General features: G+C 49.3%; 1 protein-coding gene and 1 non-coding gene across 2 annotated transcripts; one reads left to right on the forward strand and one right to left on the reverse strand.

Moving 5' to 3' along the window:
* Window positions 1-8448: 8448 nt before the first annotated feature.
* GFPT2 (glutamine--fructose-6-phosphate transaminase 2) lies at window positions 8449-56578 on the reverse strand. The gene is made up of 19 exons (XM_077746264.1): window positions 56475-56578; window positions 41742-41849; window positions 40316-40414; window positions 39706-39831; window positions 35825-35883; window positions 35047-35181; window positions 32460-32521; window positions 29656-29735; window positions 29128-29245; window positions 23995-24158; window positions 21640-21735; window positions 21466-21563; window positions 21068-21188; window positions 18492-18649; window positions 18228-18342; window positions 14515-14642; window positions 12605-12772; window positions 11370-11531; window positions 8449-9195 (listed from the first exon to the last, which is right to left on the reverse strand). The coding sequence occupies exons 1-19, from the start codon at window positions 56479-56481 to the stop codon at window positions 9151-9153; spliced, it is 2049 nt and encodes a 682-aa protein (XP_077602390.1). The 5' UTR covers window positions 56482-56578; the 3' UTR covers window positions 8449-9150.
* On the forward strand, window positions 15516-15622 carry LOC144216914 (U6 spliceosomal RNA). The gene has a single exon (XR_013330793.1). It is a non-coding gene; the product is annotated as a U6 spliceosomal RNA (small nuclear RNA).
* Window positions 56579-70935: the final 14357 nt, after the last annotated feature.

The following is a 70935-nucleotide window of genomic DNA, read 5'->3' on the forward strand; positions in this document are numbered from 1 at the left end:
CAAAGCCTGGCTGTTAGAGCTGTGGTTTCACTAAGGAGCACTTGTGGGTGCCTCCCCTTAGAATTGGAAGGGGTGCCCATTCCTACACACTCCCACCAAGTTTACAACACTCACTCCGTGAGAGGTGAGTACCAAAAGTCACTGAGCACACGCATACAGACCTATACATATTTCATGCTGAGTTTTCTAAAAGTATTCTGCCTTTTCTGGTTTATGAAATACAGTGAACACTTAGGGACACAGAGCCGAGGTGATGCGGTGGGGAAGGGCCTAGTCCATGCTTGGAGGAGTGCACAGAATTTTGGTGGAGACCAAGTGAGATGAGAAGCAGGAGCCTGGGGCTGTGTGGGTATACACATGGGCATGACTGACAGCTCACCTACCCTGCTAGCTGGGGAGAAATACTTGAGGAGGACCTCCTGGGTAAGAGGAAGCCCTAGCCGAGGCTGGAAGGCCAGCAGGAATGTGTTAGGCCAGTGATTTAGGCAGAAAGGGCCCTGGGACCGAAAGATTCAGATGTAAGGACCTGTATGCTGTGGTCAGGAAACCAAGAGTCCCCCGGTCTTGCTAGCTATGGGGAAAGGTGGACTGGAGGGTGATTAGGGCCTTGAAGTGGACGGGTACACAGGCCCATAGGCTCGCTTCAGTTCACTGATATGCTTGTTTAGCCCAGTGTGATTTTTTTATTGACTCAGTTACCAACATTTGTAAATTGGGAGCTTTCACTTGAAAGATCTCAATTGGCAGTTCCTCTTGAACAGTTAGAATCTCTGGCGACATGGGGCCTGCGTTCCCAGAAGGCAGTGGTCAGCTGGAGCTGAGTGGCAGCTACCCCTTTAGGGGAGCCCCTTACATCATCACATCCCCTACCACTCCCTATCACCCCACTCTGGCCATGACATCACGATTCCTTACCTGCTGGCCCTTGGGACATTGCAGGGTAGGGGCTCCATCTCTGGAGGTCAAGGGCAGCTGTTGAGGGGTGTTAAGAAAGGAAGTGGAAGATGTGATTATTTTTATTTATTTATTTTTTTTTTTGAGAGAAAGAGAGAGACAGTGCAAGCAGGAGAGGGACAGAAAGAGAGGGAGATACAGAATCTGAAGCAGGCTCCAGGCTCTGAGCTGTTAGCACAGAGCCCAATGCGGGGCTTGAACACACAAACCACAGGATCATGACCTGAGCCAAAGTCGGACACTTAACCGACTGAGCCATCCAGGTGCCCCAGATGTGATTAGGTATTTATTTTGGGAAGATCACTAGAGCACATGAAGTTTCGGGGATGAGGGGCTTATGTTCACAAGACCAGTTAGGGGGCTATTGCAAAGGCGCATGTAGGGGAAGGTAAGGCCTGGCCTGGGGCCAGGTATCAAAAAGGAACTGATTTTAAAATTGTTTCAAGACTTGAGGGAAATGAAAATTAAAGTCACAGCAAGCTACCACTACACACCCACTAGGCTGACTATGATAAAAAAAGATGGACAATATCAAGTGGTGATGAATGTGGGGCAATCAGAACCCTCATGCACTGCTTGTGAGAAAGCAAAATGGCATGTGTGCTATGGAAGACAGTTTGGCAATTTCTGGTAACATTAAATATACACCTGTCCTATCACCCAGTAACCCTACTCCTGGATATGAAACCGAGAAAAATAAAGACATGTCCACACAAAGAGCTGTAGATAAATGTTTATAGCAGCTTTATTCAAAACTGTCAAAAGCTACAAACAGCCCATGTCCGTATGTAATCCAGCGGATGGGTAAATAAACTGAGGTACATCCATACAGTGGGGTATTACCTGGCACCAAAAAGGACTGACCTGACAAATGCACAACATGGATAAATACAAAAACATCATGCTCGGCACTTGGGTGTCTCAGTCAGTTTAAGTGTCCAACTTGCGTTCAGGTTATGACCTCACGGTTCGAGCCCTGCGTCAGGCTCTCTGCTGTCACTGCAGAGCCCGCTTTGGATACTCTGTCCCCCTCTTTCTCTGTTCCTCCCCTGCTTTTGCTCTCTCTCAAACCTAAATAAACATTTAAAAAATCATGCTAAGTGAAAGAACCCAAACAAGGCTACATCCTCTATGATTCTGTTTACAGGACATTCTGGAAAAAACAAAATCAGATCAGTGGTTGCTAAAGGCAAGTGGAGAAAGTGGGGGGATGACAACCAGGGGCCAGGAGGGAATGTTTTAGGATGATGGGTATACTCTATACTTCAATTATGGCATTAAGCCAGATCATTATATGTTTATCAAATTTTGGAACGGGGCACCTAAAAGAGGATGACTTTTCATATATGAAAAATTAATTAAATGTAAGTTATACTAAAAAACTTGATGTAAAAAAAAGAAGTCCATTTAAGAGACAGAATTATCCTGGGGCACCTGAGTGGCTCAGTTGGTTAAGTGTTGACTTTGGCTCAGGTCATGATCTCACAGTTGATGATTTTGAGCCCCACATATGCCTTTGTGCCGACAGCTCAGAGCCTGGAGTCTGCTTTGGATTCTGTGTTTCCCTCTCTTTCTGCCCCTCCTCTACTCTCTCTCTCTCTCTCAAAAATAAATAAACATTAAAAGAAGGAGGCAGGATTGCCCCTCTTAGAGGTAGGATATAGGGGTGAGGCAGGAGGAGGGGTCAGGGAGGATGCCATGATTCCTGGCCTGATTTTTGGAGCGGGGACCTCCAGCCTTGGCCTACTCACCCACCTGCAGAGAAGAAGGACTTACTGAACATGCATCCCAGCTGCCCACCTGCTTTCTGTTGCCTCCCCCTTTCCTGTCACCTTCAGCCTTGAAGCCCTGGCTATGTGCCCTCTGAGATGAAGGCCACTGGCTGTTCCTTCTTCCTGAGTCCTCACCGCTCACTGCTCCTCCATTCCCTGCCTTTCACTTGGCTCCTTGATGGCACAGTTGACAGATAGCACCCACATGGCAGATATTGCCCACTTCCCTCCCCCACAAAGGAGAAGAGAGCACAGGAGGGAAGGAAGAAGAGTTCAAGCTCCACTCCCTGGCCTGGGTGTACCAGGGGGCATTAGAGGCTGGTCGAGGGGTCACAGTGCTGACAGGTTTCCATGGCTCCAATATCATCATCCACTTTTGCCTTGACTGGGTTCCCATTGGGGTTTCTGCTTTGTTGTGCTCTTGTGTGTGGGAGGTTGCTTCCTCGAGCCTCAGTTCTATGAGGAGTGGGCATGGGTGGTGACCCCTGCCTGATGAGGCTACTGTGGGTCTCAGGAAGAGAAGTACCAAGCTCGGGCACAGAATGTGCACACAGGGACAGTGAGTGTCCTCGTGCTGGCCTCCTCTGCTCCCCCCACACCTTGCCTACTCTCCCTCCACTCCCCCATTCCCTCCCCACCTCCTCCCCAACCCTGACCAGGACCCAATGTGCCAGGGGATGCAAGCCAAGACTGTTCCAGTTGTGTGCTGGAGAAAGCCAGGCCACACTGAACCTAATGGGGACAACTATTGGGAGGTTCTTGCATTGTCACACCTGGGAGAGTATGGGTGGAGCTGGCCCTGCGACCACAGCCTAGGAACCCAGCCAGCGCCTTGGAAGCTATGGGCAAACGCTTCATCACGTTCCATTCTCCTCTGGGTCAGCTTCCTCCTTCCCATGTCAGCTTCTACTACTCTTCCACCATCCAAGGAGGGGCAGGCCCTCTGTGTCACATCAAGTTTGAAAATCCCTGGAGGAGGACTCTGATGGGCTCCTCGGGTAGGGCCTGCACCCCTAGGCTGGGCAGTCAGACTCCTGTGAAGAATGGCAGGAGAAAGGGCAGAAACAGCTGGGTAAGGCAGAAGCCAGGGGGCTTCTTCTCTGAGGGTAGAAGGAGGGCATGGGTGCTGCATAACTGAACGCTAAGTAGACCTCCACCCCCCTTTTCCAGGCATCTCTCAGAGCACCAGCAAGTGGACACTTGCCATCAAGTGAGGGACTGGAAAACTCTTCTCAGATGTCTGACTAGCCCTAAAACCTAAAACGAAAGCCTGACCCTACACCTCCCCCACCCTCTACCACCACAAACCCCCAGATTACCCAGCAGTCAATCTCGGCTTCAACAAGCCCCACCGTGTGCTCAGAACTTTCCCACCACCTTGAATCTGCCCGAGGTCATGTGGCAAAATCAAAACAGAAACCAACGAAGACAACAAAAGTATCTTGAAAGAAACAGAGACTATGTGACAAAGGAAATTCTAAAAGAATAATATATTCTTGACTTCAGAGAGAATGAAAAAATATTGCATCCTTGAAACCATCAAAAACATATTTAGCACACCTATATGTCCGTGCTCTCTCAGCTGAGATGGCCTAGAAGTAATGACACACCAGCAGCCAAAGCACACCCAGAGCCCAGGGACTGTTTTATAATGCCATTCTCCAACAGAAGAAATCAGGGTCCTAAATCAGCAATAGCTGATTCTCTGGCTGGGGCAGGGGATGCACAAGATGAGGCTGGAGCATCTTGTGGTACCAGAAAGTAGGGAAGTACTTACAAAGTACAAACACACACACACACACACACACACACGGAGGGGATATGTCGAGAGCCAAATGAAAGAACTCCCAATGGCCACAGCTGGGACAATCTGAGCAATAAAAGAAATAACAGTATTGGATTATAATTCAGTACAAAATACATATCCATGAGCCTATACTCATGGAAATAAATGATTTAATAAATGAAAGAATAAATGGGGGAAGACAGACAAATCTGTACTGAATCCCAAATAATTTATGTAAATAACCCTGTCTCAAGGAAGTGAAGCATAACTCCCCACTATCTTTTATCTATCTCTCTCTCTCTCTCTCTCTCTCTCTCTCTCTCTCTCTCTCTCTCTCTATCTATCGAGACAGCATGAGTGAGGAAGGGGCAGAAGGAGAGAGAGAATCCCAAGCAGGCTCTGCACTGTCAGCGCCAACTCATGGACTATGAGATCACGACCCGAGCTGAAATCAAGAGTCAGATGCTTAACTGACTGTACCACCCACCTGGGTGCCCCATCTCCTGAATCCTTAAGTGTGGGGTGGGAATAATGACCTCCATCCAAAGAGCTCAGCATGGAAAGGGAGAAAAATTAGAGTACCTGACAAGCACTACCTGAGGTGAGTGACCAAGATGACATAACAGTGACAAGACATGTTGATAGCAAGTGCCCCCTCTGTCGTGAAGTAATGAGAACGGCACTTTACTTCCGGGGGCTTCCTTCCCGAAACACATTACCCTAGTCTAACCATGCAAAAAGCATCAGACGAACCCAATTGGGGAACATTCTAGAAAATACCCAGCAGTGGTCCTCAAAAATGTCAAGATTATACAAAACAAGGAAAATCTGAGAAACAGTCACAGCCAAGAGGAGCTTAAGGAGATGTGTCATGTGGTGTTAGGAAAAGGGCAGCCAAAAAAGAATATTAGATAAAAAAGAAATATGAATAAAGTATGCCCTGTGGTTAATTTTAAAAATATGTATTAAAATATATTTTTATGTTCAGAGCAAAAAAAAATGCTTTTGGAAATTAAATTGTATTGGCAGAAAGGAAAACTCTTAATAGTAAACAGGTTGGGAGAATAAATTAAATCTCCTATTTAGTAAGAGCAAAAAGATAAGATGCCCAATAAAAAAGAAAAGAAAGGAGAGGTCAGTCTAGTAGCTCCAGCCTCTGAAATAAGAGAGGCCAGACAAACAGAAAGAAATCCACCAAAAAGTAATTCAAGAAAATTTTCCAGAATGCGAGTGTGTGTGTGTGTGTGTGTGTGTGTGTGTGTGTGAGCAGCAGGCAGGAGGTACCAGCCTGAAGCCAACACTAAGTGAGAAGACACCCCAAGACACCTTGCTGTGATATTTCAGATCACAGGGGAGACGAAGAAGGAAATGAAAAGGTCATCTGTATCAGAGTGACTTTGAAGTTCTTAAACTGTGAACAAGATAACGGAACATCACGTTTACAATTCTGAGGAAAAGTTTTTTTTTCCTGTGACCTAGAATTCTGTATGTAGCTAACCCCCAGTCACGTGTGAGGAATAACGTCATTTATTTCTCAAGGTCCCAAAAGTTTACCTCCCAGGCTCCTTTATTCAAGAAGTATGTGCTCCACTAAAATGAAAAGAGGAAACTCAGAAGAAGGAAGACATAAGATACGGGAAGCAGGAGGACTAGGGAATCCCTCGGAGGATGCTGGGGCGATCCCAGGACAGCAGCTCTGCTCTGGATGTGGAGGGGCTGAGCCGTCCTGCCTCTGTGTGACCCGAGACAGACAGACAGACAGTCATCACTAAGACCCTCCCCGCCTCCATCAGGCCATCCTCTTAACCCAAGGACAGAATGCCCAGGAGAGCTTGGCCCAGATTCTTGTCAGGACTTGGCTGGTCCTGACCATGTGCTGCTGAGGGTCTCTCCCCTCGTGCTCTGCTGAGGACACAAGTATCACCCCCGGAAGTTCTCAGCTTTTCCCCAACAGCCGGAGGCAGGCCATGGCGGCTCAGAAGTGGATGCCTCTGACGGTCCGGTGCCCAGTGCACACCTCAGCCTTGCCAGGCGCCCGACTGTGGAGAGCCCTGTGTTTCCCCAGACTCATGTGTGACCTTGCTCAGCACTTCCCCAGAAGGGGCCTCATCAGCTCCCAGCGAAGGGGAAGTCGGACCACGACCCCGGAGGCTGTTCTCCTCACCCCCTCCTGGAGCCCATGTCCAGCGGGGACAGTGCTGCCCCCTCCTTGCACAGCTGGTGTGTGCTTGCCCTCCAGTTTTGAGACTAGGTCGTATATGACTTGGGGAGAGATACACAGGTAGAATGATAATGAAAAGCAAGAGACCGATTCTCACAGAAGTCAGGATGGTCATTGCCTCTTGGGTGTAAAAATGAAGTGTTTCTCTAGGTCTTGTCCAAATAAAAATGTTCTGGCTGGTTCGTAAAGTCTCCTAATCTCAGAAGTTGTAATGACCACGGTCTGGGTAAAAAGGCAGAAATTAACACCAGTGTTTCCAGCAGGATTTATGCCCTGGTTAATCTGTGGGAAGGGCTGGCGGATGTCAGTTGGACAAAGCCGCTGTGGCTCCTGGGCTCCTGCCAGAAGCAGGATTCAGAAGCGGGATTCCAGTGACGCCTGGGTGGCTCAGTTAGTTAAGCATCCAGCTTTGGATCAGTTCATGATCTCATGATTCTCGGGTCCAAGCCCCACATCAGTCTCCGTGCCGACAGCTCAGAGCCTGGATCCTGCTTCAGATTCTGTTCTTCAGATTCTCCCTCTCTCTCTGCCCCTCCCCTGCTCTCAAAAATAAATAAACATTGAAAAAAATTTTTTCAAGCAGGATTCTGTCGGAGCTGCAGGAAGCCTCTGCTGGAGGCCCAGTGCCTGGAGCACTGTGGGGTGGTGAGTTTCAGGCAGCACTGCCATGGCGAGTGCTTTGGAGCTAAGGGCCATGGCGGGACCTCCTGTGTGCTTCTGCCAGGGGAGAAATAAACAACGTGATTGCTCAAAAAACAATATGACTTCTAAATTATCTTCCAAATCTTCTGCAATGCCTCTCGCTGGTGGAATTTAACCTGGAAATGTAATTCCCAGGTTGCCACGCCCTGCGCTATAGGGGACAGCATAGAAAAGGATGGAAAACTTACAAAGTCGCCCACAGATAATCCTGAACAAAGGACTGATGGTTTACTAGAGTTACTCACACCAACTAGTGGTCATGAGGACGTGGTTCAAGCTGCCCGGGAGAGCCACTTTCATCGGGAGCCTGAAGTCTGACCCCGCAAGCCTTCAGAACTCTGTCTCTGGCTTCTCATCTTCCTGCCTGATCAATAAAATCAATAATATCGGTGACTAGGATAGTCTCATGGAAATAAAAAAGTGTTGCCCATGCCTGCATGCTGCCTTCAGACTCTGGGCAGCCATCTGAAACAGCATCATGGGGCCCGGCCCCCTGCAACAGCTCTTCAGTCAACTCAACCAAGAGTCCCAAATATCCCACATTTTTTTCCATTGTGTAAGATAGTCTTCATTTTCATGCTAGAAGCATGCAGGTCTCAGGTGTAAGCATAATGGCACTGGCTACCGAGAAATGGGGCTTTGGGGCGCCTGAGTGTCTCAGTCGTTTAAGCATCTGACTTCGGCTCAGGCTGTGGTCTCTGGTTCGTGGGTTCTAGTTCCCAATTGGGTGGAGCCTGCTTGAGATTCTCTCTCTCTGCTCTTCCCCCACTCATGTCTTCTCTTTCTCTCAAAATAAATAAACTTCAAAAGAAAAAGAAAAGGAAGGAAGGAAGGAAGGAAGGAAGGAAGGAAGGAAGGAAGGAGGGAGGGAAGGAAGGAAGGGAAGAAGGAAGGAAGGAAGGAAGGGGGCTCACTCCCACCAGACAATGCTGAGTTCCTATTTTCCAGAGCCCTCACACAATCCAAGTAAACGAAAAGAATGAGAGTAACAAAACTCCAAATGCACAAGCCAGAAAAGAATTGTACTGTCTTTATTGTCTTAAAATTGCATAGTATTTTGATTGTGCACGCTTTTAAACGGAGGGCAAGAAAGCCCACTTGAAAACTAGTCTCTTGCACGGGATATCTCAAGCTGTTTTACTATAGGTAGGAGCAGGGACCAAAAATGCTGCCTGGGCTTAAAAAGAACCATAAGCAGATTTAACAGAAGTTGGAGAGTCAGAGGGATTTATAGGAGAAGAATCTGTCGAAGGACATTGAGATTTTGGGGGAGGGGGCAATGCCTTGTGCTCAAATCTGAGATGACTGCCCTCTGCCAGGAGGCTGGGGTGCATGGTCTGGGCATTACGTCGGCTACAGAAAGCCACATACTAGAAAAATAACTTAAAAGCTATACAATCATCATTATAAATATTTTGTCTCTCAAAACTAACTAGTGTTGGTTAAAAAAGGTTCACAGTTACTCTGAAGAGAGCTGTGTCTCTATTGCACAGTAGTGGAAAAGTCCGCTCTGATCCCCGTGTGTAAACAATGATTCCCTTCTCCTCTGGCGACTTCAGGACACAGAGAAACAGTATCTGCTGTGAGCAAAGCACTTGGGTACAAGGCACGTGAAAGCTTGTCAAGTTCTACTGGGATCTACTCGGAACACACAGAACGCCTGCTGTTCTCCCCACTTGGCAGCAGTGGGACAGGCCTCCTCGGGCTCTTGTTCTCTATTCCACCGTTACAGACTTGGCCAGGTTTCTGGGGAAGTCGACCTGCAACGATAGAAAGGGGCTTCTCAGGACTCCACAGATGCCAGCAACCTGCTGTATCATCAAGCCGATTATCTTGGGGTGCTTGGGGACGAAAGGAGGAGTGTTCCCGGTCGCCTTTGACCATGAGTCCCTGGAGACCTACATCTTGGAAGTGGTTCCTTGCTCCAGGAACTTCACTCAACTATAGAATGTTTAGTTCATTCAATATACATTTATTGTGCACCTGACAGGCGTCATGCTGTGTTAACCCTAGTAAGAGGATGTGATGCGTGCTACTAAAACCCAGCTTGTCCGATTCACGTTTCTTGGAAGGAGACGCACTATCCACGAGGCTTGTTAGTTCAGGGTGACGGTTGGGAGGAAGATGTGATGGGGATGGTCGATATGGTAGGCTTCAACTTTATCTGCAGTGTCTCATGTTGCTTATGTTATTTTAATTTTATTTTTATTTTTACTTTTTTTTTAAGGTCTATTTTGTTTTGAGAGACAAACAGAGACAGAACACAAGTGAGGGAAGGGCAGAGAGAAAGGAAGACATAGAATATGAAGCAGGCTCCAGGCTCTGCGCTATCAGCAGCTCGAACCCACAAACCGTGAGATCACGACCTGAGCTGAAGTCAGACACTCAATCGACTGAGCCACCCAGGCATCCTTTCTTTTGCTTATGTTTTTAAAAGAGAAACAAATATGACAAAATGTTAGTGGTAGTTCTGGATTTGTACACTAGTTACTTGTTACATTGTTTTCTTTAAGGTTATGTATCTTCAAAAGCTTCTTAAAATACAATTGTAATGAAACTTGTATTTCTTTACCCAGTGAATTGCATATTCTTCCACACTTGCCTGTGGTTATTTTCTGGAACATAAACTGATGATATATGTTAGAAGTCTCATGGGGTGCCTGGGTGGCTCAGTGGGTTAAGTATCCAACTTTGTCTCAAGGTCATGATCTCAAGGCCTGTGAGTTCAAGCCCCAGGTCAGGCTCTGTGCTGACAGCTTGAAGCCTGGAGCCTGCCTCAGATTCTGTGTCTTCCTCTCTCTCTCTCTCTCTCTCTCTCTCCCCCTCCCTGGCTTGAGCTCTATCTCTCTTTCTCTCTTTCAAAAATAAACATTAAAAAACTTTTTTTTTTAAAAAAAGGAGTCTCAAAATGTTGAATCATTTGCTAGACTGAGGACGAATTTAAATGTGGGAGGAAGATGTACATGCAAAGATGTTCACTGCAGTTGTGATTTATATAGATATTCCCCCAAATCAGCAACAGTTTAAGGAACAGAAGACTGGCTAAGTCATCGTTACAATCCATATTATAAGACTGTGTTGGGATATTGTGCAATGATTAAATGTTGCTTACAGGAAATTCAAGATGTAAAAAAATACTTGTAAATATATTCAAAAGGAAGGTGTAAAATGTCATCCTTGATACACTGTCAAAAAATCTTTAAAAAATCCACACGCACAAGAAGACTGACATAGATGATTAAATTCGCTAATTAACATTGCCTCTCTGGGTTTAATAATATGAATTTAATAATATGCTCTTCATAATCTTGCAGTCCCAAATTGTTTTCAAGGGGTAGAAGTTACTTTAAAAAGAGAGTTATTTTAAATGAAATTACCTTCCCTATGAATATTTACAACAAATAAGCATTTAAGAACAAAATCAGGGGCACCCAGGTGGCTCAGTTGGTGAAAGCTCTGACTCTTGATTTCAGCTCAGGTCAGAATCTCACAGTTCATGAGTTCGAGCCCCATATCAGGCTTTGCACTGTCAGTAGGGAGCCTGCTTGGGATCCTCTCTCTCTCTCTCTCTCTCTCTCTCTGTCTCTAAAAATAAATAAAATTTAAAAAAGAACAAAGTCAAACTCTGGGGTTACAATCTTCCCCTTTGAGGAAGGCTCAGGTCAGAATCTCACAGTTCATGAGTTCGAGCCCCGTATCAGGCTTTGCACTGTCAGCAGGGAGCCTGCTTGGGATCCTCTCTCTTTCTCTCTCTCTCTCTCTCTCTCTCTCTCTCTCTCTCTCTCTCTCTCTCTCTCTCTCTCTCTCTCTCTCTCTCTCTCTCTCTCTCTCTCTCTCTCTGTCTCTAAAAATAAATAAAATTTAAAAAAGAACAAAGTCAAACTCTGGGGTTACAATCTTCCCCTTTGAGGGTTCGGTGTCATCTTAGACGTACGTCATATCCTCGGAGAACAGCCAGGTGGAAGGACAGGAGCTGCAGCGGAATCACGCTCAGGATGCCCTGGAGGCAGTCCACCGTGTGGGGCAGCTCGATAGTCTTGTATGCAAACTTAGAACTCTCGGTGTCATCCCGGGAGCACAGTATAATCGGGCGACCCTGGAGCGGAGAAACAGGATCCCAACATGCAGATGGTCTCTGAAAGTGGCAACCCCCACATACCAGCCGAGTTTCTGTTCAATCTTACTGCAGGGAGAACAGTAATCTTTCACGTTTGTGGAATTATGGGTGAGGTGATATGCACAACTGGAGTGAGGGGCAAGGTGTTTGATGTTGTTTGGGGAGCTCCTCTCCCTTCCCTGAGGATGATCACCATCCTGTGGCATTCATGCAGCACCCATTTGTTGAGTGGCTTCCATGTGCCTTGCCAAGGGCAGGGCACACCCACTCCTCACTCTGAGGGGACTCATAACTGAGTGGTAGAAAATAAAAATGTAAACAAGCCAACCAATGAATAACGATGAATTCCAGAGGAGTGGCAGAAAGGCAATAAAACATGATAATATGACTGGGAGGTCTGGGAAGCCCTTTCTAAAAAGGGGACATTTGCACTGAGACCTAAATAACCAGAGGTCAATTCTCTGAAAAGTGGTGGCAAGTACATTCAGGGCAGAGGGAACAGCCAGAGCGGAGGCTCAGAGGCAGAAATCAGCATGGCTCCTTCAGCTTGCAGCACAGAAGGAGCCAGATAATGCCGGCTTGTGGTCACTCTGGTGTTATGGGAAGCCACAGAAAGGTTACGAGCAAGGCAGTGAAGTGATTTGTGTTTTAAACCTTCTCTCTGGCCACTGTGCTGAGCTAGGCACGGCAGCCACTGACTCAAAGGCATTGTTGGACTTCACCCCCCCCCGTAACTTCGTGAGTCGTCCCAGGATGATCTGTGGAGGCTCGTGCTGCCACGTCAGGGCAGCTCCATGCCTGGTATCTGGGGCAGCTCGGGGCAATCTGGGTCACAAGGTCTCACTAAAGAGCCATTATGCACATGGCCACAGGCTGACCAGTCATTTCTGAATGCGTGTACCCCTCATGAGGGGGCCTAGGAGAGAGCGCATGGTCGCACCTGCTCAGTGGCAGGACGGCTCATAACCAGTGCTGGCCAACGGTGGTTGAGGTGGGCTTATTTGGGAGAGGACAGGAGAGAGGGGGACCCCGACCCCGCTGTGAGCCCTCACCTGGCGGGCCGTGACCTGCTGCAGGGCATTCTGGCATTTGGCAAAGCAAGGGTCCTTCATGATGACCATGATGACGGGCATCTGCTTGTCGATCAGTGCCAAGGGTCCGTGCTTCAGCTCCCCCGCCAGGATGCCTTCTGAGTGCATATAGGTTATCTCTTTAATTTTCTGGGGAAACACAAGGCAGGGTCAGCGTGACAGTGGACAGACATGGGGGTAGGGCAGATGGGCCAGAGAAGGGAGGAAGGGGAGCTGCCAGAGGGATGAGCCCAGAAGGCGGGGAGCTGAGGGCCGCAAGCCGGATGCATGAGGTGGTCAGCAGCACTGAGGGCGGCTGGCAAGGCCAGGACCAAGGGAGAGGCTGCTGCTGTCGGGAGCGTGCACAAGGCCCAGCACGCAGCCTGTGTTCCCCAAACCAGCCCCCAGCACAGCCACCACCTTGCACAGACAAGTCAATGTCCATCTGGCTCCCCTTCCACTGTGTGGCTGGCCCCGTGTCCTCCCCACAGTTATAATTTGTAAGGATGGCACTGCATTCTATCCAGATATGTCTTTCTTCAATGATCTGATTGATCATCCCTCCAATTCTAGACCATTAATAACTTCCAAAGGGTTGCCCCAACTTACTTATGAGGCAAAATCACATGCATCGGGCTGTTACTGGAATTTCCCCCATGTTCAGGGAGATCTGTTTCTATGCAGTTCCCATTAAACCTACGTCACTGAGCTGGTGTCAAGTAAACCTCAGCAACCCTAGAACTATATATTTGGGGGGGTGGACACCGTCAGCAGTGTGGGTGGCTCTGCCCTGGATGCCACAGACAGCTGGAGTGCTGGCCCCCAGGAGACCACAGAGGGGCCATTGACATGTGCCAACAGCAGCGTCAAAGCTTCTTTCTTTCCCCCCATGACTGACTGGGAGCCGCAGCTGAATACGCATCTTTCAGCAGCGCGCTCGGGACACTGCAGCTGAACCCCCGGCCCCCTGCGCCAGGTGGCAGAGGCATAGGGGGAGCTGAAAGTGTACTCCACCCAGCCCCCTGCAGTGGCTTGCTCTCTACTAAGAGGAGGGAGCCAAGCTGGGCCAGGAAGGATCCCCAAGGGCTGCCTCACCTGTGACCCTGTCTCCTGTTTTCTTTGGTTGGGCATTCCCAACCATAAGCAGCAAGCAGACGGTGAGTAGAGGACTAGCACTAGGCTCAGATTCCTGGACAGCACCGTCCCACCCTCTCCATGGCTCCGTGGTCCTGGCACCTGTCCCTTACTCAGCTTTCCTACTCAGCTTTGGCTCTTTATTGCCCCAAGGGGACAAAAGAACCAATTAGCAGTTTGATAAAATCAAGCCTTCAGAGCTCATTCCTTTGGGATCTCCATATCGCCTTGCAAGTCTGAGGGGTAACGGGATGATCCACAGAGCCCACCCCGCAATGTTTACCAGCCCAAATCCTCCTGCACAGGCAGCTTGTGCTCATGGAAATAACCCAAGGCCACACGGAACTGAGTACAATTCTCAGACTAGTCACTCCCTCCTGAGCAAGACGCACCTTTGGGGGTCTAGTTCTCTCCTAGGTGAAGTGTGAACAATAACTGCCAAGCTCTCAGAAGACGCTCATGAGGAATGAATGGACTACCCCAGATGGAGCTCGGTGCAGGTCGGCCCCTCAGAGGCTCACCCCAGGGTGCCCTGTCCCTTTCTCCTCAGGAGACCAGGAGCCTCCACCTCAGTGTCCTCAGGGCTCAAACAGGTCCTGAGCTGATGCTTGAGGAAGCTTCACACAAGCAGCAGCAAGTCCCCAACAACCCCCCAAGCCCAGCGCCCTTCCCACCTTCCCGCTGGCATCTCGGGTGTCCCCCATGCCGGCCCTCATGTACAGGCTGGTGGAGGTGGGGGTTGGGCAAAGGAGACTCACCAGGGCTCCTTCCAGGCATGTGGCGTAGTTATAGCCGCGTCCCATGACCAGGAGCGATCTCTGGGTGTAGAGCTCCAGGGCCAGGTCATGAATCTTTTCGTCCAGCAACAGCACTTCCTTGATCAGCCCTAAGTGGTGAACACAGAGAGGGTTTGTGAGTTATACAAATTTTACATCAAGATTCACAAAGAAAAATCATGGTGTTTAAGACAAAGTTTTGGAATTTACACCACTTACTACACTTGGCTTCCTTGCCTTGGTTTAAAAGGATTTTAAATGTAGGAGCACCTGGGTGGCTCAGCCAGTTGAGCATCTGACTTTGGTCAAGTCATGATCTCGCAGTTTATGGGTTCAAGCCTCGCACTGGGCTCTGTGCTGGCAGCTCAGAGCCTGGAGCCTGCTTTGGATTCTGTATCTCCCTCTCTCTGTCCCTCCCCTGTTTGCACTGTCTCTCTCAAATATAAATAAACATCTTAAAAAATTATTGTGAATCCTTAAGAGCCTTTATTTCTGTTGGTTCTGTCTCTCAATATTTACCAGATTAGAAACTGAGAAAATTAAAGATATTTTTATTCATTCATTTAAAACTAACAATAAACCCATCATACATTTTTAAAAATCAATGAGAATAGTATTATTTTACATTTTTGTAAATTTATATGTCTGACTTTTTAATAATACATTTAGATTCTCATATCTGTTTCCTCATTCAAACTCTCATGATACATTTTTTAGTTGAAGCAGAGGAAGAAATTCCAGCTTCACAGAGATTTGTAGTTGGAGAAGGGAGGAGTATTTAAATAACTTTTTCAAATAATTCTGAATGTTCTTCTCTGATATTACATGAAACTCAAGAAATAGTAATTTCTTTTTTTTAATTAAGTAATCTTTGTACTCAACATGGGGCTTAAATACATGACCCTGAGATCAAGAGTCACATGCTCTAGTGACTGAGCCTGCCAGCCTGGAGAAAGAGTAATTTCTTAAAAGAGTAGCTGCAAGTGCTCGCTTCGGCAGCACATATACTAAAATTGGAACGATACAGAGAAGATTAGCATGGCCCCTGCGCAAGGATGACATGCAAATTCGTGAAGCGTTCCATATTTTTAAAAACCATAAAATACCTAGGAATAAACCTAACCAAGGANGTTGCAAAACTAGAATCTGAAATCATATCAATAAGCTTTTCCTATCTTGTTACATTAAAACTTCATTGGTCTATCTTGCATCTGTTTATATTTTTAAGTTTATTTATTTATTTTGAGAGAGAGTGGGGAGGGGTAGAAAGCTCAGATGGAGAGACAGAATCCTAAGCAGTCTCCACACAGTTAGCACGGAGCCTGAAATGGGGCTCTAACTCACAAACTATGAGATCCTGACCTGAGCCAAAATCAAGAGTCTGATGCTTAACTGGCTGAGCCACCCATGCGCCCCTATCATGCATCTATTTAAAAAATTTTAATCTTGGGGCGCCTGGGTGGCTTAGTCGGTTAAGCGCCCGACTTTCGCTTAGGTCATGATCTCGCGGTTTGTGGGTTCGAGCCCCGCGTCGGGCTCTGTGCTGACTGCCAGCTCAGAGCCTGGAGCCTGTTTCAGTCTGGACTCCCTCTCTTCTCTGACCCTCCCCTGCTCACACTGTCTCTCTCTCTCCTAGAAATAAATAAAAACATTTTAAAAAAAATAAAAAATTTTAATCTTCATTTTTGAGAGAGAGACAGAGAGAGCCAGGGGAGGGGCAGACAGAGAGGAAGACACAGAATCCAAAGCAAGCTCCAGGCTCTGAGCCATCAGCAGAGAGCCCGGTGCAGGGTTTGAACTCAGAGACCGCTAGATCATGACTTGAGCCGAAGTCTGACGTTTAACTGACTGAGCCACCCAGGGGCCCCAATCTTGCATCTTATTTAAATGGTTGTTTTACATATGTATAATTTTGTCACAGCATGCATTGACCATTTGGAAAATATAGGTTGACTGAATTATGCAAATCTTCTCAAAATGGACACACTTCATCATAAAATATTTCTTAGAAGTCACATATGTTAAAGTCACCATGGCTTCATCAGAGTTGTGTTTAAGTGGTGGGAAGTGGTCAAGCTCATGCTGGCAGCTACAAGTTTTCCCAAAACCCACAATTCGTTGGAGAGCTTGAAGTTTATCACTGGTAAAAAATACTGTCAGTTTTTCTTCTTTAGTGTCGGGCTGACTTTGTTTACTTCTGGGAAAACATCTGCCAAGTACTCTAGTCAGCTTGTGACTCAAACAATCCCAGGATGCTTTACTTGGAAACAGAATATTAAAGAATGTTGCAATTTACTAAGATTAATGCATTTTACTGCATCATGAAGGATGTCTTTGAGTGAAGCAGGGGACGTGGCAGTGTGTTAGGCTAAGGTACCAGCGGTGGCCATCGCTGCCTTTGCGAATGTCCACATGGCAAAAAAGGCAAACACATCTTATTTCTTATAAATAGTGTGTTTACCGTGAAAACAGTAATGGGACCTGCACACCACATCTTGAGAACGGCTGACTTAGACATCAGGATAGAGTCCTGTTTTCACACAGTTAGTACCTGGCTTAAGCCAATAATTTTTCAGCATGTTGTGTGGGCCAGATTAAGATCCCTAGGCTTCATAGGATTAGAGGTGTCATTCCCTCACTGCCTTCTCTGGGGTTTGCCTCTGGCTCCCAGGGAGGACCCCATGCCTGACCCATCTCCAGAAGGGGCTGCCCCACAGCTTTGTGACCATCCTGCCCCTGACATTTCATGTCAGCCAACGGGTGAGGTCTGTTTCATTTCACACTCGCAGGGCTGCACACAGAAAACCCAAGAAGTCTCTCTCCTTCCCTGGAGAGCAAGTGTCTGAAGGAAAGGGACTGTGGCATATCTTGGCTCTCCCAGGATACCATACGGGGTAGGGCACACCCACTGGGCGAATGTTGGAAACCATGGTCGCCCCCCAAAAATCTTGGAATTCAGTGTGATAGGTTACATCACACCAACTACAACAGATGGCACTCAGCCAAAGAGGGAAGTTTAGTGAGACTAAAGGAATAGTCCCATCTACTCCTTCCCAGATATTTCCTGAGCACCTACTCTATGCCTGCCCTTGCTGGACACCAGGCACCCAGCAGTGATTCTGACAGATAGGTGGTATGCTCACTGGGCCGACACATTTGTTGGGAGACAAACCAGCACACTGGAGGACAGGCAATTTCAGATCATGGCACGTGCTATAAAGAAAAGGAATGGGCTAACATTTCGTAGCTGGGGCAGGGGGTTAGTTAGGATAGCAAGGAAAGGTTCCAGGTGGTAACATCTGAACTGAGACTCGAATGATGAGAAGCCATCAGTTGTATGGAGAGCTGGAGGAAGAGGGCTTCTGTTGAGGAAAGGGCCAGTGCAAACGTCCTGTGGTAGAGAGCTTGGCATTGTTGAGTATCAGAAGGTCAGCGAAGGAGCCCAGAGAGGGGAGGGAGGGAGTGGGATGAGGTCAGAGGTTGCAGGGGTCCAGTGTGCAGGGTTCCAGGACTTAGTGAGGAGTGAGGACTTTAATCTTGGCTCAGTGGGAGTTTCTGGAGGCACTTAGTGGTGACTAGGAAGGTTTGAAGAGAAGGAAGTGATTAACAGCATTGTTTATGGGAGAGAATCAAAAGAGAGAGCAGCTAAGGAGTCTACGGGATTTCAAAGTGAGGAGTTTCATTCTGAAACATACCAGGTAAAGACCGTAAACCATGGATGATCTCTCGCCTTCTGTTTTGCAGTGAAATTCGGTCTTCAGACATCATCAAACCAAACATCACCAGGGAGATGAACTGACTGGTATAAGCCTGTGGAGAAAACGGTGACTCTGGCAGAGCAGTGGCAAATGTGCGCATGTGGACCACGCAGGAGGAGACAGATCGTTGGGCACCCCCCATCCCCAACCCATAGCCTCTTGTCTGCCATCCGGCTGAGGACACATGCAGGAAGCAACTACCTTGGTGCTGGCCACGCCAATCTCCGGCCCCGCATTGATGTGCACACCGCAGTCGGTCTCTCGGGAGATGGAGCTGCCCACGGTGTTGGTGACGCCCACGGTCAGGGCCCCGCGGTCCTTACAGTAGCGCAATGCCAGGAGGGTGTCTGCAGTCTCACCTGCCACACAGGTCCTCCCTTCAGCCACGTGTTCTCAGGAGCGTGGCTTTGCCAGCTCGAACCACCAGCCCCCCAACTCATTTACTCTCATTCTTTTATTTATTTATTTAACGTTTACTTATTTTTGAGAGGCAGAGAAAAAAGACAGAGCACGAGTGGGGCAGGGGCAGAGAGAGAGGGAGACACAGAATCCACAGCAGGCTCCAGGCTCTGAGCTGTCAGCACAGAGCCTGACACGGGGCTCAAACTCACGAACCATGAGACCATGACCTGAGCCAAAGTCGGATGCTCAACTGACTGAGCCACCCCAGCACCCCCATTTACTCTCACTCTTATGCAGAAATCAGGACCCACAGGCAGCTGGCCTGTGCTCAGAATCAGAAAGGAAAATGCACACTCAACAATGTTTCCGGTGCATTTTTGGATTAAAGATTTGGCTACTATTTATGTGGGAAGCACTTTCCCATCTGCTGTTTCATGGAACTCTCCTGACAACCCCACAGGGGCCATTATCCCCATCTTCCCCTTGAGTATGAGGCCCCCCCGAGATGGAGGAGACCAATGCCTCATTCCCTCAGGGCCATGCAGCTGTGGGCAACAGACAGGTGCCAAGCCAGGTGAGCCAGGCGCCCAGTGTCCTTTCAAGCTGCCTTCAAGCTGCCTTCTTCAGAATGTGCTGACATTTAACATTTAAAAAGTATGTGAGGTGCGTGGCTGGCTGAGTCCATTGAGCGGTTGAGCATCCAACTTCGGCTCAGGTCACGATCTTGTGGCTCACGATCTCACGGTTTGTGAGTTCGAACCCTGCATCAGGCTTGCTGCTGTCAGCACAGAGCCCATTTTAGACTCTCTGCCTCTCTCTCTCTCTGCTCCTCCCCCGCTCATGCTCGTGCTCTCTCTCTCAAAAGTGAATAAGCATTTAAAATATATAAATAAATACAAATAAAAAGCAAGAACACAAGGCACCTGGCTGGCTCAGTCAGAAGAGCACGTGGCTCTTGGTCTAAGGGTCATGAGTTCCAGCCCCACCCTGGGTGTAGAGATTGCTTAAGTAAATAAATAGATAAACTTAAAAAATAAAAATAAAAAAGAATGCCACTAAATGGCATTTTTCCAATGGATCTAACATTGTTTTTAAGCAAAACACTTCTTGCAGCCTGCCAGTGTGAACTCAAAATTACTTTTATAATTAAGCACTTAAATAGGTTCAGGAATAAGCCAGCACAAGCACCCTGTATTTGTAAATCTTGAAACCTCAAAGTAAATTAAATACAATCTGATCCTAAAATTAAACCCATATAGGGGCTCCTGGGTGGCTCAGTTGGTTAAGCATCTGACTCTTCATTTCAGCTCAGGCCATGATCTCATTGGTTCCTGGGCTCGAGCCCCATGCTAGGCTCTGCACCTGCTGGGATTCTCTCTCTCTTCCTGTCTCTCTGCCCCTCCCTCACTTGTGCATGCATGTGCTCTCTCTCTCTCTCAAAATAAATAAATAAACTTAAAAAAAATGAAGTCACATAGCAGCATGTGGCTACAGGTAGTCAGCCGGAGGGTGGGTGTGTCTGTATTTGTTATTCTTCGTTTGTCATTGAAATGGGAATGGTCTTCAAGATTCAAACTGGAAGCAGTATTCGCAGTCCCAGTGGATATTAGAGCATTGAGGTTAACGTTTTAATTGTGATAACGGCATCATGGTTACTTTTTTTTTTTCTTTTACCATGTAAAGATCCATTCTGAGGTACTGATGGAGCAACATGAGGTCTGGGGTTGACTTCAAAATAACCCAGCGAGGGGACAGGTTAATGTGCATCTGGATGACACAAACTCTGCTCAGCTGATCGTTGCTGAGAACAGGCGGTTCCTTACGCGAATCTCTCTACTTTTACAGAGATTTGGAATTTTCCATAATTAAAGTGTTTTAAAAATCCTTCAGGAGGTCATAGAGAGTCCAAGCATGTGGCCATGAATCACCTCTCCCTGACTCTCTGCCCAGCCCGACTGGAGCAAATGCCCAGGTTTAGATAGGATGGCACCCAGGCAAGGTTTACTGTGGCTGCTCTGGGCCCTACACCTGAGCACTGTCTCTCAGTGCATCCCTCTGCTGGGCAGCATGGGCACTGCAAAGCATCCACATAGTTCTTGAAGTGACTCTCAACCAGAAGAATTTTGAAAAACTTTCTCTTCTTGAAATAAACCCAGCACCATGGATAAGCACTTTGGTGAGTGGTCCCTTACGTCCTGGATTTGGAATGGCAGGAGAAGGGAGCAGCCCTGGCCGCACGGCCCTCTCCTAAAATGGGACAGTAGCTGATGGCTCTGACGGTTGACTGACAAGACAGTCTGGCACATGCTCAGTGTTCAGAGAACTTTACCGGATGAAGGAGGGAGGGAGATGAGCCCATGCAAACCTGTCCTTACCTGACTGGCTTATGAAAAAGCAGACATCATCCCTGAATACAGGTGTGTTCCTGTCCAGAAAATCGCTGGCAAGTTCAACCATCACAGGGAGTTCAGTCAGTTCCTCCAAAACTTGTCGTGTCTGAAGCCAACAGGAATGGGGACCAGAGTCAGTCACAGACACTAGAGAGGCACAGGCAGCTGGGCTTCTGGGGACAGCTTTATGAAGTGGCACCTCCAGATCCTGGTGGTGAAGGGAATGAGGACGTGCGCAGGCCACACTGCAGAGAAAGGCTCTCGCGCTGGCTCACGGGCACCAAATTTGGGAGGTCAAACACATGATGGCATTTAAGACACACCTTGTCCTAGGCCACCGCTACCTCCCCCGCACTATCGAGGGCCCAGCGCGTTGCACTTACGGCCACGGCCGCGTGGTAGCTGGTTCCGCAACCAATCACGATGAGCCGTCGGCACCGTCGAATCTCCTTCAAGTGGTCCTTCAAGCCACCCAGGAGCACTGCGAGGCACACATGGGGCCTTAGTACTGACCCCACACGGGGATGCACATTGGCCCGGCACGGATGGGGGATTACCTGTGTTGGTCTCAAAATTCACCCGACCTCTCATGGTATTGAAAACTGATTCGGGCTGTTCAAAGATCTCCTTCTGCATAAACGCACTGAAGTTGCCTGGTCCAACAAACATCAACAAAGCAAGTCAGCTTTAATTCGGTTGTTTTAGCACTGCTCAACTTCCAATCAAGATGCAAAGTCAACATGCAGTTTAGTGACAGTGACAAAGGGGAAGGCACACTGCACGTTACCAAGGGTGTCCCAGGGTCCATCCCACCTGACGCTCATGGTGATAAGTGAGAGGGAAACATGTCGGGTTAAGATTACTATCCCCAGTGTACGTATGGGCCCCTGCAGCTTGAAGGAGCGAGAGACATAAGTAACAACTACATGACTGGTCTTTCTGGGGTAGTACTCCCCTGAGCAGGGCCAGAGGAAAGGAAAATGCTTTATTTACTTCCAGAAACCAACCTACTTAGGGAAGTACAAATGAAGTAAGCCCAGAGAACTAGGCAATTTTCTTTTTTTTTTTTTCTTTTTCATGTTTTTGAATTTTGTTTTTGAGAGACAGAGTATGAGCAGGGGAGGGGCAGAAAGAGAGGGAGATACAGAATCCAAAGCAGGTTCCAGGCTCCGAGCTGTCAGCACAGAGCCCAACGCGGGGCTCGACCCCACAAACCATGAGATCATGACCTGAGCTGAAGTCAGATGCTTAGCCGACTGAGCCACCCAGGTGTCCTGGCAATTTTCTTTTCAACAAATACCCTCTGAGGTTCTGTATTAAAGAAAAACCTTGGGCGCCTGGGTGGCTTAGTTGGTTAAGCGTCCGACTTTCGCTTAGGTCATGATCTCGCGGTTCGTGGGTTCGAGCCCCGCGTCGGGCTCTGTGCTGACTGCCAGCTCAGAGCCTGGAGCCTGTTTCAGTCTGTGACTCCCTCTCTCTCTGACCCTCCCCTGCTCACGCTGTCTCTCTCTCTCCTAGAAATAAATAAAACATTAAAAAATTTAAAAAAAAAAAAAGAAAAAAGAAAAACCTTTTCAGGTTTTCGATTTGATTTGAATCCAGGGCTCTGATTTGAACGGAACTGGAATTTCCTTTCAACAAATTCCAACTGAATTTCTTTTCCATCCCCTCCAAGCTTCTGTATTAAAGAAAAGCCTTTTCAGCCATACATGCATTTCCAGGGCTCTGATCTGAATGGAACTCTGATCTGAGGATGTCAAAGGATGATCTGGCCGCAGCAGGCTGAGGCCCCTGACAGGTGGTGTGCCTGAAGCTTTGGAAGTATCCACAGACAGGGTAGGAATGTTACAAACACGGCAGTGTTTCCGTCTGCCACCTTCAGCCGGGGGCTTGCACAGAGGGTGCCATAAGGCAAACAAGTGAGGAGGGTCAGGGAAGAGCTCTCTGAGGGGGTGATGGTCAGGGTAGAATGGTCAAAAGGTAGGGGCGCCTGGGTGGCTTAGTCGGTTAAGCATCGGACTTTCGCTTAGGTCATGATCTCGCGGTTCGTGGGTTCGAGCCCTGCGTCGGGCTCTGTGCTGACTGCCAGCTCAGAGCCTGGAGCCTGTTTCAGTCTGTGACTCCCTCTCTCTCTGACCCTCCCCTGCTCACGCTGTCTCTCTCTCTCTCTCTCTCCTAGAAATAAATAAAAATATTTAAAAAAAAAAATTTTTTTTTTAAAAAAAAAGAATGGTCAAAAGGTCAAGTGCAATGCCCCACCCCCCGCCCCAGCCCCCAGGTGAGCGAGCACTTGACCTGCTTAAGTAGCAGTGAGGTGGCTGGGGAGGGTGGCAGGGCATAGTGGGAAAACGGTGGAGTGAGGTGGGGCTAGGTTGGGCGTGGGGTACTGTGGGCTGCGGCAGGAAGTGTGGATTTTATTCCAAGAACGGCGGGAGGCCATTGGAGGGCTTTAAGCAGCAGGATAAGAGGGTCTGATTCACATTCCTAAATGTTTACCCAGGCTGCCCTGTGCAGATGGGGGTGTTGGGAGAAAGGCTGTCCTCGAAAGGAGGAAGTGCCCCACTGACCCCTGTTACTGCAGGCCTCTGACCCAGAGAAGAAATGATGTCTGGGTGTGAGAATGTGTCCCAGAGAGTCAGTAAAGGGAGGCAGATGACGGACTGGTTTGATCAAGCAGGGAGACTGGTAGCCAGGATATAGTCAGGAGCTCCCCCTCAGGGAGAGGGGCCAGGCTCCCCACCTCCTCTGGGCTGTGCAAGCCACAGACCACCTGCACCCCTGCCCTAATGACCATGCAGGTGGGAGGGCTGCAGCATCTATTCAGGGTGGAACGGAGAGTCTCAGGAGCTCCCCCATCGAGCACCTGCCCCCCACCCAAGGCTGCTGCACACGGACCCTCTGAGGACACCTGCCTTTCATGATTTGCTGCAGTTCCATCTGCAAGGTCTGGATGGCTCGAGATGGGTCATCACTAGCTGAACGCTTAACCCGGTGAATGGAGAGTTTCCCATCAGCCACTGCGGCGATGTCGTCATCCTCGAGGAAGATGACCCGGTTGGTGTGTTCTATGATAGCGCTGGAGCAAGGGAAATACGGGTGTCACAGAAGGAGCCTGAACTTGCTTGACAGCTACAGGGCAGTCACTCACTGCCCCCCTCCCCAGTGTGGGTCCACATCAGTAGCATCAGATGATATTTGAGGAGGGTCAGGGACATCACATTATACATATCAATTCACACTTCCCACCCTCTCCCTAGAATTATTTTGAAGCCAGTCCCAGACAGCATATGTATCATTTCATCTGTAAACATTTTAGCTTCTATCTCTAAAACAGAAGGATCATTTTTAAACTGACCAATACCATTATCACATCTAAAATTAATAGTTATTCCTTCATATCATCAAATACCCAGTATGTTCAGAATTCCCCAGTTATCTCATAGATGGCCTTTTATGACTGCTTTCTTCAAATCATGATCCAGACAGTGTCACCTTTGGAGAATTCCCAGGAACCAAACACATTACTCCAAATCGAAATGGGAAAGAATGAAACAATTATCTTGCTTTTTAAACTGATCTGATCTGTCTTTCAGAATAACCACATCGTTCACGAAGGCAAATTTCTCTTTATGGAAGGACTACAGCTAATACAGAAGGAATGACAGCATCAGAATAAACAATTTATGAACTCCTAATTATTAATAGGTCCAAGGAAGGACCACCAAGTGCTCTGCTGAAACCAAGAGGTGAGGCTGTCTGATGCACGAACCCTCTGATTAATCTTTTTTTTTTTTTTAATGTTTTATTTATTTCTAGGAAAGAGAGAGAGACAGCGTGAGCAGGGGAGGGTCAGAGAGAGAGGGAGTCACAGACTGAAACAGGCTCCAGGCTCTGAGCTGGCAGTCAGCACAGAGCCCGACGCGGGGCTCGAACCCACGAACCGCGAGATCATGACCTAAGCGAAAGTCGGACGCTTAACCGACTAAGCCACCCAGGCGCCCCACGAACCCTCTGATTAATCTTAATAGCACAAAAACACAGACAACGAGACATATATGCTTCCTGATAGAAGGACACACCACCACCTATGAAACTGTCTTCCAAAAAATCAAACCAGAAGGAGATCAAGTTTCTAGATACCTGTGAACACCAGTGCACAGGAAATACAGTGGGCAGGGGAAATGACACCATGGGGGATTCTCTCAGCAAAATCCAGACAGTGGGAAAATCATCAGAACAAATCACACACACGCACGCACGCACGCACCTTGCAAGGAAAAAATGATGGTTTCAAAGCAAAGTACAAAATATGTCCACCAATGAAATATGGGGGTTATTATACTTATTTATTTATTTAGTTATTTTTGAGAGAGAATGAGCGAGTGCAGGAGCAGGGCAGGAGCAAAGAGAGAGGGAGTGAGAGAGAATCCCAAGTGGGCTCTGTGCTATCAGCGTAGAGCCCAAGGCGGGGCTGGAACTCACTCAGGTGAGATCATGACCTGAGCTGAAATAAAGAGTTGGATGCTTAACCGACTGAGCCACCCAGGTGCCCCATTGTGCTTAACTTTCTCTGCATGGAAAGTAATGATGATTTTTGTCTTCCAAAATGGCAATACAAAGTTTCTTTTAAACATAAATGGAGTTAGAAAAGTTGGTAAGTGAAAAAGGAAACTAATCAACAGCACAAGTGGTACATAGATATGGTAAAAAAACAAAAAACAAAAATCAAAAAACAAAAAAACCCATGAAAGTAGCACTTAAAAGACCATAGGAGAAAAAAACCCTCATTCCACCAAGTGCCACACCCATACCTGCCCTGTGCCAAAAACGTAACGTTTATAATTCCTGATGCAAAATTAAAGAAAGAAGTGGTCACATTCCATGGCCCTAAGAGAGGTGTCTCCAGACAGATGCTTGGGAAGACACACAAAGAAGGATGGGAAGTTGGGGCGCCTGGGTGGCTCAGTCAGTTAAGCGTCCGACTTCGGCTCAGGTCGTGATCTCGCGGTTCCTTGGTTCGAGCCCCGTGTCAGGCTCTGTGCTGACAGCTCAGAGCCTGGAGCCTGCTTCAGATTCTGTGTCTCTTTCTCTCTCTGACCCTCCCCTACTCATGCTGTCTCTCTCTCTCTCAGAAATAAATAAAAAACATTTAAAAAATTAATTTAAAAAAAGACGGATGGGAAGCCACTGCATTGGAAAAAAATACCTTGAACGATATACAGGCACGTTTAAATGGCAGAAAACAAAGAATAATAAGAGGAAGAGAGATGAAATCTCTCCAAGAGAGAAACACTGCTTATACTGTATTGCCCTCCAGGCAGTGCTAAATACACGTATGTTTGCATTTACGTGTATGCATACGTCTCTAGGTTTTTTTTAATTTTTTAATGTTTTATTTATTTTTGAGAGAGAGAGAGAGACAGAGACAGAGAATGAGTGGGGGAGGGGTAGAGAGGGAGAGGGAGACACAAATTCGAAGCCGCACAGAGCCTGACATAGGGCTCAAACCCATGAGCCATGAGATCATGATCTGAGCCAACATCAAGACTCAGATGCTTAACCAACTGAGCCACCCAGGTGTGGCTAGCGAGATCGTCCTGGTGAAGCCCTCAGCATGGCAACTGTTGCCCTGAAGGCTCTACAGTGTGTCTCCATACTTGGACCGGTCACCCATATCTGGTGACCCATACACTGTAGAATCACCTTACACTCGTCTACACACCATGTACTGTAGAATCACCTTTCCAAGTCCCAAAGCCTAACAAGCAAAGGAATCACGAGGATTTTTAATTATAGCATCAAATTTGCAGACTGATTTAAGGAGAGTCAGTTATCTTAGAAAAAAATTGTTAATTATCACAATAACTTTAAACCATTCATTAGTTTTTAAAAACAATATTAAGCCTTTTTACCAAGGAATGTGGACATTTATTCAAATCTGGTCCTGTTTCTCCTGGCGGACTTTTGTAGTCTTTTCTAAAGAGATTCTGGACTATTTTTATTAAGATTTATTTTAAGGGATTAAAATAGTTTTTCTAGCTTGGGTAAATAGATTACTTTTTTTTTTGGTTTCTGTTCAAGAAAGGCTTCTGACGGTTTACTGTGCCAGTCACATGAGGAGGCCCAAGAGGAAACGGGGTGGATATGGTCCTGCAGCCTTGTTCAGGGGAGAGCTCACTGCTGGGATGTCTGATTTCCACATTTCATTCTCCGACCAGCCTTAGGATTAGTTCTAACAGGTTTTCAGTGGGACTTTTTTAAATGTTTACTTACTTTTGAGAGGAAGAGAAAGAGAGAGAGCCTAAGTGGGAAGGGGCAGAGAGAAAAGGGAGACACAGAATCTGAAGCAGGCTCCAGGCTCCGAGCTGTCAGCACAGAGCCCAATGTGGGGCTTGAACTTACAAACCAGGAGATCATGACCTGAGCCGAAGTTGGACACCTAACTGACTGAGCCACCCAAGTGCCCCCTCAACTGGATTTTAAAACATATGATCCGGGGCGCCTGGGTGGCTCAGTCGGTTGTGCATCCGACTTCAGCTCAGGTCATGATCTCACAGTTCGTGGGTTCGAGCCCCATACCGGGCTCTGTGCTGACAGCTTAGAGCCTATTTCGGATTCTGTGTCTCCCTCTCTCTCTCTGCCCCTCCCCTGTTCATGCTCTGTCTCTCACTGTCTCAAAAATAAATAGACATTAAAAAATAATAAAGCATATGGTCCTATTGCCTACATGTAGTTATTTCATCTCCTGGCAGGCATTCAAGCATTTTTTCCCTTTTTTTAAAGAAACATTTAGCAGATTTCATTGAAAGTAAGGTAATGCTGATCTTGAAGCATCACAATTATTTCATGCACTTCTAAGAAATAAACTGTAGCAAATTATAACTGCAGATGCCACTGACAGATACTGAAGTCTATAAATCAATGTGCCTTAGAATCCCCGAAATCATATCAGCTTGTCATTGAAATGGTACCCTAAGGAATACAGTTTGGGGAACGCTGTCCTTTCCCATCAGCATCAGGGACGTTGCTGGCTGTGGGCTGAACCAGACATTGCAGCCAAGGCTCTAAGTTCCTACCACTCCATGTGTTCCAGGAGATCTCATCTGGTGTCCTCCACACTTCCTCCCTGGTATGGCAAGATCCCACCAGAGGCTGGTGGGAAGGAGGGATAAAAAGGGTTTGGATGGAGGAGGTGGTGGTGGTGTTTATGGTAATTTTCTTTTTTTTCAATGTTTGTTTATTTTCTAGAGAGATCAAGAGCAAGTGGGGGAACAGCAGAGAGAGAGGGAGAGAAAATCCCAAGCAGGCTCTGAGCAGCCAGTACACAACCCGACACAGGGCTCAAACTCACAAACCATGAGACCGTGACCTGAGCTGAAATCAAGAGTTGGACGCTTACCTGACTGAGCCACCCAGGTGCCCCTATGGTAGTTTTCTCTATTTCAACTACTAGGAAAGTGTTTTGGTCTTTTCTGAGTATGTGTATGTGGATGTGTGTAAATTTTTTGTACCAAAATGTATATGAAGTGGACTTCCTCAAATTTCACAAGTATTGTTTTGTCTGTTAATGAGAACATGGACTTTGAAATGAACTGGACCGCCCTCCTAAGTCTTGGCCTGAACGAGTGTTCAGACTCAGGCAGAGGCGGGTGGCATGAGAGAAGGACTGAAGGCCTGAAGGCACCTGCCCCGGCTAGCTAAAAGGAGCACAGCCTGGCCAGAAGGACCACAGCCCAGTGTGCTCACATCTGCTGATTTTCCAGAGAAGCTAGAAATCTAGACTTTTATGTGAAATCTCCCCCTTTTAAACTGTTGGCAAATAATTCAATTATTCTGTGCAGGTTCCAAAACGCTGTGGAGGTCAGTGGTCACGGGGTGCTCTCAGTGGTTCTCCAAGGTTCTCGGAGAAGGGTCACAGAGAACTGAAATCTGCCTTTGCTGTCAGAGCACAGCTGAAAAGCGGGGATGAGTGGAAAATGGTGGTGTTTGGCCAGTCATTTTTGATTACATAATCCCAGCAAAGAAAGGAAACAAGGTTTAGCTACCTTGCATCGGAAGCAAAGAAGAATTCCACTGCTTTATCGCCCACAGCATGAAGGCAGGTCGAGCTGTCCAGCCTCTTCATTCTTGTTTTGCAGATATTCTTCACATTCTCGAAATTGCCTGGCGAAGGAAGGGAAGGATTGCGAGTGACATTAAACTCTTTTGTTTGAATAACATGAAGCAAGGCGCCAGCTTCCCCTGTGAATATGTGTGGGAGAAATCTGCAATTTTTAGCTTTGGCTGCGTCAGCCAAATCGTGCAAATGATCCCCAAATAGCGCGGGGCCGCCGCAAGAGCTTTTTGAATGGCTGCAAACAAAACAAAGCAAAGCAACGCTCATCTCAGAGTGCGGATGCCTTTATGTAATGGAGCTGCATGCCGTCCCCTGGACTTGTGTATGCGTTTGAAAATATCCATAATAAAACGCTTTGGCAAAGACGGACCCTAGTGTCAGTTGCACAAACTGACCTGGAGCCTGGACCAGAGCCCAAGAGCCCCTGCCCTGTTCAAGTCCTTCTCGAAAAACTTACGTGTCCTGTACAGGATGGGGATCTGTTCTGTGGAGAGCTTGTATTTGCTCCGCACTCCAATGAGCAGGGGGCTGCCTCTCCTGTAGAAACAAGAGGGAGTCCAGTTACTCATCATCTCAACACCCCGGGCAGGGCTGGATGGCCTCTGAGCACTGAGGAGGGGGGCCCGCATCTAGCCCTTCTGCCAGGGGAAAGCATCCTGTTGAGATCCCACAGGACAGATTCCTGAGGCACAGGAAGATGCTCCCAGGGCTTACAGCAGGGACCAACTAACTGACCGGAAGGAGAATTCCGGCTCCCCTTCCTGGTGCCCACCTCCCTGCTCAGTGAATCCCCACACGGTTAGATCACTGAGGCAGAGGCATTAGGAGGCCCTGTCAGCATGCAGGAACACTCCGTGTCTCCAGCAGGCTTCCATTTACTGCCATCTCTAAAGCGGGAGACCTCGACGCCCAGGACCTGCCCAAACATTCTCTTCCCTCCCCCTGTCCCACCCCTTTGCCTAGCGCAGCTACTCTCCAGCTCTGGGGAGCATTCCGATGACTGGATTTGGATCTGCTCAACTTTGTGGGCCACATAACACGCTTTCAAGGGTGGTTTTGCCTCTGCCTGAGTGTCATGGGCAAAGTTTCAAACTCTCAACCTGCACGAGCTGGACTCTATCACAGAGGGGACAGTGACTGCCTCCCTGCGGGAATTCCTGCAGCCTCGAACTTGTATTTCTTCTCCCAGCCCCACATCTGAGCTCCCCAAGCTGGGAGACAGAGTCTGTGGCTTTGAAGAAGGTGCTGTGAGCACCTTGAATATTTTGGACCATCTTTTATCACATCTGAAGCAAAGAGGAGACATGGCTGTGTGTACAATGGAGAGCCAGCTCAACTAGCCTTTCTTTATAACATTGGTAATGAGAAAATACTGTGGTTATCTAATTTTCTTGGCAAAAGTCTCCCCCAGATTCTCTTGTTATAGATTGAGCTCTATGATTTCTCTAAACTTTGCCTCAAATAATGTTCCCAAAGCATCCCAAAGGTTGCCCATGTTACAGAGCCAGCAGTTACAGACAATTTAGAAATATAAAGCTTTATTGCTTCTTCACATTGCCTTCTTCTGCATTCATTTAAAATAGTAATACCAGGATAATATCGAGTTTTAAAAGGGGTTTCTAATTTTTTTAATGTTTATTTATTTTTGAGAGAGAGAGAGAGGCTCCAGACTCTGAGCTGTCAGCACAGAGCCTGCCATGGGGATCGAACTCACAGACTGTGAGATCATGACCTGAGCCAAAGTTGGACACTTAACTGACTGAGACACCCAGCTACCCTGGGGTTTCTAAATTTAAAAGGGACCAAGGGGTCTTTTATAATTTTATGATTGAAGGAATTAAATGCCGAGTGGTAAATTCCTTCCTATCCTGGAAAAAAATTAAATCATGATACATTCTCATCATTTCCTGCCTAGAGAATATGACTGTCCATGAGGGACAGCCTCATTCTGTCTGTGTCTCCCAGGCCACAAGTGCATTCTCTGTGGCTCCTCAGAGGTTTCAAAACGAAACCTTCAGCCCATAGTGCACCTGAAACCCTGCAGAGCAGGGCCTCTGCCCTCATCCTCACTCTCCACCAGCCCTTGAAGTTCGAGGGGCAGAGTGTACATGACCTTGCTCACTGCTGTCTCCCATGCCTGGTACACAGCAGGTGTCAGTCTGTCTTTCTGGATGAGCAGAAAGTCTGCCCATGACCGCTACCACGGGGAATGAGCTTACAAAGTGTCTGGGAAATGGCCGCTGCTTTCATTACAGAATCTGGGCCACATTCCATGGGCTCCTTTGAAGAGCGAGGAGTGGTGTGTCCTTGCTGACCCCATCTGTGCCGTCAACCAGGGTGTTTTCTGTGTTTTTTCTGAAGGGGACTCAGCCTGCTCTGGGTCAGATCCCCAAAGTGCTGAGCTCACTCCAGGCCCCTTCCTTTTGCTCACACTGGTCCTTCTGCCTACCTCTCCTAGGCAGACACCTATGCTCCCTCCTACCCCCCAGCACATTGCCTCCCAGCCCCCAACATGGAGTATCAACACCCTCTGCCCCGCTCTGTCCTCCTGCACAAATGTGAGGTCTGTCCTTAAAGGCAGGACAAGGTCAGGTGTTACTCGATCCCTAGGACTCAGTACAGACCAAGTGTTCAACAGATATCAGTTGGATGGATGGGGGGAGGGAAGGACAGATGGACAGGTAGATGCGTGAATGGATGGTCAGACTGATGGTGGATGGATGAACAGATGGATAATCAGCTCATTTGAATATAAAATAACAGGATGGCACTCACAACCCCAATTGTGTGAATCCACACATCACTGGGGACTGTGGGGCTCTATCTAAGAGAGGGACATGCGGGCTGACCCAGGCCCTCTGGGCTGATTCCTAGAACACCCTGTTGTGCAGGTGATGAAGCTTGCGCTTGGGCCTTCAAGGCCTCTTCTTTACTGCATTCAAATTAATGTTCACTTGTTCCTAGTCTCACATTCATAATTTTGCAGGTTTTTCTAGAAGGCATCTTCAAAACTGACCTGCAACCTGGATCTGCCCCTCGCTGTATAGTTTTGTTTTTACTTTGAATTTGTTGTCAACTTCTGAAAATCTGGAGATTTCAAATTAAAAAAACAACTTTCTGCTTTTCCTTTTAAAAATCAGAGGCCCTGGCCACAGTGATGATGGGGTGCATAGGCCACGGTCTCACTTCTCCCCTATGCCTCAAGCTAAGTGATCTTATTTTATTTATTTGTTCTTGAAATGTCAACGTGTTTTGCCTCACCTGGTGGCAACAGCTTCTCCCGGGTAGTGGATGCTCTTGAAAACCAATGCAAATGCACCTTCCTGTGAATAGAGCAAACAAGAGTGAGTGACAATGTGCTCAGGCCCTGCCAGAGCCCCCAGGGCTGCTGCCACCTGGCCCACCGCCCCACAGAGGGCGTCACTCTTCACGGTGGGTGGTTCTGCGGTTTCTTCCTCAGGGTGCCGAATGCAGTACGGTTGGTACCATGCTGAAGAACCAAAGACCAGGACTTGCGGATTTCATGGTGCTCAGCAGAACCCACCCCTGCTCAGGCCCACAAAGAGTGATTCTCAGCTCTGTGATGATCTGGGTGGAGGGGTACAGTTAGAGCCTCAAGAAATGAGGACTGTGGCCAGAGGTCCTGCCCTGGGACTGTAAGAATGAAAGGGACTAATCCATGATATACAGTAAAGCCTGGGTTCAAACCCTGTCTCTACCCCTTAATTGAGCAATTGCCTAGATTACGCCTCATGGCATATGGAAATGAGAATAATCCTACCTTGTATGACTTCTGTGAGCTCATGCACTTTTGTTGTTGTTGTTATTTTTGAGAGAGAGTGCAAATGGGGGAAGGGCAGAAAAAGAAGGGGACAGAGGATCTGAAGTGGCTTTGTGCTGACAGCAGAGCTCGAACTCACCAAAGTGAGATCATAACCTGAGCCGAAGTCAGACGCTCAACCGACTGAGCCACCCAGGCACCCCATGTGAGCTCATGCACTTTAAGTGCTCTGAACAGTGGCTGCCATATTGAAAACCCAATAGCGGCACGGGTTGTTATTAGTGTTGTTATTATTGCTTTAGCAATGACTGTCACTTGCCCTCTGTGCTTCAGCTTGTTGCATTGTGCAAACCAGAACAAACCTAGTTCTCCTAACTCCAGACTCCAAGTGCTCGATTTAAATCCTAGGTGCAAAATTCTCTCCTACGTCCTGACCACCCTGTGCTAACATTTACCATGACCCTAGTAGACTCAGGTTATGTATGACCAGCTAGAAGTCTGGATCTCCATATGAAATACCCCACGTTCTGGAATCCTGGGCAGACCCAAGGCACGTGCAGCCAGTGTGCCTTGGCCAGTTTGCCAACTCAGTCACACAGCCAGAGGGACCCAGAGTCAGTGTCCCAGGACCTATAAGGGCCTTTCAAATAGCCCCAAATGAAGAGGCTTCAGGCAGACCCCAGGGGCCTGACGTTTACCCTGCCAAGTTCTATCAACAAGAACATCGTACTGAACAGAAAAACACTTCCCATTGTCTGCCCCAAAGAGCCCCTTGCTGCTTCAGCTAAGAGAAATCACTGAAATTTACACCGGTCGTCACTGGGGAGGCATTTCCAAAATTTAAAATCACAAACAGCAATGAGGAGATACCGCACCACAAAGCCAACTGGTTTACCGTAAATTACACAGTATATTATACTATGTACTACATATGGGACAGGCTCTTATTATAAATGTCTTCTAAATTACAACTCCCAAAAATGGGAGTCACAGGGCAAAGTGTTTGACAGTAGACTTATTTCTGAAAAAGGCTCTGAAAATGCCAGAGGGTGATATATTTTAAACCACAGTGTTGTGCCCTTTGACACTGAATATTCCAGACTCTCGGCCCCAAACACTGTCTCCAGGCTGCCCCTGTCTCGGAGGAGCTCCTGGGTGGCACGGATGCCCAGGAGGATGGACTCTAGGAAACCTGGAGCGCACTCCCCTTGCAATCTCATACACCACCTGAGTCTGTTCTGCCTCCTCTTTGTGGACAATCCCTCCAGTATGCACCCCTTCTCGGGGCTGAGTTTTGTGGGTCCAGTCCTCTGGGACATCACCAATCTCTCTCCTCCTGGATCAGCACATGGACCTGATAGGATATCTCCTATCACAAAGCAGTCTTCCCTCAGAACTGCAAGCCTCTCCCACCGCCACTGGGCCATTTCCTGACACTCTTTCTAGAATCAAACTTCTCAAAAGTCCACACCTGCTGTTTTTATTTCCTCTTCCTTCCAGCTCTGCTCAGCAAGGACGTGTGGGCATTTCCTCCCCGTGATGAACAACCACCTCACCGAAACAGGCAGAAAAACTACAATTCTGAGTCTCCAACATCAGTTCGATGCACCCTGGGTATGTAACTAATGCACACAGAGCTGACACGATGACAGAGGACCTGCCACAACTAAGGTCCCCCGTGCAGCACACCGTGAGGAACCACAGATGGGAAGTTCCGATCACAGATTCAGAAGGGTTAAAACTTGATGTTGGCTACCAAAACCTCAGGATTTCTCTCAATTCTCCATGATGTGACATCTTAAGGCCAAACGTTGTAGACTTTTTTCTTTTTCTTAAGCTTCACACCCAGTTCAGAGCTTAACGCAAGGTTTGAACTCACGACTCTGAGATTAAGACCTAAGCTAAAATCAAGAGTTGGACACTTAGCCGACTAAGCCACCCAGGCGCTCCTGTACTCAAGCCATCCTCAATCCTCAGGTTCTTTGCACAAATTTGCCTCATAAACACTATTGGAAAGTGAAGGAATGAAGGGGTGATTTATTTATACAGGCGGGTCTGGTAACTCACCAGCTGCTGAATGACTCTTTCAACCAATGTTGAAAACGTAATGTCCTCAGTCTCTCTGTTGTCAAACACATATTTAATCAGCTTGGCGATGGTCTCAGTGTCAGTTTCTGACTCAAACTCATAGCCTTTGCTTTCCTGGAATATTTCGTTGGACAGAGTGTTAGATAATGGTCATTGCATAATGTCACCCGGCCAGCTCCCTCTTCTCCCTTATGATCCATCCTCATAGTAACTTCAGATAAGAACAAGGAAAACGAGGAGGATAAGAAATGTCTTCCAGAATCACACAGCCAGCTGAGTCATTCTAGTATTCCCTGAGATCACCCTGCCTCAGAAGCCTGTCCTCGCCATTAATCTGGCCATTGCAAAATAACAGCAGTCAAAATGATCAAATATGTTGAGTCAAATCCACCCACGTCCCAACCAACACCACAACCTTTTCGTACGGTAGACACACACTGTCTGCTTTCCCACCCCACATTCCATGTGGTGTATGAGTCGTTATGTTAGGTAGTACAGATGCTTTAATAAAAGGAAGTTCATGTTCTTTTGATTATGTGAACCCGCGGTGGTCCCTAAGGGACATGCAAATGCCCTGCTATCTTCTCCTGCAAGATCTGGGGAGGCGGCGGAGACAGGATGAGGTTTATGCCCGATGCAGTGATGTGGGTCTCACTCAGCTCCTGCCTTTGCTTCTGGAGGGAAATGAGCTGGTTGGAAAGTTTCTGGGGAAGAACCGACACCACTTGACTTACATGTTACCACAGAAGTAGCTTACCAGAAATTTCCTCAGGTCTTTGTAATTTGTGATGATCCCATTATGGATGACAACGAATTCTGGAAGAAAAGTTTAGTGAAGAGAGAAATGCTATGAAAAGGTGACGTTCAAGTTGGAAGTGAAGGATGATGATTTGACAGCCTGAAACTCTGCAAGCTCTCCTCCCAGAGACACCTGGTGAGCACACATCACTTAATGGTGACGGGAGCGAACATCTTACCATCTACTATGACTACAATTTATTTTTTATTTATTTAGTTTTTTTAAACTGCTTTTTAAAAAAACATTTACTTATTTTTGAGAGAACGAGAGAGGGGGGCAATGGGAGAGAGACAGAGTGCAAGCGGGGACACAGAATCTGAAGCAGGCTCCAGGCTGTCAGCACAGAGCCCAGTTCAGGGTTCTAACTCACGAACCATGAGATCATGATCTGAGCTGAAGTTGGATGCCTCACTGACTGAGCCACCCAGGTGCCCCATGACTACAATTTAAACCTGAGGAAATACACCACACTGTAGGTTAAAAGGACCTACCAACCTGACTACACACAGAGCTCTGCCCTGTGGCTTACAGTATTGTCAAACATGCTTTGGTATTTATATCAAATGGGGGATGAAAATACTTCATTATCCAGAAACTAGTCCAGGCATTCTGAAGTGGCTTTAGGTGCAATGAGGCCACAAGCTAGCAGTCCATCTGTGTGCTTCGTTTGACCCACACCACATTGTGAAAAAAGTGAAGTTTGAAATTTTGAATTTTTGCTTAAAAATCCTGATTTTCGGGTACCTGGGTGGCTCCATCAGTTAAGCATCTGACTTCGGCTCAGGTCATGATCTCATGGTTCATGAGTTTGAGCCCCAGGTCGGGCTCTCTGCTGTCAACACAGAGCCTGCTTGGAATCCTCTTTCTCTGCCCCTCCCCTGCTCTCTCTCTCAAAATAAATAAACTTTAAAAAAAAAGTTGGGGGTGACCCCAGAAATTCTGGCATCCTTGGGCTCACCCACGTTCCTGTATGGCCATGAGGACTTCTCTCTACAAAGTCTGCCTGCTGTGACTCCTCCCCATCCCCCCCCCCCAGCACCAGCAGGGTTCCCTGACCTGAACTGGGGGGAGTGGGGGAGGGGAGGACCCCCTGGCCAAGACTGTGAGACAGATATGTCTGCCTCAGTCACCACTGCATTTCTTCAGTAAATAGCTGATGGATAACTTGAAGGTCTAAAAGCAGCCTGAGAGTTTCTCTGGGTAAGGAACTCCCTTTCTTCCTGAGCCTAGATGATAGAAAGACCCTTTATCGTCCTTGGCATTCAGTAAATCTACCAGGATGTGTCTAGACAGCAAGTGTTCCTCATAAAGATTACTGTTCAGGGGCGCCTGGGTGGCTTAGTCGGTTAAGTGTCCGACTTTCGCTTAGGTCATGATCTCGCGGTTCGTGGGTTCGGGCCCCGCGTCGGGCTCTGTGCTGACTGCCAGCTCAGAGCCTGGAGCCTGTTTCAGTCTGTGACTCCCTCTCTCTCTGACCCTCCCCTGCTCACACTGTCTCTCTCTCTCTCCTAGAAATTAAAAAAAAAAAGATTACTGTTCAGTGAAACTCTGGATCTCCAATTCAAGTTTTTTGTTAGTAGAGGCTAGTCCTTTACTCTTTTTCTTTGTTTTTATCATAATTTCCTCTCTCTCTCTGTCTCTCTCTTTACAGCCTATTGTTCACATTTGGGAAGTCACACACAGACTGGAATGGCTTGAATAGAAAAGCCATTTTCGACAAGTGTGCTGGGCACAGCTGAACTCTTTTATGGCTTTACCTATTATTATTTTTTTTTTTTACTATTTTACTTGTTTTGTTCTCTTCTTGAGGGACACCAATAACTCCCCTATTGGATCTCTATTCACTGTGTCCATATTCATCCACCTCTCCAATAAGTTTCATACCAACTGTGACACGGTTGTTTTATTTTCTTACCCCTGTCCCATTTTTTCATTTCAGTTAATTGTTTTCTCATCAGTAGTTGGCTTCCTAGAATCTCTGTTTTCTTCACCAACACTTTTTTTGTAATTTTCTTGTGCAACGCCGTTGCTGGGTGTAAGTCTTCCTCAAAAATGTGCTCCTTAGTTATCCCTGACAAGTTGCTAAAGAAATTCTACGAATCTCTGCTTACTTCTCATGTTGTTGTCTTTTCAATTACTCATCCTGAGTCAGGACAGGCATTTTCAAGTTTGGGTGTGGGGCAGGGGGATCTGCTCAGGGCCTCCCTGCTCTGGGGACACAGAATCACTGTCTATACTGAAATGAGACTGCACTTTATCACCTAGGGTGGTAAGCTCTCAGGGTACATGGTCTTGGTGCAGTGTTTCCCCGGCCAGCCCCACCACTCCAGGGTCAGCCTCTGTTTCTGGCTTGGGATTGGGCTGGATGAACATTCTAGGTCCTCAGCACCACAGAGTCTGCTGTCCCCTCCTGGATGTGGGATGCCCAATGGTTCGGGGCATGGACCAGATCCAAGGATGGGTTCTCACTACCCAAGACCCCAACCACGTGGTTGCACGTGTAGCCCAGCCCCGGGGCTGTTCTGCCGGGCATGAGGCATGGGGCTCTCTCCTTCCATTCGCCAGAGGAGGCCATCTTCCAAATTGGGCAGCATCAGCCAGTGTTCCCAGGGGTAAAGGACATTGAGCAGGGAGGCGCCAGTCTCTTCTGTGGCCCAGTGTCCATGATGATGAACTGCAGTGAGGTTTGCCAAATTTTTAGCTAAAGTTTCCTGCCAATAAGCACTCCTCAACCACTCTGGTGGATCTGATTTCTACTCTATATGGGGCTTGGTAAGAACTGACACTATGCCAGGGATGTCTGGGGTTGGGGGGCCCCAGGGGACTCCAGAGATCATTCTCTCTGCTGGTCACCCTCCCCCATCATGTCCAGGGGTGGGTCACTGGGAGCTTCTGACCTGACCGGACCTAACCTAGAACAGAGACCCACTGGGATCTGCAGACCTACCTGCCCTTCACCCATGAGAGGGCCTGAGGGTGTCACTGAAGAGAACTATCCTGGGGGCCCAGGCATGGGACGTGGACCCGTGAGCTAGGGTAGTTGGGAGAACCGGGGAGCCTGCAGCTCACCAAAGAGGGCCTGGTATCCCCGTGACTGCCCTGAGCAGTGGCCATGTCCCTACTCTGTGACCTTTGGACCCCTGCTTTTTCAGTGGAACTCCAAGGTACTGTGAGCACAGTTACCATGTTTTGTAGCTTTTCAAGGGATAACAAAAGTCTGGACTTTCAGGTTTTGTCATTCTCAGATTTGAAAAACACGACACGAGCCAAGTGGAGGGCTCTGTGGCTGCCTGGAGGGAGGCCCTGGGCAGCCTGCTACAGGCTCTGCTTCTCCAAATCTCAAGCCTTTGGCAGCCGAGGTCCCATGGCAGGGCCCAGGACTGGAGCAGGCACCCCAGACATTAGCCGAGGTCAGCACTGCCCTGGCTCAAGACCACTCTCCTCCGAGGAAGGAAACCCATCCCTCCCTCAGGCACCCAGCCCTCCAGAACAACGAGGTCCCTTGTTGAGCAGTGCCCAGACGCTTAGACCCCTCATGCTGCCAAGTCCCACTCAGGCTGGGCCTCACGAGCAAGGAGCAGTCATGGGAAGTCGCCACTGTTTTCCTGTGGAGGCGTGGAGTGGAGGTGGGGGAGTGGTCAGCCCTGCTCAGGAGCCAGGCTGAGTTCGCCTCCTCTCTAAGGTCCAGGGCTACCCGTTTGGACGCTTGGGGAAAATGGGGCTGGGAGAAAAGCATGCCAGTTGGCAGTGGGTGTGGATCCACAGTGGCACAGGTCAGGGTCAGGGCCAGGCAGAACCTTCAGGAAGGGGAGGCAGGGCCACATACAAAGGCTACATACCGTTGCCTTTGTCCGAGCGTTGTGGATGGCTGTTGACAGCATTGGGGACCCCATGAGTGGCCCAGCGTGTGTGGGCAATGCCAAAGTGGGTCTCAAACTCCACCTTCAAGTCCATGCTGTCTTGTTCTGGAAGAAAGAAAAATAAGCATTGCCACAGTACCGTTATGGCAAGGTGGCATCATTACATGGACACACCTCAGCTACGTCAAAAAGCACATCCCGCCTTGCAAAGGCCCCACCCTGGAGATTTCTGCCAGATTCCTGCTATAGTTTACTTAGTGCTTATCAGTAACCTAACTCACCAGCCGAAATGAGCTCACTTCAAAAAGAGAATCACAGATCATTACTATCAATGGAAAAACAGTATCGTTTGCCAGAAAAATTAAAACAAATACATATGTACTAAATATCAAAAAAAAATTATCATGCACCACCTCCTAAAAAAAAAAAAACCATCCCACACTCTGAGAAACACAGTGTTACAATGTGGGCTTGACTCTCCTTCTATTTATTCATGCTTGGATACGTGAATATTTTTAGTCTCGAATGCTGTTGCAATAAGACTTTAAACTGACCCGCGCTGTTCTGACTGGGCACGTGTCCCACTTACTGTAAAGTTCTTCATCGAGAGCCTTGACGTTTCCTCTTTTCTTGACCAGCTGGATATGTCTTTCTTTGACTTCATTATTATTTCCATCGATCGCCACACCTGTGGTACACACATGATTCTTTTCTTTTTTTGTATCGGGATTTGTTTGGTCTCCTGCACGTTGTTACAGAGTAAGACCCAGGGTGAGGGCTGCACAGCGCTGTGGATATGTCTGTTCCCGTTGGCCAGGCATGCAGCCTGGAAGAGAACTAGACAGCGTTCAGGATGTTGACTTGGCAAGATGATGCTGTGGCAGTAACCAGGGGAGGCATGCCTGGGACCTGGGCTGTGGCCGCCTCACCTGGCTTTGAACCAGGGTGCACCCCCAGGAGCTTGCCTGCGAGGGAGGCTCCTCCCCACCCCCCACTGAAGGTGGGGGGCTTGCTTGAGGGCACTGATGGTGCCGTGCACTGTGCCAATAGCCCTATTGTGTTAGTATTCCCGAGATCCTTCATCAGACATGCTTTCCATTAAGAATGAACAGGGAGGGGCGCCTGGGTGGCTCCGTAGGTTAAGCATCTGACTCTTGGTTTCAGCTCAGGACATGATCTCTCAGTTAGTGAGTTCCAGCCCCATGTTGCGCTCTGTGCTGGCAGTGGGGAACCTGCTTGGGATTCTCAATCTCCCTCTCTCTGCCCTCCCCAACTCATGGTATCTCTGTCTCCCTCAGGATAAATAAATGAACTATTAAAAAAAAAAAGAATTAACAGGGATATGAAAGTATCTGGCTCCTCCTTTCTCCTAAGGCTGCTTAATTAAAAATGGGAAGCAGACTAAACATCCACCACTCAGATGGACGGAGGGGTAAACTCTGACCCAGTCATCCAGGGGAGGAGTGTTCAGCCACTGAGCGAGATCATTAGGAAGAGTTTAGGACAACGGGAGATGCAGGAGATAAATGAAAACAGGACATAAAATTACAATTCTACAATTACAATCAGGTAAAAACAAAAAGTAGCCATGTGTGACACCCCCCACGCTCCCAGACCACCCCAACGTACGCACAGCAGTGACCAGCAGAGGGACACAAAGATATTGATGGGAAAGCTTTGGTAGAGACTTTTTTTTAACTATTATTTCTTCTTTCTCCTTTTCTCTAGTTTCCTTATTTTTTTTTAATTTAAAAAAAATTTTTTTGACAGACAGAAACAGAGCATAAGCAGGGGAGGGGCAGAGAAAGAGGGAGACACAGAATCCGAAGCAGGCTCCAGGCTCTGAGCCGGCAGCACAGAGCTCGACACAGGGCTCCAACCCACAAACCATGAGATCATGACCTGAGGCGAAGTTGGACACTTAATACTGAGCCGCCCTGGCGCCCCTCCTCTTCCATAGTTCTCAAGTGACACGAACAAGCGTTGTGCCCACGAGGGCAGCCTGCGGAGCCTACCTGCCGAGTCATAGCCTCTGTACTCAAGCCTCTGCAGGCCCTTGATGAGGGTTTCGAAAATCTCCTTCCTGGTCCGGGGCACTCTGTAGTTCATGTAGGCGAAGATTCCTGCGGACAGAGGGGGAAGCCACTTGTTTGTAAATCACTCGGTTGGTGGGGAGGAAAAAAAAAAACGCTTCTGGGGATGCCCACCCAGCTGCCTCGAGGGAGGCCCTTCCCACTGCGGCTGCGTGCTGGCCTTCCCTGGACATAACCAAACAAGGTGCGCTCCCCTCCGCTTCCGGAAGGACAGCAGCAGCCGCCCAGCCCCGGATGAGAAGCCTCCCGAAGCCTGTGAAGAACGCCTGCAGACGCCTCGGCCTTGGATTTCATGGCAGAGAATTTCTCCTACGGATACAGTCGCGGGACCCAGCTTTCGCTGGGGCAACGTTTATGACAGCAAAGATCAGCCGAACCACCCAACCACCTAGGGACATCTGGAAGTCCCCAGCCGTGCGGACTCCTTGGTGTGCAGAGAACACTCCCAGGAAGGGTCCGAAGGAGGCCACGGCGGCCAAGGAGGCCGAGGCGGGGGAAGGAGGCCGCGGCGGACGAAGTCGGGCTGAGGCCTTTGCTCCTTCCCGCTCCTGGAGCTTTAGCGTCAATAAACGCTACTTTCGCAACAGCAAAACTGAACTCCTCTCTTGGCACCTGGAGAATCCCTATCTTCAAGGGAGGCCTGCAGTCCAAGATTTTATTTGGCTTTATTCTCCATATTCATATCTCGAAGTAATATTTTCCCAAATAGGAAGTTAACAGGCATCGCGCTGGCTCTGCGTAAAGTCTGCCACTCCCTCCCTGACTGAGACTATGGCCCCTTGGTCTGTCTCTGTCCTGCCCTGAGAGCTCCCCACCCCACAGAGCTCCTGACGTCGTCTGTCCTTCTGTCCGCCCTGACCTACTTGGGAAAGCCTGCCATCCTCAAAGCTCAGCTCCCACCACCTGGCAGGGCAGACTTGTCCAGACCCCAGCCTCCCCGGCTCTGGGCTATCCCAGTGCTCTTGCATCCTGGGATCCTACACCCCCCAACAAGGACACAGGCTGGCACTTCTATCTTTCCATTTCTCACTGTGTCTGGGCATTCCGTCCTTATTCAATAAATGCATGTGGAATAGAGCGACTGTAAATCTGCATTAATCAGGGAAGCAAGAGTATGGATCATGAACAATATTGGCCTTCAGGAACATTCACAACTCATGTTTTTAAAAAAGTTTATTTATTTTGAGAGAGACAGAGATAGCAAGGGAGAGAGATCCCAAGTAGGCTTTGCACTGTCAGCAGAACCCAACGACACAGAGCTCGAACCCACAAACTGCAAGATCATGAAACCAAGAGTCGGATGCTTAACCAACTGAGCCACCCAGGCGCCCCCAAAGAAACTCATCTTATTGAGAACTCACTGTGTGCCACGCACTGGGCCAACTATTCCCATACAGGTGTCAGTCAAAGCTCACAGGTGTCAATCAATGCTCAGAGGCTGGACCTACCATTACCTCCCTTTACTTTCTAGAACAGAAGCCTGGGTGGCTGTGTCTGGGAACCAAGGAGACCTGACCTCAGGACTTAAATGTTCCTAACCACCAGGCAGGACTGCCCATTCAGGGATGAATGGGGTTAAAAGGTTTATTTTCCAAATTTTAATGGTTTGCCTTAAAAAAAATTTTTTTTAATGTTTATTTTTGAGAGAGACAGAGAGACAGAGCACAAGCGGGGGAGGGACAGAGATAGGGAGACACAGAAACTGAAGCCGACTCCAGGCTCTGAACTGTCAGACTGAGCCACCCAGGCACCCCAGTGATTTGATATTTTAAGTTTTCCACTGTTTTTCTGGGATGCCAGAAGGTCTGACCAGATCAAAAATTCACCAGATATCTGCACCCCCATGTTCATTGCAGCATTATTTACAATAACCAACACATGGAAACAACTTAAGTGTCCATCCACAGATGGATGGATAAAAAAATTTATGGTGTATATTTACAATGGAATATCATTTGGCCATAAAAAAGAAGAAAATCCTGCCATTTGCAACAACATGGATGGCACTTGAGGGCGTTATGCTGAGTAAAATAAGTCAGACAGAAGAAAGACAAATACCATATGATCTCATATGTGGAATCTGAAAAAAAAAAAAACCAAACTCATAGATACAAAGATCAGATTGGGAGCTGCCAGAGGTGGAGGAGTAGGAGATGGGAGAATTAGGTACAGATGGTCAAAAGGTACAAACTTCCGGTTATATGTCAGTCCTGAGGATGTAATGTACAGCATGTTGACTATGGTTAACAATACTGTATTGTACATTTGAAAGATGCTAAGAGGGTAGCTCCTTAAAATTCTCATCAGGAGGTTTGTGAGTTCAAGCCCTGCATTGGGCTCCATGCTGACAGTGTGGAGCCTGCTTGGGATTTCCTCTCTCTTCCTCTCTCTCTGCCCTTTCCATGCTCTCTCTCTAACATAAATAAACTTTAAGAAAAGTTCTTATCAGGAGGAGGGAATGTTAACTACGTGATGGTTGTTAACTAATCTTGTTGTGGTGATCATTTCACAGTATATACATATACCAAAGCACTGGATACACCCAAAACTTATCCACGTCAATTATATCTCAATAAAAGCAGGGGGAGGAGGGAAATGCCAAAGATGAACCACAGAGAGGACAACTTGCCTGAGGGTAACTGAGGGTTGACCACAATTATACACAAAAACACCCATAATATCTCCAGTCATTAAGAAGATTAGATTCAAGTCAGTATAGTATATCTGAATGAATGGAAAAATGTCCATTAAAGGAACGTTGTATCCCTAAGCAGTGAATAGGGCCACATCATATGAACACCTAATCTGCTAAAATTCATTCTAGACATAGACAAAAGAGAGGCGATGAAATTCAGCGGTGCTAAAAATGGTATTTTGCATTCTTATATAATTGCACACAAGTATTAAAGTGCAGAATTCCTATATAAAATTTTTTAATGTTTATTTTTGAGAGAGAGAGAGACAGAGCTTGAGTAGGGTAAGGGCAGAGAGAGAGGGAGACACAGAATCCAAAGCAGGCTCCAGGCTCCAAGCTGTCAGCACAGAGCCCAGTGTGGGTCTCAAACCCATAAACCATGAGATCATGACCTAAGCCAAAGCCAGACACTTAACTCACTGCCACCCACGTGCCCCCAGAATTTCTATATAAAAAACATGCACACTGTGCTTTCTGAGCAGTTACAGACGCTTTCTTTCTTAAATGGTTAAGGTTAATTTTGGCGGGCAGCTATTTTTGTCTTCCTGGCTGACAGCAGGTCAGGTGAGAGGCGCTGAGTGTAAGGCCTTGTGTCTGGTCAGGGCACCTCCCCAGTAAAGGTGCCTGTCCTCACAGGGCCGCTAAGCATTTGGATTGTAGGAGCTCACACTTTACTCGACACTTCAGACCTCAACACATCTGGGCAGAAGATGTATTTCTGTCACCTTGCTCATTAAAAAAAAAAAAGTTACCTTCGAATAGAAACATTATAAAATTTTGAGCACTTCTATTGGGATATAAGTCACATGCCATAAGATTCTCCCATTTAAAGTGTACAATTCAGGGGCACCTGGGTGGCTCAGTCGATTAAGTATACGACTTCAGCTCAGGTCATGATCTCAGGGTTTGTGGGTTTGAGCCCCNTAAAAACATTTTAAAAAATAAAAATAAAGTGTACAATTCAATGGTTTTTATACAGTTGATCCTTGAACAACACAGGTTTGAAGTGCCCAGGTCAACTTTCTTTGATACCTCCAGTACTGTACTGTAAACATCTTTTTCTCTTCCTTATGATTTTCTTCATGACGTTTTATTTTCCTAGCTCACTTTATTGTAAGAACACAGTACAGACTCCATAGAACATACAAAATATGTTACTGCTTATTTGGTGAGGCTTGTGATCAACAGTAGGCTATGAGTAGCTAGGTTGGGGGGAGTCAAAGTTATCCAGAGATTTTCGACTGTGTGGGATGTTGGTGCCCCTAACTCCCCAATTGTTAGAGGGTCAACTCTATGTTCACAGGGTTGTCCAACAATCACTACAATCTATGTTCAGGTGAAACTTTTTTTTTAATGTTTATTTATTTTTGAGAGGTGGGGAGGGTCAGAGAGAGACAGAGACAGAGACAGACAGAGGATCTGAAATGGGGCTGACAGCAGTGAGCCTGATGCGGGGCTCCAACCCACAAACCGTGACATCATGACCTGAGCCGAAGTCAGACGCTCAACCAACTGAGCCACCCAGGCGCCCCCAAGTGAAACTTTGCATAAGATTAATTTTTATCATCTCTGTGTGGGTGAAACTTTTCAAACATTAATTATTCTCCAAAATATCAAAGTTTCCTGGGAGCGTGGGGAGGGGAACGTGGTCAAATTCCAGCCACCATAAAGTCCACAGAGCTACGGGAGACAATTCTGGCTGATCATTTTTGGAGTCTTCCCTGGCATCCAGGGAATCCTTCTAGAATTACAGCTGTGCCTCACGAAGGGGGAGCTGACAGGCATTGCAGATGACTCGAAGGCCTATATACCAACCCTGGAAAGGTTTTAAATCTGAAATGCTTTCATGAGAATGCTCTAGGGCCTCTGCTCTCCAACTCTCCCCTGCAACCCCCCTTCCTCCGGGCCAGCCTGCAGTCTGAACTCCTATCAGGCATGTACGTTCTTCAAGTGTGTCTCTGGCTCTCAGATCCAGAGCAGCCTTCTTGGTGGGGACATGGGGGTGCTGTTGCCAGAGCCCCAGTGGCGGTGGCGGCTGGGCCTGACCTGAGGNTGGGAGAATACTCCCCGGGGCGGAGGGGGGGCCAGGAGAGGGAGGGGAGAGGAGGGAGGCTGCCAAGGAGTGGTTTTCAAGGTCTTTGCGCAAGAAGACATAAATCTAATTTCAACGTAAAATCTCTTGCATGCCGACATCTATTCAATAAGCTCTTTCATTAAACTAAGCTCCATCTCTCTCCTCTTGCAGCTCTCCCTCTTGGCAGGCTTCTCCCTGCACTCTACTGAGATGAAGTGAATAAAACGGCATTGACACCATGCTCTTTCTATTTAAAAAAAAAATGTGGGGCGCCTGGGTGGCTCCATTGGTTAAGTGTCTGACTTCGGCTCAGGTCATGATCTCACAGTTCATGGGTTTGAGCCCCATGTCAGGCTCTGTGCTGACAGCTCAGAGCCTGGAGCCTGCTTCGGATTCTGTGTCTCCCTCTCTTCCCCTACCCCGCTTGTGCTCTCTCTCTCTCTCTCCCTCAAAAACAAATAAACATTTATAAGAAATGGAATAAAGCTAGGGCATCTGAGTGGCTCAGTTGGTTGAGCATCTGACTTCGGCTCAGGTCATTATTTCATAGTTGACAGGTTCAAGCCCCTCGTTGGGCTTTGTGCTGACAGCTCAGAGCCTGGAGCCTGCCTTGGATTTTGTGTCTCCCTCTCTCTCTCTCTGCTCACCCCAGCTTGCGCTCTGTCTCTCTCTCTAAAAAATAAACATCAAAATAAATAAATAAATAAAACTTTAAGAAATGGAATAAAGCTGCTTTTCTCAGGCATTTCTTTTGCCATGTCGTCGGAATTCCTGTCTGAAATCTCTTGCATCCATAAGAGCTGCAGTGAGGGTCCATTTTTTACCTATGAGATCAGCAAAGATCCAAGAAGAGTTTGACAAGAAGCGAGAGTTTAAATTTGTGCACCGTTTTTGGAAGGCAATTTGGCAATCTTTCAAAATTAAAACTGTACACATCTGTTGGCCAGAGCTGTTGCTAGGAACATATCCAACAGATACCTCTGCAGTGGGGCATGTGTGCATGCAGGAGGATGGTCGCTCAGCGCTGGAGACGGCGGACAGCCTGCTGCGTGACAGGGACCAGGTAAGTGGCAGGGCAGCCATGTGGCGAGGCCCCTGCAGGACCACTGACAGGTGGGGCCTTCTGTGGAGAACGACGTGAAGCTCAGCGTTTTCTTGGAAAACAAGCTACATCTCTAAGATGTGTCAAGGGAGAAAGCAGCTCTCAGAATAGGAGTAAATTATGCAAGGAGGGTTGGGGAGACACTTATTTCTGGAAGGGCACTTGAGACCTGGGGGGGTCAGTGATTGCCTCCAAGGAGGAGACTGGATATGGGCAGAAGCTTCCTTTCCACTCCACGTGTGCTCTTTGTAAGTTTACAATGTTCCACCCATATATTCTATTTTACCATGTGCCGCTCTGTGAATGAGGTATTGGTGGGTATGGGACTGTCATCCAGCCCAACCTGACCCCACGGACTTCCCAGTCCTGCTCACCCAGAAGAACAACAGCCGCAAGAAGGAGAAAGTTCTGTCTGAGCAGCCCTTCCCATGTATAAAAGGATGGGCTCAGAGTCACCCATGGGTGTTCCCATTCCTGGGGTGTGAGGTGCCAATGCAGCAGAGGCGGGGGGGGGGCAACAGGAAGCCAATGCTCTTGGAACCTTACCTTGTCTTATCCTGATGATGTCCTGTGCCAAGGCTGTGGTTCCCGTGCACAGACAGGGTACCTCTGGCTCCCAGGCCAAAGACTGGAGTAGGTCACCGCTGGGTCTACCTGAGTGACCGCAGGGTGCCTCCCTGTTGTTCCCCCTAAATCAGCATAAGCCCTGTCTTTTGGTCCTGCCCCAAAGGAGTGAGAAATAGCTCACACAGAGGCGACCTGGTTTTGGAGGGAAATGTCCACCCTGATGGAAAGACCTCAGAGACCCCCTGGTCAGGTCCAGGCCATGTTGCCATGCCGTCTCTCTCTCTCTTTTTTTTTTTTTTATTTCTAGGAGAGAGAGAGAGAGAGAGAGACAGCGTGAGCAAGGGAGGGTCAGAGAGAGAGGGAGACACAGACTCTGAAATAGGCTCCAGGCTCTGAGCTGGCAGTCAGCACAGAGCCCGAAGCGGGGCTCGAACCCACGAACCGCGAGATCATGACCTAAGTGAAAGTCGGACGCTTAACCGACTAAGCCACCCAGGCGCCCCGCCATGCCGTCTCTTGATTCCTGGGAGACTCCTCTTGGGCCCCACCAGGCATTCCTGCTTCTGACTCCACTTTCGCTGCCCATCCGGGCCGCAATCCCCTGTATCCATCCCTCCCCTGCACAGGCAAGATGGTGAGATCCCTCCAGAGGTGGCTTAAAGAAAAGCCTGGCCCTGGGACAGAGCCCGCTCTGGCCCAACCACCCCAGCTCAGCACCCACTCTGTGCCCACACCCCACTCTGGCATCCAGGGCTTCCAAACAGCTCTCTGGGGGCCTACTCTTAAATCAGATGAGGAAAGTGAGTGAGAGGGAGAAAAGCCGAGATAAACCCCAGAAAAGCTCCAGATGGGATGCAGGATGGAGACCAGCCCTTTCAAAGGGGACTGTGGCCCCTCTGCCTGGCTCACTTTGGGGTCCTGGAGGATCTAACATTCCCTCTGCAAATGGCTTGAGAGATCATACTGGAACTCGGGAAAAAAGGCACCATGATAAGGTCTTTCCACACAGGCAGGGGACTCTTCAACCTCTGAGTGACAGATGATGACAATGACCAGATCAAGAGGCCATGTCCCCTGGACACATGGCCAAAACTGGGAGCATCAAACTCCTGGAGTCTTCTTTATAACCTTTGGAATGCCTGGGGTGGTGGAGAGGAGCAGGGGCTCTCTGGGGCCTGGAGGACGAGGGAAGAGGTCAAATTCACAGTGGGCAGGCTGGGGTCTGTATTCTGAATCTGTGGCTATGGTTTTGGAAAATATCTCCTCTCCAAGCATCAGCTTCCCAATGAAAGGCCTGCTCTCACTGTGAAGGTGGACAGTCCCAGGTAGAGATCGAGCCTCCATCTCCCAAGGGTAGGGGCTCGCTCTGTGGGTGCTGGGCCCTCGCCACCCAGACTGAGGGTGCTCTCTCCACCACCATCCCATGCTTCTCAGCATAAAGGGTCTGACCTTCTTAGTCCACGAGCCTAGTACAGATTAGATACTAGTCCAACCTCAAGTCAGCTTACTCTCCACCCAGACAGAAGACATGCCAGCTGGATTTCTGCCTCACTAAATTCCTGAGTGTGTGTGTTTGGGAGAGTGTGTGTATATGTGTGAGTGTCTGAGTGTTGGGGAATATATGTGTATGAGTGAGCATGTTGGGGTGCATGAGTATATATGAGTGGGTGTGAATATGTGTTTGAGCACTGGATGTGTGTGACAGTATGAGTGTGAGTGTGTATATGTGAGTGTTGGGTGTGAGTGCATGAGTATGAGTGGGTATGGGTGCGAATTTGGGTTTGAGTGTTGGGGGTGTGTGTGTGTGAGTATGAGTGTGTTTGGCTGTTGGGTGTGTGTGAGGGTTTGAGCGTTGGGGGTGTGTGTGTGTGTGTTTGAGTGTTGGGTAACTGTGTGCATGTGTATGTGGCTGTTGGGTGTGTGTGAGTGTGGTTTGAGTGTTGGGTATGTGTGTGTGTCTATGGGTGTGAGTGTGGGTTTGAGTGTTGGGTGTGTGTGAGTGTGGTTTGAGTGTTGGGTGTATGAGTGTATATGAGTGTGAGTGTGGGTTTGAGTGTTGGGTGTTTGTATGTGGTGGGCGAGTTACGGGGCAGGTCTACTCTCCTGAGTGGGGGTCTCCAGGTCGGGGAGGACATTGGGCCAACAAAGGGGACTACAGTGGAGGCTGTGGCCTCTCTGGACAGAACCATGGTGATGAGCGGGGACTACAATTCCTGCTGCCTCCTCACCGATGCAAGAGCAAAGGCAGAGGCGCCAAGGTGATGAGAGGTCCCTCGGCAAGGTTCTCACACAACGACACAGGGAGCCCAAAGCCTGGCTCAGGGTCAGAAGGGAACTGGCTCCTCTGAGGACAGTCTCACCCTGCCTCCGTTCTCTCTGGGGCTCCATGGGTTAAAGTTACCACCACTGGAATACCTGTGATAACAGGAGACTCACTTCCTGAAGTAAATGTGGGCAAGGCATTTCTATTCTTAATAAGAAAGTTCTTGGTGTCCTTGTCATTTTAGGATTTCACAAAGAGCAAAGGGAGAAGCAACATATACTCTAAATTGTACTAAAACACGCTTTCAAGAAAGTGTGAAGTCTTGTTTAAATTGCCAAAATTTGGCTGTAAAAATAAAATCAGACTTTTTCGGAGAAATACTCCCTTGGAAAACGAAAGAGGCAGCCGATCAGATCATATTTCTTGTTTTTGCACCAAATTAATCTCCAGAGCTTCCTCCCAAGGGTGTTTGTAACCTCAAGTCCATATCCCTTTATGAGCAAATTTCGATAAATATGAAAATAATCCTTCAATGTAAAAGCACCGTCTTCTAATGTTACATCACCAAATTTCCAGAAGGTTCCCGTGAACTTGGGAAATCCCCGATGACTGATGGAGGAATGGCGTGATGAAGGGGAGGAGGAGGGGGAGGTAGGGAGATCACTTCCAGCCCTGAGCCCCTCCCCAGCTGGCTTCTGCGAAGCCCTCTGTCTAAGAGTGCCCACAGGGGTCTTGCGGGCAGGATGCCAGCAGCGTTCGCGAACTTCGAGCTAGCCATACGCACCTCTTCTCAACTCCACCATCAGGGACTTCACACCGATGGCCTGAAATTAGCCACGGTGAGCCTATTGTTGAACATTTAGTAGCACGTCCCTGAGCAGGGGCTCTGTTTCGCGAGGCTCTTGTGGCTTGGGGAGGTAGCAAGGCAAGCGACCTGATCCCAGACAGAATCTGTGCCCCAAGAACTCCAGTCCGGCCCCTTCTGAAGCTCCTTCCATGAACAAAACCGTTACAGGGAGGAAAGGAGTGTCAGATATGACGGGGTCCAAGAGCCGGAAGAAGTCTGAGCTCTCCCCTGTGTCCTGTAACCTCCCTGGAACTCTGTCTTCTCAGCTGAAATGAGAGACAAGCCCCCGAAGCACATGACGAGCTCTCCTGAAGACTGCTGTGCAAGCAGAGAGTGTGTGTGTGTGTGTGTGTGTGTGTGTGTGTGTGTATCCTGGCCCCTCTTGATTCTGGGGAATAAAACAACCACGCCTGCTTCTCGCAGGGAAGAGATGAGCAGGAAGAGTATCTACGTGCATGGAGGGCAAGATGGAGTGAGCACCATATTTATAGGACACAAGCCCTGGCTTCTGGAAAAACTGGAAACTATTTGGTCAATCAGGGTACATAGCACCATGCCAGTGAAGGATGGGGTCTTTAACCGATGCCAACATTCACCTTCTGACTATGGTGAGTCCAGGCTGCAAGTTCTGCAACCAAGGCACTTGCACATGTGTATCGGGCGTAGAGGGGAGACTGGTAGCCTTCTGGTCAACATCCCTGTGGCCATGACATAACCATCTGAGATTAGCAACCCTGGGCTATTGGGGAAGGCACCTGAAAGCTAGAGCCCAAATAATAATGGATAAATTATTGGATTATGGATAGGGAGAACTGGGTGGCTCAGTTGGTTAAGTGTCTGACTTCAGCTCAGGTCATGATCTCACAGTTCGTGAGTTCGAGCCCTGTGTCAGGTTCTGTGCTGACAGCTCAAAGCCTGGAGCCTGCTTTGGATTCTGTGTCTCCCTCTCTCTCTGCTCCTCTCCTGCTCATTCTCTCTCTCTCTCTCTCTCTCCCTCTCTCTGAAATAAACATTAAATTTTTTAAATTATTGGATAATGGATAAATAAACAATGGCCCTCAAAGATAGCAGATCCTAATCCCTGAAAGCTGTAAAAATCTCTCTATGGAAGAAAGTCTTTGGAGACATGATTAAATTAAAGAGCTTGTGATTGAGAGATTGTCCTGGGTTATCCAGGTGGGCCCTAAATGCAGTCACACATATTGTTATAAAAGGGAGGCGGAGGGAGATTTGACATGGAGGAAGAGAAGGTGAAGTGACCACGGAGGCACAGGCTGGGATGAGGAGACACAAGCCAAGGGATGCTGGCAGTCACCAGAAGTTGGAAGTGGCAAGGGACACTCTTCCCCAGAGTGTCCGGAGAAAGTGGGGCCCTGCTGACACCTTTGGTCCCTTAAAACTGAGTTTTGGACTTCCAGTCTCCAAAACTGTGAGAAAATAAATTTAGGGTGTTTTAAACCAGCAAGTTTGTGGTAATTTGTTACAGAAGCCACAGCAAACTAATATACCAACTAAGACAAAAGATAACGACTTCAAAGTCTTTACCTTCTGGCAAAATCTAAGAATTTGCTAATTCTCCATAGCCAAGTTTTCCCTGCCTCTCATAAATTATAAATGTAGTAGTAAAGGACAAGGGAAGATTTAAGAATTCATGGATGGGGTATGCGCCTGGGTGGCTCACTCAGTTGAACATCTGACTTCGGCTCAGCTCATGATCCCATAGTTTGTAAGTTCAAGCCCCGTATTGGGCTCCCTGTTGTCAGTGCAGAGCCTGCTTCAGATCCTCTGCCCCTCCCCTCTCTCTCTGCCACTCCCCTGCTTGCACACACACTCTCTCTCTCTCTTTCAAAAATAAATAAAACCTTAAAAAAAAAAAAGAATTCATGGATGAGAAGTGCAATCTCTTTTGCCAAACTCCCATGAGAGCGTGGCCCATGCTGCCATGCCCTTGAACATGCCGTGCCCTCAGCCTGGCACACCTGTCACCCCTTTCTCTCTATGGAGTTCACACTTGAGGCTCTTGCAGCACTGTTCCTGGGGAAGTTAGTGCTCCCTGCCCCTGCTGTGCTGGGGTCTCAACTCAGACTGCGTGTGGGCCATCAGGTAACATCAGTGAGTGAGGCAGCTGGGTGGGAGGACCAGGGAGCTTGCACACATCATCCTAGGGGCCACTGTGCACTATTCAGATCTATATAAGTCAGGGCTGCTCACCTTCGGATTTTTTCAAGAGAACTCGAAAATCCCCCCCGACTTAGGTGAAATCTCCCAATTACAAAATTGGGAGACTTATAAAAAATAAAGTTTAAGCCCTGCATACCGCACAGAAAGATGTCTGCCGACTGGTTTGGCAGAGTTACCAGGTGCCGGATGTCTTCCTCGGTGGCAGCTCACCTAATGAGTTACCCCGTCCCTGCTTGGTGAGCACCCGCCTCTCCAACTACTTGTCCCTTCTCTGAGGGGAGGCTTGTGCCCATGTGGCCCCAGGGCCTGGAAAACACAGGACCTCTCCAGGAGCAGCCGATCACTAGTGGCTCAGTGAAGAAGAAAGGAGAGGAGAAACAGGAATATAGTAACCTTCTTATTGGCACAGCAAAATGCCAGCGTCTCTCAGATGTCAACAAAACCACCTGTGAGTACCTGCCTGTCCCTCAGCTAGACTCTCAGCGCACTGAAGCTCTGAGGGACAGCTTCTCACTGTGTGTGCAGGGTCAGCTAGCGCTGGGTCCGGTTTTCTGTGTGAGAAGCGGTGAAGGCAAAGGGAAGCAAGAGCCAACCTGAGCATGGTCATTAGCAGCTCAATGCCTGCTGACCCTGGCGGGAACAGCCCCAGAGATGTGACCACGTCAGAGGTGGCATTCGAGGTGGCAGACTGCAGCAGGGCCACAGCCAGCCCAGGGAGAAGACCCAAAACAGCTTCTGCTCAGACCCGGGTATGCAAAGACCCCTTTCAGCTTCCTGTTCCCCAAACAGAAAGTGACGGCGGTAAGCGACTTCTTCCAGGAGCATGTTCACAATTTCTGCCCTGTCCCTGTACCAAGTACGCAATCATTCCCTTGACGTTTTTCTATAAAACTGACCAAGTGCTTGAAAACGGACATAAACGCTCCACAAAAGAGTACAACCATAAAAGCAAAACCAGTATCACTTGCCATACATACGCCGACCATAATCCAGAAAAAAACCCGAAAAACAAAAAACCCAGAACAACATTGTTTAATTCTAGCCAGCTGCTGCTGTGAAGCTTGACTTGGTACAGCCTTCTCTGTGCAAGGGGTGCTTGGCCAATGTTGGGGGGGCGTTGTAAATGACACATTAGCACCCAGGTAAAAAGGAAATAACTTTCCTACGCCAGAATTCCGAATCGCTCCCTGGCTTAACCAAGGGCTGCAGAATGGGATAGGCTAGTGAGGAGGCTTGATGTGAGGGCATAGGTAGTCACGGGGCCAAAGCTCGTCCTTTCCTTAGGGGACAGGACAGGTGCGGCCCTTTAAGAAAGCAGAACAAGACCTCAGATTTGGAGACTGAGTCATCTCTCTCCACTAGGCTCAAAGAGACAATAGAGAAAGCTGGATGCAAGTAGGAATCAGGAAGGCAGGCTCGGGGAGAGAGGGGTCCCAGAAGGGCACCTGAGAAGAGGAAGGAGGGAAGCTGCTAGTGCTGGAAGGGCAGACCCTCCCAGAGCAAGGGTCTTGGCCAGTGCGCTAGTCTGGCTCTAAGGCCACCAGTTGGCCAAGGTCTTGAACACCACACTGAGGGGTTTTGAACCCAAAGGGCTTCTTCTGGCAAAACTGCCACCTTTGCCTCCTATCTCTTCTCTCTCTCTCTGTCTCTCTCTCTCTGTCTCTCTCCTGCGGGGGAAACACCCACCGCAGCCCTACACATTGTTAATGATGCCCTGGAGCCCTGAGATATTTGCTGAAAGTTCAGGAATTTAAATTGATGCCTGCCTGGCCAGAGGGAGTCTGCATCCCAAAGCGGGCTGTGGGCTCCTTGGTCAGTGGTTCTTTTACACTTTCAGGAGCCGTTGGCCTCAGAAACAAGGCCTGTACATATCTTGGCCCAGGGCTCACCGCTGGCACATCCCGCCCCGCTGCCCTCGTGGAAGTCAGACAGAGGCCTTTCATGGCTTCAAAAGTTCCACCAGGTCCTCCAGCCACAGGAGGCTGGAATGGGTAACTGAATCCTACTCAAAAGAAAAAAAATAAAAAAGGCACAGTGACCTTTTGTCCCAGCACAAGTTCCCGGCCCTCTCCCCAGCCAGCGGAGGCGGCCCAGCCAGGAGAGTAAGGAATTGCAGATGTGCGCGCGGGGCCGCGGCCGCCCTCCCCACCGCCCAGGAGCCTCCCCGGACAGCACAGCGCCGAGTCGCTGCGGTGTTCAGGACGCGGGAGCCCAGTGCGGCTCCTGGTCCCCGACTCCTTCTCCCAGCTTTGCCTCGAGGTTCGCGGGTCGATGCTGCCTTTCCCCCCAAGCCTCGCAGAGAGCTCTTTCAGCAAAGAGGCGGCAACACGGAATCGACCCTTCTAGGGACAAGAGGTTCATTTTGGGACGCGAGGAGAACGCACAGGCCCCTCCCGAGCGCACGAGGGCAGCTCCCGACGCCACGGGGGCGAGTCGGCCGGTTGCCTGGAGAGTGCAGGTGGGGTAGCCCTCTCCTCGGTGGGCGCGGTGGACTGAGAGCAGGGCTGGGCACTCAGCGCCCCGGATGCGTGAGCTTGCGCGTGGCAGCCTTTGTGGGCGACTTGGGGGCGCTTTTCTCACTGGACATGGGGAAGGAGGGCGGATACCTCGGTGTTGTGAGGGTCCAGGCCCGGGACTGGACCAATTCCGTCCCCTCCGTGGGCGGCCGGGCCGGGTCGCCCTCACCAAATCTGACACAAGGGCTGGGCGCCCTCCTCCCCCACCCCTCCTGGGACTCCCACTCGGAGACGGGGGTGGGGAGGGGTGGGGGGCGGCAGGAGGAGGCCCGGCCGGTGAAAGCCTCTAGTTCTAGGACCTGGACAGATCGATGCCCCCATCCCGCGCCACCTCCGAGTCCCCAGCGCCCGGCTCTCGGGCCCAGGCGCCGAGAGACTGGGGAGGCACAACCCGCGGCCACCACACTCACCGCACATCGTGGCTGCTGCTTGCACCCTTCGCGACTCGGGGACTCTGCGCACTCTGGACACTCGAAATTCCGTGCGCGCCTGGCACTCCGCGGGCCTGGGCTCCCGCCGCTCGGCCTCAGGACCTTATAGCTCGGAGCCCTCCGCCAGAGGCGGTGCTGGGGCGGGGCCTCCTCCCGCCTGCCTGATCCCCATTGGTCCCCGGTTGTCGTGACAACGGTGGGGACTGGGCCCCCAGGAGTCTGGGAACTGGGTGAGGGGCGGCTCCCAGGCGCAAGTAACGCCTGGGCGTCGGGTCCTGGGTATGAACCCGGGGCGGCAGACGGTCTGAGTTCAGACTCAAGATTTAGCATTGGTCTAGGCGTGGGACGTTGGGCAGGGAGCTGAATTGCTTTGTGCTTCAGTTTGCCAGTCTGTAAAATGGGATGACAATGGAACCTACCTGCCTGGTCCTGGTGAGGATAAGGACGCAGAGCACAATGGCTGGCATGACACACGTGTGCGCCCTTCTGTGTGCCAGGCTTCACCGAGGGCACCAGAATCGTGGTACACGGTAGGCTCTCCTCTCTGAGGAGAGAACTCTAAGGCCTGATTGATAAATGAGAAAACTGAGGCCCCTCCAAGGTGGAAAGGGACTTTGCCAAAACAGGGCAGCCGGAATTGACAAATTCTGGCAGTGGCAGAATTCGAACCCGGGATTTTCTGGAGAGCCGGAGCTGCAACATGAGGATTCCCCCAGGTCATGAGCCAAGCAGGGGCGACCCAGGGAACCACCCCCTCCCTGTGGCGCGCTGGCGGACCTGTCCTCAGCGCACTGGGCTGCGCGAGCCAGGGGCTTCTCCGCCCACCGGCCTGGAGCCCTATTCGCGCCCAGCTGTGAGTCACGGAGACCTGCGTTCCTCCGCCCCGGTTCCCGGCTGTCTCCTCCCTCCCCACTGCGCTCCCGGCCTCGGTCTCCCGAGGAAGGTCACGAGAACTAGCCCAACATTGGCGTACTTTGAAGCCATCTGGTGTTTTTTTATTTTACTTTAAAAAATCTTGAAATTCTAAACAGATCCTCCTCAGTCGTGTTAGAGCACAAAACGAAGCTTTTTGCGTCTTGTCTCTGGCATTTTTTCCTGATGTAATTAATCTCTCTCTAGCTTCACTGGGGCTCTGCAGGTCCTATAGGGAGAAGGTGTTTGGTTTACCCATTTGCCCGTTGAGGAAACCGAGGCTCAGCGACAGTAAGGAAGGGGTTTGGTTGAGTCATTTTGCTGGGAAATAGCGGAACCGGTTCTGGAGCAGCTGTGTTTGCCTTTCACCCTTCACTCTACAGGGTCATTTTCATTTCATTTCATTCATTCATTCATTCATTCATTCATTCACCCATTCCTAAGCAGCTGCTTCATGCCTGTCCAGATGCTTAATGAGACTTAATGACGAGTGGGAATAATCCATTCCCGGCACTCATCTGGCACATACAGAGTGGTGGGAGGCAGACAGTAATCCAGTGACACCAGGAGAACAAGACAATTCCTGGTGGGATTGGAAGACAGGGAGGGGGCAGGACAGGTTTGTGGGGAGGGTACCAGGCTCTGCCTGGGACTGGGCTGGGGGTGGAGTTGGTACAGGTCGGTGTAGCCCCAGGGCCGGTTGCCAGGGGAAGTTAGAAGACTAGACAAGGGAAGTTCAGACATGTGCACAGGTCCCACTGCTGAGGGCGAGAGCAGGAGTCTGGAGTCTGGAGATGAGGCTGTTCTGCCCCAGCCCAGAGACAGGAACTCGAGTCCCACCCTATGTAACTGAGGTGGGAACAGCATGATGTCATCAGGCCCTCTGCTTAGCACCAACACACCAGGAACCCTGGGATCCATCCAGCTCCCCAGTGGGGAGTGGCATAGATGCTTGGACCCCTGTGGAGGTATCTGCAGCTGCTCACCCATTATCCTCCCTACTTTGGGGACTAGTTATGTGACCTGGGCCACATAGCCACTAGATCCCCCAGCCCTGACACTGGTGCAGGGATCAGCATGTGAGTCATGCTGGGCTCTTGACAACCTGCTCAGTGACATGGGGAAATCAGAAAAGATGAGCTTCTTCCTTGCCTGGTGGCACTGCTGGCTGGAGGGTAGACTGGTGATGCTGGGGACCCTCTTGTCAACTTTGGAGTGGGGGTGGGGATGTCCGAGAGTGAGGCAATCTAGAGCAAAACAGATCTCTAGGATGGAGAAAGGTGCACATTTGTTTGTTTTAAGTGTATATTTAAGGGTTTTTTTTAAATGTTTTATTTACTTCTGAGCGAGGGAGAGAAAACATGAGCAGGGGAGGGTCAGAGAGAGAGGGAGACACAGAATCCAAAACAAGCTCCAGGCTCTGAGCTGGCAGTCAGCACAGAGCCTGACGTGGGGCTCGAACCCACGAGCTGTGAGATCATGACCTGAGCCAAAATCAGATGCTTAACCAACTGAGCCACCCAGGCCCCCTTGTTTTAATTTTATATTTGAGAGAGACAGATGCAGAGAACAAGCAAGGGAGGTGTAGAGAGAAGGAGACAGAATCTGAGGCAGGCTCCAGGCTCTGAGCTGTCAGCACAGAACCTGATGTAGGGCTCGAACCCATGAGCAATGAGATCATGACCTGAGCCAGAGTCAGATGCTTAACCAACTGAGCTACCCAGTGCCCCACATTTGTTTTTTAAGAGACAGAGAGAGAGAGCACAAGCAGGGGAAAGGGGCAGAGGAAGAGAGAGAAAGACAGAGACAGAGACAATCTTAAGCAGGCTCGTCACTGAGCATAGAGCCTGATGTGAGGCCTGATCCCACCACCCTGAGATGATGACCTGAGTTGAAATCCAGAATCAGGACACTCAACCAACTAGGCAGCCCATGGGCCCCGAAAATGCATATTTTTTTGAGCCCCTGGGTTTAGCTGGGGTGGAAGCCAGATGTATTCCTGGAATTCTTGGTATCAAGGCTCAATAAATTCCCATCTTTGCTGGAAGTGACTTCTGTCATTTGCAACCAAATTGAGTCTTGCCTCCTTCAACCTCCTGGAACTGTGATCTGAGGTTCAGGGAAGCAGTTAAGCAGCTGGTAGCCCCAGCCCATATAGTGCTGCTGATTAGAACCCCTTCCTCCTGCCCTCACCTCGTCAGGGCTCTGTCCTGGTACAACCCAGGAGGCCCCTGGGATTTAGTAAGATCAAACAATCTGCACAAAGTCACCCAGCCAGGAAGTAGGGGGCTGGTCTGGATCAGGAGGTCCAGGCACAGCCCCTCTCAGAAGAAGGAGGATGCAAGACCAGGGGTAGACATCTCCTCCAGCCTGGCTCCATACCTGTGCTCCCAGGAGAGCGAGCCTGAGTATTGAGCAGGAGCCAGAAACCCACAGGGCCTAGCTGATCATCATGGATGGCTCTGGCCCCACTTTCCAGGAGTGACCTTGACCCCCCTGGCCAGCAGTAAGTAAGACCACGTGCTGGAATTGGAAAGAGCAGCCACAGACATGGTTTCTTAACCTGCCTGGTTTTTCCAGATCACAAGGCAACTTTTATATAACTGGGGGATTCGTTCACTGACTGGTTTCTCCAAAGAGCCCAGAGACCTGCTTCTTCCCCATGTAGTCCACTAAGTCTCACGGCTGTCCTGGTAGACACGGAATGTGCCTGCTAGCCTCGGGCCACAGGGTCTGTTCAGATTCTTTTTCTTCTTTACTATTTCCACTGGGGCCTGGAGAGGGTTATGGGGTCCCAGGTAGGATGAGGGCTGCCCTCAAACTCCTGCGGAAATCCTAGCTGGGCTTTCAACAGCTCCCATGCTGTCATCGGGGCCCTCACTGCCAGGCTCCACTCACTTCAGCTGGGCTGAGGCCACTGGGTGACCCTGGGTAGTCTCCTGTTCCTCCCGATCTTATTGTTCCCTTCTGAGAGCAGAAATGCCAGGCAGACCTCTGTGTCAGCTCCTGAAGCCCCCAGAGACCCAGCCCTGCCAAGAGCTGTGCAGCACAGCCTTCCCCAGCTTCGGCAGAGTGTCCAGGGAGCCAAAGGGTACAGGGTGCTGAGACATGCAGCTGGAGCTCTGCGTTGGGTCACTTCATCCATGGGTCGGGGTGAAAGATTCTTAGGGGACCTGGAATAGTGCCCATGGCATAGAAGGTTCAGGGAACCCAGGCTAGAGACCACCTGGGTGGAGTTCCTTGCCTCAGGGTGGCTGGTGCTCAGCTGAAATCTGTGATGGGGAGCACAAGTAGAGCAAGGTATGAGGCCAGACCAGGGCTTGGGACAGGAGGCCATGTCCCCCAGACTCCTCCCTTCTCCCTTCTATTGGGTTAGGTTGGGGTGGGGTAGATGGCGGTGTGGTGGGGGGCAAAGGTGCAGGGCTAGGGAGGGTCTGAAGGACTGGCCCGGGACCAGGTTCAAGGACAGCCAGCAATGGAGATATGGATGGGAAATTGAGGCAGGAATTCTGCCCTGAGTGTAGGCCTGGAGAGGGTAGGCTGGTGCGAGAGGGGAAGGGTTGTCCAGGTCATTTCAGGCCACCAGATGGCTGCGCCCCACTGCCCCCACCCCCACCACCTCCCTCAATGTCAGCATTGAGGCAAGAGAGGCCCTCCCCTCCCTTTCAGCTCAGCACGGAGGTGACTTTCCTAAAGAGTTCCTTGGAGCCACAAACTTTTTCCACTTTCTTTCTCTCCTACAGGGACCGAGGAGGAGTTCTGTCACAAGTCTGAACTCCTGTATTTTTTTATAACTATAAGTTAATTTAAAAAATAATAAAGCTAATTATAAATCTGTATAACTTTCTCTTTCCAGTAGAGATACACATTCATATTAAGAAATAACTTTAGAAATCTTGCAAGGGTTAATCCTGTCAACTTTTTTTTACAACCGCCCCAAAATAATATTCTTTGCATTGGTAATTCATTATTTAAACAATAATATGGTTGTACCACAAATACTGTTTTGTAGCCAGAGTTTGACCTCTGGATTAGAAAGAATTAATTGTGGGTGCGTCTGGGTGGCTCAGTCAGTTAGGTGTCCGACTCTTGATTTTGGCTCAGGTCACAGTTTCACACACAGTTTGTGAGTTCAAGCCCCACAGCCAGCTCTGTGCTGATAGCATGGAGCCTGCTTAGGATTCTCTCTCTCTCTTTCTCTCTCTCTCTCAAAATAAATATATAAAAACTTAAAAAAAATTTTTTTAAATGTTTATTTTTGAGAGGGAGAGAGAAACAGAGCGCAAGTGGTACAGGGACAGAGAGAGATGGAGACACAGAATCCAAAGCAGGCTTCAGGCTCTGAGCTGTCAGCACAGAGCCCGACGTGGGGCTTGAACCTGTGAGCCCTGAGACCGTGACCTGAGCGAAGTCAGATGCCTGACTGAGCCACCCAGTTGTCCCTAAATATATAAAAACTTAGAAAGAAAGAAAGAAAGAAAGAAAGAAAGAAAGATAGAGAGAAAGGAAGGAAGGAAGGAAGGAAGGAAGGAAGAAAGAATTGTGCTGTGAAGAAGCCCGTATATGGCCCAGAAATGCCGGCACTGTCAACACACTTCAGGTGCCATTGCTCCCAGGCAGAGCTGGGCCTCCGTTCTGCCCAGCCAGGAGACAGTGGGGGTGTGTCTGCGCAGGCGAGCAGAAATCTGGGATCGCAGGCATTGGCTGTCGGATGTCAGTGAACAGAGAGCAGCAGCTGACCCCAGCCAGCCCTGAAGGTTCTCTGGCGGTAGTAACACTTGCACGACACAACAGAAGCTCCACCTACTCCGAGCAGTGAATTCTTTCTGGCCCCATCATTTCAGGCAAGCATCTCCTCTGGGACCAAAGGGCACCAGATCCACTTCTTTACCCTTCCTCCACCCTGTGCCCCAGGAGGCGGGCCTTTCCAGGGGTCCCAGGCCCTCTGGCTTCTGGTTGGTTCTGGCCAGCAGGAGGTCTGGAGAAGGAAGGGGTGAGGTCAAGATAGAAGTCTTCTCCCTCGGGCCTCAGATTGGGCCTGGCGGCCTCTCCCACACTGCCCTCTCTGGATCCTGCCCCTTGAGGTCTCGGAGTGGTTATGTTCCGGCTGAGCACCTCTGAGACTGACCCAGCCCTGCCCACTCCCTTTAGGAAATGCTCTGTCATCCTGTCTGAGGGTGGGACCCAAGGTGACTGGCTGTCTGAGTTTTACTGGGACTGTCTTGGGCTTAGTACTGAAGTTCCCACACCCCAGGGAACTCCTGGGCAGGTGGGGGGTGGGGGGGAGGGCAGTTGGTCACTCTAATGCCACCAATGTCGACTCTGGTACTGCATTCCTGTTTTCTCACCTTCTTGTCTACTAAGACGAGACTAAGAAGGGCCCAGGGGGTGTCCTAGGCTTCCCGTTTCTCGTGACCAATCAGACGAGCTGGCAGTTCTGGCGATGGTTGCACGGTCCTGCGTGTGGCTATGCCCTGAGAGGGGGTTGTCCTCCCCGTCCTCCCCTCCAGGCTGGGCACTGGCTGTCCATCTAGGCTTGGTTTCCCGCCTGGCCCCATGGGCAGCTGAACTGACCACTCCATACACTGCTGATGTCCTGTAGATTCTGGGGGGTGGGGGGTGGAGGGGCTCTCTGGGTGTGGTGACTAATGCCCCCCCTCCATGTTGTCCAGTCTAGCAAGTGGCATTTGGCTATTATTTTTAGAGCCTGGGGCAGGGACAGAGGGTGAAGGCTTGGGGTCTAGGACTCTTCTGGAGTCCCTCTCCATCAGAGAGGACTGGAGAGGGGGTGTTTCTGGGTGGGCTGTGTAGATAGGGCAGTGGAGAACATCCTATGCAAGGGTCTGTCTAGATCCATGAGGCAGGGACTGGGCCCCAGAACAAACCCGAAGCCATTCTTATGTCATGTACATCCTGGTTTCCATGTTTGTTGAGGCAGTGGGGACATGAGAACCTCCTGGCCCCTTCTGGCTTCAGGGAGGGTCTGCCTGAGTGTTCGCAAGGCATGCAGGCAGCCATGACCTCTGGAGTGACCAATGGGCAGTAAGGAAGTTTGGACCTGTCTTCCTTCCCTCTGGGGACAACACCCTGGATTCCTCTGTGGAATCCTCCCTTCTCTCCTCTCAGCCTCTTGAGTCCCCTGGGGCTGCCTTTCCTCCTGGCTGCTTGGTGGGGGCATGGCCCAGGCCTGGACAATGAAGGCACCATTGGGAACACAGAGATCAAATCTGGGCTGGGCAAGGAACCTAAATCAGGCCGATGAAAACCAGCGAGTGTCATCCAGAGGAGTTTGGCAGGAGCCATCAGAAAAAAGATATCTTCCAGTGAAGTCCCTCAGGTGTTAGGATACAGGACGGCAGTGTTGCCTGTGCCAGCTTTACCCCAGTGGGGAGAATCCAAGAGTGTAGATAAAACAGGAAAGGAGATCTGTGTTGACTCTGGCCCCGCCTGAAGGCATGCGTGCCTGAACCACTCAGGCATTTGTCCTTGAGTGGGTGGGGGCCCTGGCTTACCTGGGGAGGTTGACCCTTGCACACCATTTGCCCTCTCCCTGGGCCCTGTCACTCTGCTCTCACCTGTGTCTGGGGGCTCCCAGGTGGCCCGCCCAGTCCCTGAGTCTGCATTCATTACTTCCATGTGCAGTGCACCGTGGAGGTGGGTCCTTCCTGGGACGTGGCCCTCCATGCACCGATCTTTGGGAATAGCCCGAGCTTCCTCCTGGGATATGGGTGGTAGCACCACCTTTTTCTGGAAACTGAGAGCTGACCTTCACCCTCACTTTGACCTTCAGTGGAGCGTGGGGAGGAGGGGGGATCTCCCAGCTCACAAGGCTTCTCCACTCTGCAAGCATGTCGAGGTTTTGCACACTTTCTGGAATGGCTCAACCTGTCTGCAAACACCATCTTTCTTTTCTTGTAAATGGAAATCAGAGGGTGCAATTTTTAACCTCCTTAGCAGTATTATCTTTAGAAAATCTTTTGAACCTCGGCAAATATGGATATCCACGCACCCACATGCACATACACGCACGCTCTTTTTGTTCTGAACAATTTCGAAAATAGTCGAATGAACCCCCTCGTACTCATTCCCCAGAGTCAACAATTATTGATGTGTAACTGATTTTGTATCAACTCTCTCTCCAGCTTTTGTTTTGCTGGAACACGTCCTGCTATAATTTGATTTGTTAATAATTCATTATGTGTAAATCTCATAATAGATTTAAGACTGTAATAGCAGTATCACATCATACAAAATTAATAGCAATGTATTAATATTATCTAACACTCACCTCATCTTTAATATAGATATGTATCATAGTATATTCAATATTCCTCAATTGTCTCAAAAATGTCTTTTTATAGCTTGTTGGTTTAAATCAGGATAACAACAGCATTTACCCATTGCCCTTGGCTGGTATGCCTTGAAGACTTTTTGTTTTTTTTAAACAAAAAAAATTTTAATATTTAAAAAAAATTTTAATGTTTTATTTATTTCTGAGAGGGAGAGAGAAACAGTGTGAGCAGGGGAGGGTCAGAGAGAGAGGGAGACACAGAATCTGAAACAGGCTCCAGGCTCTGAGCTGTCAGCACAGAGCCTGATGCAGGGCTGGAACCCACGAACTGTGAGATCATGACCTGAGCTGAAGCCAGACACTTAACCGACTGAGCCACTCAGGTGCCCCAATATTTATATATTTTTGAGAGAGAAAAAGAGAGACAGAGACAGAGGATGAGCAAGGGAGGGGCAGAGAGAGAGGGAGACACAGAAACTAAAGTGGCTCCAGGCTCTGAGCTGTCAGCACAAAGCCCAACATGGGGCTCAAACTCATGAACTGTGAGATCATGACCTGAGCTGGATTCAAACACTTAACCAACTGAGCCACCCAGACACCCTGACTTTTAAATGTATAATCTGTAACAACATACACAACTTCCCTCCCCACATGTGATGGTCTGATATTAGCAAGTGGTTTTCTTGTTGTTGTTTTTTTAAATGTTTACTTATTTTTGAGAGAGAGCAAGTGGAAGAGGGACAGAGAGAGAGGGAAATAGAGGACCTGAAGAGGGCTCTGCGCTGACAGCAGAGAGTCCAACATGGGGCTTGAACCCATAAGCCATGAGATCGTGACTTGAGCTGAAGTTGTGTGCTTCCCTGACTGAGCCACCCAGGCCTCCCCTCCAGGCAGCAGACAGATGTACGGACCCCATGCTTCTGGTAAAGCAGCAACCCTGACAGATCTGGACACCAGGGAGCAGACCTCCAGCCCAGAGCTGGACTGAGCAAGTTTACACTCCGACTCTACAATCTTGTTAGGTAGGGCCTTGAGCAAAGAAGCATTCCCTTCATAAAATGGAGAATAACAGGTTATTTACATGGTTTGAGAAGGTGTCAGTGAGGACAACCTTCCAGAGAGAAATGTGGCAATATGTATCAACAGAGGCCTGGTCTCATGAAGAGTGTAGAACATTTCATTCCCCCATGAAATGCTGTGCAACTCTGAGAGTCGGGTGAGCACAGGTGTGCTCAGGCTGTGTTATGCCGTAGGAAAAAAGGGCTACAAAGATGCTATGTAGTGTCTACTCGTGGTATGTATATTCCCAGAGGCAATGGGTAAATGCTCTTGGTATCCTGATTTAAGCCAACAAGCTATAAAAAGACGCTTTTGAGACAATCAAGGAATACTGAATATACTCCAATACATATCCATTTTAAAGATGGGGTGAGTGTTAGATAATATTAACACCTTGCTATGGTTTTATATATAACAACTTTATTGGCGTATAATTCAACCATGTGCAGCGCAAAATGGTTTTGTATATTCTCAGAGCTGTGCAACCACCACTACAATCAGTTTGAGAATATTTTTCTCACCCTCCCGTAAAAAAGAAATGAGAAGCTTTCACGCCTGGCAGGAAAGGCTTCTTGTCCAAAGGGCCTCCCGCTCCTGGGAGGCAGACAGCCCCGCCCCAGCCCAGGAAGAGCAGTGTGAGCCTCCTGTCATGCCTGCAAAGTGACCAGTGGCCGGCCTGTGACTCAGCCCCCGGCCAGCCCTGTGAGGCCAAAGTCTGTGGAGGCACATGCGGGGCCGGCCCCTTGGCGCAGCCCGCCTGGCTGGCCTGCTCCTTGGCGGATAAGCCAGGGCAGAGAGAACAAGGCCGTCTGTGTCCTCCAGGGATACAGATTGTCTCCCGTCACGAAGCTGACCGATTTCAGTCTATGGAGTGAAATACTTTGGATCTTGTTGTGGGTCTGCAGATGTTGGTGAGCAAAAATAACTGAAAATAGGCCACTATCCAGACGCTTAGTCCTCCAGCCTGGTATGCCCACGTGCGCAGCCGGAATCATGGCAAGGATGCGGCTAACGAGTGAGCACGGGAAAACCTTTCCCTGAAGGAAAGCCCTGCCTTGGCTCCCACCAAGCCTGCACACACAGGCAGGTCACGGTGATGGCCCATTTCAGGGGTGCCAGCTGACCATGGGGTTTTATGCCAGGTGCCTTCTTTTATTTATTTTTTTAATGTTTATTTATTTTCAAGCCAGAGCATGAGTGCAAGTGGGGGAGGGGCAGAGAGAAAGGGAGACACAGAATCAGAAGCAGGCTCCAGGCTCTGAGCTGTTAGCTCACAGCCCGACGTGGGGCTCGGAATCACAAACAGTGAGATCGTGACCTGAGCTGAAGTTGGATGCTCAACCAACTGAGCCACCCAGGCACCCCAGCCAATCTTTCACACCTTGCACTATGAAGATAACTGGGGATGTGACTCTGTGTTCTCTCATTTGTCATCAAAGAAATCTCTGTAATCCTGTGACTGGGGCCCCTCAATGGCTCCATTTTGATGGGATTTCCAAGATCTCCACTGAGCGCAGGACTCTGGCTGGGCCGTCTTCTGCCTTCGGTCCTCCGAAACCCTACTGCAGCCATGAGGCTGGCCTGGAGTCCCACACAGTTCTGGCCTCAGGCCCCTGCTCAGTTCATGGAGCAGGAATGCACCTCGACTGGCAGTTTGACTGAATGTCTTCATCCCCTCAAAATTCATGTGTTGAAACCCTAACTCCCAGGGTAATGGTATCTGGAGGTGGGGACTTCGGGAGGTGATTAGATTTAGATGAGGTCATGAGGGTGGGACCTGCTCCGTGGGATTTGTGTCCCTCTCTCCACGCACAGGCCACCGAGGAAAGGCCACATGAAGACACAGCAAGAAGGCTCGGTCTATGTTCCAGGAATAGAGCCCTCACAAAGAACTAAAAGAACTGAATCTGCTGGCACCTTGATCTTGACTTCCTGGACTCCAGAGCTGTGTGGAATAAATGTCTATTGTTTGAATCACCTGGTTATTTATTACAGCAGCATGACTAACTAAGACTTCAACTTGAGCAAAAAAAAAAAAAAAAGGAAATGATCTGTTCCCAAAAGTAGATCTAGAGACTCAAATAGCATCTTCATGGAGCTGGCTCCCACTCACCCCACCTCTGGGTGGTCTTGGGGCTCAGGAAGGCGCCTGTGCCTAGTGGCCAGGTCTATACAATACACCACCCTGGTGTGGGTAGACTGGTGAGCTCACTTCCCCAGTCAGGAACCAGTCCTAGGAGCTGAGGTCAGGGGTTCAACCTGGAACCACCTCGAATGAGAAGGGAAGGGAGGGTCCTCAGATGGGAAAAAGGGAAGACGCTGGGTGGCCCAACACTACATCCTTCCATCACACTCACTGAATATCTGAGGGTCACAGGTGGGCTCAGACTGAGCAGCGAGAACTCTCCTTTCTCATTTCTTCTCTTTCCCAAAAGGAGGAATCTTGTCTCTTTCCTGAGAGGATCAAGCGGGAATGCAGTAACACCAAAAGCAAGGATGGGGATCCGCTCAGAAAATGTCCCTCATGGCTTCCTCTTCCACCAGGAGACAGAACTCCTTTACCCCTTGGATCCCTCCTCGGCTGATCATGCACCAGCCTCGTGCCGGCAGTGAAGGATGATGATGATGAGTCAGGCTCCATCCTTGCCCTTGATGGCTCACGGTGAAGCTGGGAGACAGATGTGAATCCTCACTGAGCCACAAAGAACAGCAGATAGAAGGGAGCAAGGGGATGAAGCCACCCACTCTTCCTAGAACTGATCTGGATGACGTGTAACTGGGAGCAAACAAAATGCAAACCGCTGCAAGTCGTAAAAGGATTCCGCTGGTTCACATAACCCAAAATTACAGGGGCAGGTTCAGTTACAACTGGATCCAGGTGCTCGGATCCTGTGTTCAGTCCCTCAGCTCTGCTTTGGCTTCAGGTCAGCTTCCCTTACTTGCTGGCACCTGGCAGTCCAGCTTATATCTTACTGACAGCATCCCCAGCTGGCAGCAGCACCCTTCCCCAGAGATCCCAGCAGGAGTCCTCGGGACAATCCCTCGGGTTGTCTAGGAAGTCTTGCATCCCCGAGTTAATCGTTGTGTATGCCATCATAGGTCTGGGTTACATAGCCACCGTGGGGGTGCAGGTGGACACTCCCCAAGGAAAGTCTGAGGTGTTGTGACTAAGGACATGGCGAATGGGTTGTAAAACCATCTTTCACGAGTGGATAGGACAGGGATCAGGCAGAAGAGGAGCATGTGGAGGCCCACCCAGCCAGAACCAGAGCTCTGGGGTTGGAGACACAGGGATTGCCCCTGAGCAGAAGTGACTTAAGTGGTGGGCTTTTCACACTAGAAAATGTCTGAGGCATGGGGCACCTGGGTGACTCAGTCAGTTGAGTGTCTGACTTCAGCTCAGGTCATGATCTCACAGTTCGTGATTCCAAGCCCCACGCCAGGCTCTGCTGACAGCTCGGAGCCAGGAGCCTGCTTCAGATTCTGTCTCCCCCTCTGTCTCTGCCCCTCCCATGCTCATTTTCTGTCTCTCTCTCAAAAATAAATAAACATGAAAAAAAGAAAGAAAATGTCAGGCAGGAGGAGGCTGGGTGGGTGGGCTTGGGTGCAGGCCTGGCAACAGGAGGGAGCTCTGGGAGGCTGCATAGGCAAAGCTCCAGAATTACCAGTAAGGGCAGTGGGGAGGAAGAGAGCCATGGCATGGCCTTCAGTATCCAGCCCTGGGGGCAGCAGGAGAGCCATTTGCTGATCCTCGGAGCACAAGATGGTAGCAGGCTGAGGGGATGGGGATGACTGTCTGGCCCTGTTGGACACCTGACTCCCTGCGGATGGGAATCTGGAGCTCAGAGAGAGACTGTGCTGGACTCAGGGTTTAGAGCTGAGGCCCTGGATTTGAAGACGTGAAGGGTGCATCGGATCGGGGGAACAGGAATACTGAAGAATCCAAGTCCTGGTGCCCCCTCTGGTTGGCCTGTGACCCTGCAAGCCCCTTTGCTTCCCCGAGTCTCAGTTTTCTCATCTGTGAAATGGGGCTGAGAAAGGCAGATGTGAGAACGGATGAGGATGGGCTCTGCAAACCAGCAAACACAGGACAGGTGCTCACAGGACAGTGGAGAAGGGGATGAGGCAAGGGGAGGCTGCAGAGGGTCTGAGAACCGCAGCCCAGGGATTGCTGGTGCCCTGTCAGCTGTGGTAAAGTGACCATGGCCAGGACCAGCAGGTGGGGCTCCAGCCAGGATAAGGGAGCTTAATCAGAGGGGGCTCTGCCGCAGGGTCACTGGCAAGGACAGCCACAAAGCTACCCTCTTGACAGCATTTGGAGCCTTAATTATTTACTCCTAAAAACACAGCTGGAAAGTGAATGATCACTGGCCTTAGGGACGGGTGTTGCCCAAATGGCCTTTCTGTCACCCCTCCCAGCATAACAGGATTTTTCAAAATCGTCTTGTCATCAGCAGATGAAGAAAATGAACTGTGTATTACTTGTTTGCAGAGTGAGTCAGACTGTGCGGGGCTGGGGGGACAATCCGCCCATTGGACAGATCAGGAGAGGGGCCAGAGAGGCCAGGCGCATCATGCATTCGTCTGGCAGGGCCAGGATCCTCAAGCAGCCACCAACTGGTGCTGACACCAGACCTGCAGGTGGGGCGAACTCTGAGGGTTGGCACATGCTCTGTATCCCCAAAACCTACTCATGGCCCATGTTGGTCCATGATGTTATCAGAAGGGCCCAGCATGTTCCGGGCAGGTGTGTGTGTACATGTGTGTGCGTACATGAGAACAAAGAACAAGTTGGAGGCCAAGAGATAGTGTGAAAGACCTCAGGGCCATGCCCAGAGGTGTGACTCCTTTCTCTAGTGAGCACAAGAAGTTACCTGTCCCTGTTCCAGGCCTTTGCTGTGCCCTCAGCCAGGAAGCCTCCTTCCAGTCCCCAAATGCCATACAGGGCTGGCTCATGTCACCCGTCAGAAAAGCTCCCCCGGGGCACCTGGGTGGCTTACTCAGCTGGGCATCTGACTTTGGCTTGTCTCATGATCTCATGGTTCATGAGTTTGAGCCCCGCATAAGGCTTGCTGCTGTCAGGCTGTCTGTGCAGAGCCTGCTTAGGATCCACAGTCCCTCTCTCTGCCCCTCCCCTGTTTGCACTCTCCCAAAAATAAATAAATATTAAATAAAAAA

This window comes from Crocuta crocuta, unplaced genomic scaffold (genome assembly GCF_008692635.1).
Source record: "Crocuta crocuta isolate KB4526 unplaced genomic scaffold, BGI_CrCroc_1.0 scaffold218, whole genome shotgun sequence".
Taxonomy (NCBI): Eukaryota; Metazoa; Chordata; class Mammalia; order Carnivora; family Hyaenidae; genus Crocuta; species Crocuta crocuta.

Coding starts and splice junctions, on each gene's coding strand:
- GFPT2 (XM_077746264.1), bottom strand. Junction 29,246..29,655: donor CCCCATCCTGTACAGGACAC/GTAAGTTTTTCG, acceptor TTCCTTCGCCAG/GCAATTTCGAGAATGTGAAG. Junction 18,343..18,491: donor TTGGCGTGGCCAGCACCAAG/GTAGTTGCTTCC, acceptor TTTTCTCCACAG/GCTTATACCAGTCAGTTCAT.